The sequence below is a fragment of the Electrophorus electricus genome, chromosome 6 (assembly GCF_013358815.1).
Source record: "Electrophorus electricus isolate fEleEle1 chromosome 6, fEleEle1.pri, whole genome shotgun sequence".
In the NCBI taxonomy this organism is placed as follows: Eukaryota; Metazoa; Chordata; class Actinopteri; order Gymnotiformes; family Gymnotidae; genus Electrophorus; species Electrophorus electricus.
The window spans coordinates 2425860-2484290 of NC_049540.1; the positions used below are offsets into that span (position 1 = coordinate 2425860).

The following is a 58431-nucleotide window of genomic DNA, read 5'->3' on the forward strand; positions in this document are numbered from 1 at the left end:
GAGGTTAGGACCAGTCATCAGCTGTACTTATTACTTTATCTCGCGCGCCCTCTGCTGTCCAATGGTTTAACATTCAACACCGCCAAAAAAGTACCATGATCACTGCCTGTGTATTATAAAGAAAACCTAATTTTATATAAATGTCAGTTGTCAATGTCCATTCTAAAATATTCACATTGTATTTTGATTCACAAAAGGCAATCAAAATACAAGTGATACTGAATTTCATTTTGTTGTGCATTCATTTTCTTAAAATGGGATTGTCAGATCAGTACCCATACACAGCCATAAAAACAAAAACTCAACATTGTCAAACACCTTGGTTTATTAAAAGGTTCAATACATCTGCTAAAAGGCATTTCACTCTTCAGCAAACTTTAAGGCTTAAGGTTTGACAATGCGATCACACAAAAGAAGAAACTGTTCTGCCCACCAGGGCCTTATCTCTAGGTCTCTGCAGGGTAATTATGAAGTGGATCTGATTGCCTTGATGACCACAGAGCTGTCTGTGACCAAAGTACCAAAGAATTCCACCATAAACTTGCTTTTCACTTTGTGCTGGAAGTGGATGTACCTCACACTGGGCCCATAGCCTGAGAAAGTGTGGGAAACCTGCACACATGCACAATGTATGAGTTATGAGGCAATACATTCCTTCTAAGGTGTTATTTCATAATAACAACAAAATGGCTTCAAATGCAGCCATGTGAAGCACGAAGCATGTGTTTGCAGGTGAGTAAAGCTAACTAGGTAACTGGAAATAGTGTGCAATTGCACGCGCATGTGTCTTGGTGCGGCTGTGTTACCCGTTTCCAGTTGTGGGAGTATTTCTCCAGGTTCTCCATGGGCATACACTGGTGTTCTTTTAAGACAGTCTGCTGATCAGCAGCCAGCAACTTCACATGAAGCTCATAGATAGAACCATCAAGCTGACTCTCCTCATACCTACACACGAATCACAAGAGAAATCCATTTAACTGACACTTAACTGACATACAAGTCACTTGCATACACGCACACACACCCCTTGCAAAAGAATTGAGATCATCTGTAGGACAATCTGTAGTGAAGATTTTTGATTTGTTAATACACCCCTCGCCTGCCAGAGTTACTATTTTAATGATGGACACCAAAACTGTAAACTGTTCAGACTTCACACACACACACACGCACGCACGCACACACGCACGCACGCACGCACACACGCCAAAGACTTATCCAGCCACAACCAACAACATCCCACAAGCCACAGTTTAAGTCATGTGTTAAGAAACTCGTTACCCTGCTTAAAGCAGAACTCAGTGCAACAGGTAGAAACTTGGTGTGAAAGAATAATAAACTCCAAAATTTCTCAACTGGCAGAGTGGTTGGCTCACTTCTCTTTAGCCAACAGCAGTTATTAAAGGTCATAAGGGTATTCTTGAGGAGAAAAACCACATTCTGTTTGTGCAGTTGGTGTCATGCTTCACAGTATGGATTGGTAGACATGTAGGTGAATTTATTTCATTTGTACAGATTATATTACACACACGACCATGTACACACTGCACTGGTCAATTTACAGCTGAAGAACAACTTCTTTTTAGCAGCAACAAAAAATATCAAAACAAAAAATAAAAATGTATGAAATAAAATGAACATTTCTACCTCAACAATCTGGATTACAGACTATAACAAGCAGTCATGACTCACCAGTGCTGAATTATAGATAACAACAAGCACTCATGACTCACCAGTCCTCAATGACTATATCTGGCTGGAACTTGTCCAGTAGCTCATCCCACAGACCCTCAGCCTTCAGGTCAATCTGCTGTGACATTGAAAACCACCTAGAGGGGGGCGCAAAGTGCATCAGTATAAGAACCTAAGTGTTGTATTCAAACCCAACAAGAGTGGAACAAGAGCACCTTCAAGTGTATGTAAACCTGGACTGAGCTACTGTGGCCCACCAAAACCTATTTCAGTCCTGCCCATATTCACCTCGATCACACTACACTGTAGACCACACTTATGCAATACTTGCAAAAACTGCAAGGGTCCCTTTCGTCATGTATATTGTTTTGGGCTTTATGGTAACCAACATTTAATGTACCACATCTGATTAAAGTGCACAACACACACTAATGAATAAAAGATTCTGTGAAAATAACAGAAATGGACCAAAACCACTGTCACCTGGGGTGTTTAGAAAAAAAAAATAATAATCAGATAAACCCAGCTAGTGTGAACAGAATATGGTCAAGGTTAAGTTTATTTATGTAGCACTTTTTACAAGACAAGTCTTTACAAAACAGCTTTACAAATGTATGGGTCAGTTACTCCAGTGGGTGGGCTGTTAGTCCTTATTAGTCTTTCTGACAACTTCACACACGCCCAACCAATGTTTGCTTTCCCCACATCCTAAGACTCCACCCACACATCCTCAACCTCAAACCTAGAGGTTCCGCTGCTCATCACCACACTTTACCTGTACTGCGGCAAATAGCAGACCACCGCACCTGGTGGTATGTTGTTTGTATCATATGGCAACACCTCTGTGCTGGTTGTCCAACCTGCAAAATCACCTGAAAGAGACCCAGGAGGTGTGATGTACAGGACATTAATAACACAGCTAGTCCACACACATAAAACAAATGGTTTTCCCACGAGATCTTATATTGTTTCAGGTATGAGAAACCACATCATTAAAGTAAAAACCATAAATAATGGACTTGATGTGGCCATCTGTTATAGACGTTATCAGAAATATGATTTATGCTTTAAAGGCCTGGAGTTTACCCGTCGGTTCTAATTGGGGGGGCACGTCATCTCTCGTAGGTACTCCCGGAATCTCGCGCTCGGGTGGCGGTGCCTCGTGGGTCACGTCTGTTAACCAGAACAATCACGGTTGCCCGGGATTAACGTTTATACAAGTTTGAGGCCGACGCCCTTCCCGTCTCAACACATATGCAGACGACGCGTAACCAGAGGCAAAAAAGAGAGCTTTGCTTACTAGCAAAAAACAAAAATAAATAAATAAATAAATAGTGTGAAATTTGCTTGAACGTTGTGGCTGGCTGGGTAGCTAACGATAGCTAGTTTAGAAAAAAAAAGGTTTTCTACAAATAAGTTTTCAAAAAACCCAGTTATCAAAGTGTTGCAACTATCTTGCAAAATCCTGACCTGATCTTTAAAGTCTACATTTCACAGCTACATTACGAGACCGTTCCTAAACTCAGAAATTCTCTTCTGATTCAAAGACATAAACTTTATCTAGCTAGCGCAACTTTAGCTGGCAATGCTACCTGGCTATCTGACATCTACTACAAGCGTGTAGAAGCTGTGGAAAGACTACATTTTTACTAAAAGTTAAAAAGTACCTCACGTCTTTTAAAAACTCGATCTCACAAAAACTTTAAGAGGGACAGCCATTAATCCATCCAGCCAAGCTAACTAATTTCAGACGTGTATGTAAACATAGCCACATGCGCGCACACGTATGGACTGTTTACATGTCACGTTACTGATGACGTAAATTACCGTGGGGCCGCGGGTTCTTGAGTAAATTCCGCTCGAATGGTTTTTTTCCGTAGACGGTTTTCCAGTCTACGCTGTCGGGCATTGGGACATGGTTAGACCCCAGGTGCCACTCCAAATCGCACTTCTTCTTCCATTCATCCGCCATCAGGGACGCTTCCACTAACCGCTCCTACATGCAGTATGACAGAAACAGGAAGAGTACGAGCGGAGGTGTAATTTATCAACCCCTGCCCCACCCATGAATGTGAAATGATGATCAGATGATGGTTTATATCCTCCCAGTCCTTTTTCTGAAAGGCTTCTCATGTACGCTAACGAAGCCTTAACTTTATTAATTTCAGTAACAGCATGTAACATGCAGAATCTTGGGCAGCTTTGCCACAATGTCATAAAAAAGAAGAAGAAAACCCGAAAAAATGAACAAATTGGCAGACAATTTAGAACGTGTAGCCTACCTCAATAAAGATAACTTAGGTTCAAAGTTTATACTCTGTACATACCACACCTCCTACACCTACATTCCTACAGATTATGTTGTGTGTTGCCATGTAATCCCAAGGAAAATAGTTGCCCAGTGTCATGAGACTGTTGGTTATTGTATTTTTAGGTCTCTTTGTAGCTCCTTTTGCTTCTTTTGACATACCTCACCAACTCTGTGATTCGATTTCACCCTGGGAGGTTCCGTTATTCATGAAGCTGATGAAGAAATCCATATAAAAGGACTTTTTGAGGATCTTGCAAAATATTTGTTTTGCTTGCAAAATGTTATGACCTCCTAATTGCTTATTCTGATGTACGACCCTTTTCTTTGTGCATGGAGTCTAATTAAATTTAAATGGATTTCAGAATTACTCAATAATCAGATGTGGAAGTATCCCAGGGCATTCCCAGACTAGGTCAACCCAGCATCCTGCTTTAATCTATGGCATGCATGCATGTGAATGACTTAGACAAAGCTGTTTATAAAAATATTCACATAGATATTTATTTAGTAATAGAAAAAGAGTTATAAAATCTAGGCCTTCATAAGCACAATAAACAAATAACAAACACTGGAGTCTCCCAGCAGGTATAGGTAAAAAAAAAAAAAGAAAAAAAAAAAAGAAATTATAATACAGCACTGTACCTAAAAATAAAACTAAACAAAAAAACCTTTGCCAAACAAAATGGAGAAAATAACTTGGACAACAGCACACTAACAGTCTTAATATAAATAATATATGATTTCTGTAAAGTTGCCTTGAGACAACTTGTGTTATAAAAAAATATACAAATAAATTTGAATAGAAAATAGACATAGGTGCAGCCTGCTAACCCTGTACACCTAGGTCTGGGTCCCAGTCAATGCCCAAACCAAGCTAAACAAACAAACAAAAAAGTTATAGATAACCTATTACAATTACAAGGGTCAGATACTGTGCACACGCTTAATAAAACTACCCTTGGCGGTCCAGCTACAAAAAACTAATTAAATGAAGGAACAAACAAACAAACAAACAAACAAACCACAAAAAACCCCAGAAAGGAAATATACCAAATGAGGGGTAGCCTGGCCCCATTCTACTAATTATACACACCCACAATGAAACAGGGCCTGGACAGTGAAATCAAATAGTTCAACACACACATCATCCAACACCAAGATCATATTCTCACCAGGATACCTCCAGTATCCCAACATGACTTTACATACCCAGTCTATAAACATGGCTGAATGCTGCTACCTAATCCATCTGCTTAGCTTGTTCATTGCACAAACCTCTCTTATAACCTCTCGTATAACCTTACACTTTTCCTGCAGCAACACATGCCAAACAACTGTGCCCGTGCTTTGATCAAGGATATCTCAGTACAAGACAAAACAAGGCAAGATTGGTATAGCACTTTTCATATACAGTGGCAATTCAAAGTGCTTCACAAAAAACACTGAAGAATAATAAAGCTTATTACTTACAGAGATCTATCATCTCAGGAAGGTCTTTGTCAAAAATAAAAGAAAACTAAATGAAATAAAGCTAAATGTAGCTAATATACGAAAATTAACTAAAATTAATTTTAAAAATATGAAAGATAAAAAAAATAAAAGGTGAATGAAATATGTTTAATAGATAAAAGATATAAATATATAAAACATATAAAGATATAAAAGATATAAAGTCTACAAAATCACATGAATCATAAATTGAGATAAAAGATAATGATAGAATACATTAAGAATTAAAATAAATAAAGCACACTGTAGCACTTAAAAGTTGAAAGTGCAGTGCTACAGGATCTGCGGGACCAGTGTTTAACCTGAGCCAAAAGCCTGGCCATATGATTGTTTTTAGTTTCGATTTAAAAACATCTAGTTTCAGGGCTGTGCTAGTATCTGCTGATTATTAAAACAGCATAATAGCTAAATGCTGCCTCTCCATGTTTACTCTTTACATAGGGCAGGACTAACTGTCTAGTTCCAGCTCATAACACTGCAGCATATGAGAAAGAATACAGGGGCTTTTATCTTCCTCACAGAACATACCACACCATTCACAGAGAGATGATTATATTCATTAATTATCTGTAAATAAATAATGGATAAACACAGGATTAGTGATTGGGATGAAACCTAAAACAGAAGCAAACATTTCCATCTTTTATCCAAACATGTCTCTCCATATATATTTAAAGATGGCAGCAGTGATGCCATGTGTATTTCCACCACCAACCCTAACACAGATGGTAACTACAGGAGGCCCTGTTTATGAACAAACCAAAAACTGTATAAAATATAATGAACCATTGACTAACATATCAGCTAGTTATCACACTGACTTTTATCAAAACATTAAAAAGTTCTACACAATTTATCCTCATCAAGTACTGGCAGTGATATTAAAATTGTGTCTGATTCCATGTATGCAGGGTCCAGCACACTGTAAGAAGCCTCAGTCAGACCACCAGTGTCCAGCAGAGCTTAGGGAAGAAGCCAAAGTGTCCAGAACCTGCAGATGAGAGGGAATGAAAGGGGATGAGAGGGTATGGGAGGGAATGGGAGGGAATGGGAGGAGAGGGTATGAGAACGGATTAGAGAGGATGGGAGAGGAAGGGATGGGAGAGAATAGGATGCGATGAGAGGGTATGAAAGGGGACGGGAGCGGTTAGGAGGAGATGGGAGGGGATGAGAGGGGATGAGAGGAGATGAAAAGGGATGGGAGGGGTTGGGAGGGAATGGGATGGGATGAGAAGGATCCCCATCTGCCACCGGCAGCAGCAGCGAGAGCTATAGTGCAGGATGCCACTGAAGTGTCCCAGTTGTCCAGTGCACCTGCACATTCTCCTGCCATGTGCTTTTGCCTACATTTACATTTACAGCATTTAGCAGGCGCTCTTATCCAGAGTGACTTACAAAAGTGCTTTGTCATTTACTCATAGAATATATCCTGGCCAGTACAGTAGGTTAGAGTCCAAGATACCAATGAACTAGAATACTGTTAAGATACAGGGATCAATGATGATGCCTAGGAAATAGTACATGCCACCTGCTCATTAACAATATGCAGACTAGAACTATTATTATAATTAGTGTTATTTATGTGTAATTCTATGTATACATGGAAGTATATATTTAGGCATATATGACTTTGTTTATCCAGAATAGAGCATTTAAAAACTGTTTCAAAGCTAATGTTTGGCTTTATATTAATGACAGAAGGCTGATGTGATTTACAGCATTTAGGATGTTGATCACTGGAAAATGGCTGTCAGTAAAATGACACAGCCTACATGACCTGAATGAAGGAAGGCCCACGGTGCTGCAGCTCTGGTGATGGACAGATTCATCCTGCTGACAAATGTCCCTCAGGGGGCCTGACACAACCAGTTCCAACAGGGAAATCCAAAACCTTCTGCACACCACATTGCCCAGATGCACACGGTGCAGGAGGAACATGCAGTTGTCCAATCTGTTGGACCTATCCAGTACTCTGGTCAATGTGGATCCAAGTTGTCTGGTTGTGGTCAGATTCATCCTGTCTGGTTGTGGACAGATTCATCCTGCTGACAAATGTCCTTCAGGGGGCCTGACACAACCAGTTCCAACAGGGAAATCTAAAACCTTCTGCACACCACATTGCCCAGATGCACACGGTGCAGGAGGAACATGCAGTTGTCCAATCTGTTGGACCTATCCAGTACTCTGGTCAATGTGGATCCAAGTTGTCTGGTTGTGGTCAGATTCATCCTGTCTGGTTGTGGACAGATTCATCCTGCTGACAAATGTCCTTCAGGGGGCCTGACACAACCAGTTCCAACAGGGAAATCTAAAACCTTCTGCACACCACATTGCCCAGATGCACACGGTGCAGGAGGAACATGCAGTTGTCCAATCTGTTGGACCTATCCAGTACTCTGGTCAATGTGGATCCAAGTTGTCTGGTTGTGGCCCTTCTGTGTAGTCAGTGATTTTCACTGTTTACCTATGACCCCTCTGATCTACAGCATCACCAATCACTCAGTTTTTTTTGTTTGTGTATAAAAAGCCCAATATAACAGCTATTTGGGAATTGCTAGAACCTGCAATTTTCATAGTTTTATACCCACACACAACACAATATTTAACCTCAGACTTTACACAACTTTTTACATCATACCATAACACTCTGATACACATTGGCATTACATCACCGCATGTTGAGAGTGTGAGAAAAGAACAGAGAAACAGGCAACGACCACCAGGGGGCACACATGGTCTCATTCAGTCAGTGTTCCCATACCACTTACACATTTCGATTCTCTCTACTCCTCTTTATCTGCTTAGATTATTTGGTATGTGTGTTATTTATATATTGGAACTGTATGTGTTCCTACAGCTATGATGCAACCACTCAACACATCACATGCTGTAACTGTTTCAGTGAGACTTTTAATGGTTTTAATTTTATTAATTAAAATTTTAATTGTATTGCTATTATTGTTTTTCTGCATATTTTTGTGAGCCTGTGTGTCAAAAGTATAGTGTAAATTGTGTTGGTATTATGTGCATCTAGATCACTCATGTATGGTTTTTTGTAAGTGTTGCATGTTTATGAGACTAGATGTATGTTTTTTCTGAGACTTTGAATGTCTGTGTGTGTTAAAATGGTATTTTATGTTTCTGTGTTTGTGAAAAAGAATTATTTGGGTGTTGTGTTTGTTTGTGTCACAAAAGAGGAGGTGCTGTTTGCACTGTGTCACATATGTGGAGTGTGTTGCATATGTGTGGGGCGTGTGTGCGTTTTGTCAGGGATTATCACTGAGTGAGTGATTGGTGCTGACATCGGTCTGTGTATTACTGGCTGGGCAGGAGATTAAACCGGTTCTTTTTAGACTCTCTAATCTGGATTATCTGATCCAGTGTGCCAGCGATGACGTGGTTCACTCCCCCTGTCTCTTTCTCTCTCTTTTCCACCTCACTCATCTCTCATTCCATTTCCACTCCTCTTTTTTCCCCTCTACCCTCACCTCTTGTTCACATTCTCTATGTATTTCATCTCTTCATCTTGAGTGTGCCAGTGTGTTGACCAGAGTCCAGAGAAAATCTATTTGTAAGAGGGTGTGTTCTCATGAGTTTGTGTGTGTGTGTGTGTGTGTGTGTGTGTGCATGCGCGCGTGTGAGCACGTGTCTGCGGATTAGATGATAGTCCACTTCCATAATTGCTCTAGTGGCTGTGTAGCTGGTGGTTGCCAGATGGATATCCTCCTCCCCCACCAGCCTGGGTCTGCCACCCCGGCCTGTCTCCATAACCCCCACTTCCACCAACCTCCTTGCCCTCACACTGGATGGACAAACAAAGTCACAAACATCATATATGCTAAAAAAAAAAATTCTGTTTTCACCAATTATACCTCAACTGTGAAAATAAAGCAATTGCAAAATCAAAAGTATAACCCAGTACAGGTCAACAGCTCACCAGAGGCAAAGGGAATAGTTTAAAAAGGTTCTTAACTGGTTATTAAATAGTGTGTAGGGTTTGTTTAATAACAAAGGAGATATTGATTTTAAAAAGGTGGTATGCTTACCACCTCACTTTAATGAATATTAACTAATGTGGTTGTAGCTTTTGTTAGGGATTTGTTGCATCTGTGTGTAAACCACCTCATCTTCAGTAATAGCTTGGCTTCTGTTTGTTTAAAAGAGACAGTAATTGGGAAATGGATAGAATTGCTGTAGAAAGCCAGTTGTGGTGTATTTGTGTGGTGATGCATCTGGTAACACAGTTGTCCAATGCAACTTTAATTGGTTGAGGTGTGTCATGAACTGTCATGGACCCCACTCATAAAGCTAACCCCTTAATGACAATCTCTTTCTGTCATGTCATATCCTATTTCCAGCATTCTAAGTAAGGGGTTTTTGTTATAACTATCTGACTAAGGTGTTTTTCTAATAACAAATCTTGTTTTTGTCCAATCTCAATGTCTTTGTATGAGCTCCATTCCAGAGAGCCTTCAGATTTCCTCTCACCATATTGGTCATACCTGGTTGCATTACAATATGTGTCATCTGTTAACCAGGGAGGGGTACGCCATGTTTCTTGTATATTACACATCCATCCACGCACCCATATACACACCCAATCCACACCACCCAATCCTGCACCCTATAAACACACTCATCAACCATCCATCCACACATCCATATATACACCCATCCATCTATCTATCCATCCATCCATCCATCCATTCTTTCACAAACCTATCCACACCCACATACCTAGTCATGTTCTTGTTCTCAGTAAGACCTCTTGTCACTGTGTGGTCCAGCAGCAGTGGTCCAGAGAGCACATTTCCCTCTGTTGCCAGGCTGCAACTTCCTCCATCTTCATCCCTCCTTCTTTCCCACAGGATATCTGACTGTTCTGTGTCCTGCATGGTGTTCGTGCCTTCTCCGTCCCACCGTCATCTCCGTTCTGGTCACTAGCTCCTCTATCATCTCCGTTCTGATCTTTCTCTCTCATTCATGAGAAAACACTTTTCCACCTTTTATCCCGGACTAAGAGTCTTACATTTCAGATAAAGCACATTGTGATTAATCAGTGCAGCTGTGTGTGTGTGTGTGTGTGTGTGTGTGTGTGTGTGTGTGTGTGTGTGTGTGTGTGTGTGTGTGTGTGTGTGTATGGTAATTAAATATGACTAACAGTGTGGGAACACTTTAAGACTTACTTACAAGAGAAAGTGTAATAACAACAACAACCACCAATGATAAGAAACAACACAATATAAAATTAGTATTGTCGTTGTTTGTTATTAAATTAATTGAAAAATAAAAAGTAACAGGTTATTTTCCTTTTATAGTTCACCATTTTAATTCAACAAAAACAAAACAAATACATTATTAGTCTGTGATTTTGATTGTAAGTTAAAATCCAATATAGTATTGCCTTAATGAAATGTTACCTAATATATTCAGTATCTTCACATATTATTGCATTATTTTATATTTGAATTTTGCAAGAACATTTAATATTTTACTTTATATAAGGGTGTTTGTGGAAATGAAAATTCTGGGAGGGACAAATATATCATTGCTGGCAGTAAGGCAGAGTAAGCTTATTGTCCTACAAAGAGTAAGAAATAAGACAATTAAACACTATTAAAAACTGTAACCCAGCGCATTTGTATAGAATTTAACAATTGTTGTAGCACGCAACGCCAACAATGAAAGATAATTAAATTCTGCAGTTTGCAAAATATAGGATATATAGGATATAAATGTATTTTTTAATGAAAAAAGTCATTGTAGTCCTATTTTAGTGTAATACGACATCTTATAATAACATACACGATACAATTTCTACAATAGGTGTACAATAAGTAAACTATTCTTTTGTGTGTAAATAAATCAGAACTCACATGCAATTGTGTATATTAATTGATATCGAAACAGCTGATTACTGTGACCATGAGTTCACATTAAACATTAGAGAGGCATGTCCTGCCTATGTCAACCTGTTTGTACTAGAGACATCAAGAGAGGAGAGACAGAGAGAGAAGGGGGGGAGATAGAAGTGTGTGTGTTTGTTAGTGATGCTTCTTGATTAGCTCCTCTTTTCTTTATTGCGCGCAGTGTCCCGCTTCCCTCCGGTTTCATAACGTGCTTTAACCAAAGGAGAACCTAAAAACAACTCGTGAACTTGTTTTTTTTTTTTGGTTTTTTTTACACTTTATTCCCGCATTTGTAGTGTACCTTCACATCATCTGTGCTATACAATTATTGAATTCCACTCGTGGTTAGAAAGAGCGAAAGAAGAGCCGGGGAGAAAAGCCTACAGGTGTCTTGCGTAGCGTGCGCATTCCACCAGGAGCGACCCGCACGCACGGCAGACGGTAGACAGACGGCCCTCGGTGAGAAGAGTGCACCCCGGACGGCACGCGGCGTCACGCAGGCCAGAGCAGTGGAGAGAGGCAGGGGTTTGAGAGTCGCGTCCATCCCAAGCATGATGTCCTACATAAAGCAGACTCATTACGCAGTGAACGGGTTAACTCTGTCCGCTCCAGGGATGGACCTACTACAAACAACGTCGGCTACCCAGGTGAGTTTAAAAAGTTTAATGACTAAATGTCCTTAAACTCCTATATTTTCCTTAGCGCGTGTTGATGCTTTTCAATGGCAAATGTTATATTATTGAACATTTAAATATAATGGTCGCAATTTAAAAATACCTACATAAATAAAAACAACAATTCCATGGTACAGATTTAGTTTTCTACCTTCTTTTCAATATATATTATTTTAATATTTAATCCAAGACGGTTTTCTTTTTCACATTTTCATTCTTTAATATTTCGTTTTTATTTATTTATTTTTGTTAAAAATAGCCATCACAAGACAAACAGCCACTAAATGGAAAACATCAATCGCCTACATAACTTTCTCTAGCATTTTATGCTATCCTCTAACAACATCTCTCAATATTTTTCTTGAATTGTTGGATCAAAATATGGAATATATGCAAGTTCACTAGTACGAGCCACGAGCACCCCTCACGCCAATTAACTTCTGAATCTATTTTAATAGAATATAATTCTAATTGTTTATGTTCAGCATTGAATAACATGTTGAATATTGACATGTTAAATATAGACAATTAATATATTTAATTGTGAATGAAATGCGACGTTTTAATTTACTCGGTAAAAATAATAAAATATTTACTCTTCCACCAAGGACCAACTTTAAAAGACATTATAACAGTAATTTATACCACAACCCCTATGTTGAAGTTAGGAAAAAAATCCAAAATAATATGCACTATGTTCGCTGAAATATATTCAAACACTAGCGACTCTTTTGCCCCCCGCCCCCCAAAAATGGACCGTAAATAAAAACAACTTGAACTTTATAAACTTTATAAAAAGCAAATGTTTTTCGTTATCAGAATTCAAGTGTAACATGCATTCTTGCTATGTATTCTATTACTGATAAAGTGCATGAGGCTTTAAAAGATATGACGTTACTGCATTATGAGCATTTCACAAGCACCTCCGTCGTCTCCTTTCACCATCACCAACTAATGCGCAGCTTGTATTTCACTGTTGGGTCAAACACATCCAAGCATGGGCTTTACTAGCAGAGTTAAACCGCGTCAACTGGCAAAATAAGCAACGTTTAGTCGAGAGAAAGTATGTAGGCGATTTATTGTGTATGGCCGCATTGGGGTGAATTCCGTTTAATTTAGTTCAGTAAACTAATTCAATCAACATTCAACAAACTATTATTTAAACAATATATTATCCATGTGCGTGTGTGTATGTATGTATATATATATATATATATATATATATATATATATATATATATATATATATGTGTGTGTGTGTGTGTGTGTGTGTGTGTGTGTGTGTGTGTGTGTGTGTGTGTGTGTTCAGCCACTCCGAGAAAGCAGCGCCGCGAGCGCACTACCTTTACACGCACTCAGCTGGACATTTTGGAGGCTTTGTTCACAAAGACACGGTACCCCGACATCTTCATGAGGGAGGAGGTGGCGCTCAAAATAAACCTGCCTGAGTCCAGAGTACAGGTGAGACACTGCATGCTGAGTCTAAAGTACAGGTGAGACACTACATGCTGCTGCTGACACTTGCCTGATGAGTTTTGGGTACAGCTGAGTGCAGCGTGAGACACAGACAAGTGCAGATGACAGGGACACTACTTAGGTCTAACTTGGGGTACATAAGAAAATATACGTGAAAGGTAGAATTTATTCAGTGATGAAATTCAAGTGAGGTGCATATGAGTACACATGATACAAGGATGAGACGTGACATCTGAGAACAGATGAAAACGCTAAGATTTGAAGATGAGGACCCAGGCAACCTGAATGAATTGTTTCAGGTGTTAAAGGATGGAGCTCCAGTGTTGCCAATAACAGGACCTCTAGGGGGTGATGTTTCCTTAATATTCACTTTATTCTACTGAAGATACTTTACTAAGACATGTGGTCTAATAATAAGTGAAACTCAAAATCTTCATTTTTATTTCCATTTTGATTTCTATTTGTCATTCCATATAAAATCCAAAGTTTCACCAATGACACTGTTTTTTTCCTTCACCTTACCTTTCTTTTCTTTCTCTTCCTCTCTCTCTCTCTCTCTCTCTCTCTCTCTCTCACCCTCTCTCCCCCTCTCACCCTCTCACCCTCTCTCCATCATGTCTACCCCTTACCCCCCAGGTTTGGTTCAAGAACCGCAGAGCAAAATGCCGTCAGCAGCAACAGCAGACCAGTGGCCAGCCCAAGCCCCGCCCCCCCAAGAAGAAGACCACCCCGCCCCCGGAGATGCCCCCCGAGCCCAGTGCTGGCCCCTCCTCCATGATGGTGTCAGCCCCGCCCCTGACTGTGGCCCCCAGCACCAGTGCTGGCACTGCCCCTGTGTCAGTGTGGAGCCCCACGTCACTGTCGCCCATCCCAGACCCCCTTTGCGGCCCTGGGACCCCCTGTATGCAGCGAGCCAGTACCTACACCATGGGCTACAGCCAGGGCTCCTCCTACAGTCAGGGCTCCTCCTATGGCCAGGGCCCCTCCTATGGCCAGGGCCCCTCCTACGGCCAGGGCTATGGCTCATCGCTTTACTTCAGCAGCTTTGACTGCAGTCCCTACCTGTCACCCATGAGCTCGCAGCTGTCAGCCAGTGGGGGCGCTCTCTCACCTCTCACTGTACCCTCCATGGGTAGCTCCCTGAGCCACTCACCCTCACTCTCCTCTCAGGGCTACGGTGCCTCCTCTCTCAGCTTTAGCACCATCGACTGCCTGGACTACAAGGACCAGCAGGCCTGGAAGCTGAACTTCAGCACCGTCGACTGCCTCGATCACAAGTTCCAGGTGCTGTAGAAAGACAGCAAGAAAGAGAGAGGACTGTGTGTACTTTAACAGCTGGTAGTGCTGCACTTAGGTCCTGGCACTTTTATGAACTAAATCTAAATTATTCACTCTTCAGCAAGAGGACACACAGCGCAGCTGCTTCTTTAAGACCCAGATTGGCTTTGTGACTGGTTGAGAGTGAAAGACTCCTCCAGATTTGAAAACACAGTCACACACAGTCACACACACACACACACACACACACACACACACACACACACACACACACACACACACACAATGAACTGATATCTTTCTGCATATGTTTCACTTCTAGACACTATAGGGTTCATTGTGTTGTGCTTGTACTGTTATATTCAGTTATGCCAGACTGTATACTGTGCTTTTATGCTAGATGACTCATCATTAAAGTTAGCTTGTTATTTCAATGCCAGTTGTGCATTTTTTTTTGTGTGCCGGACACTTTCCATTTGTGGTAGGGCTGGAGGTCCTCTTGCAAGAAGCCCCAGCGCCCCTGTATTCGGGGAGGTTACATGTGCTCATTTGATATACTGTGAAGAAGAAGTGCAAATCAGATCGTTAAATGTGTACCAAACATCTACATGGCATTAACAGAAGTAGGAATTTACCATAATGTGAATTTACTGAAGACAAAAAATAAAGCAAATACAGATACCATGATTCACTACATCATCATTACATAATTGTCATACCAGATATTTTTAAAACAAATATTAGAGTGATAATTACCCAAATACTAAAAAGGAAATGTACTACCCAAAGGGATGAATTAGCTTATTTGTCCATGTTTTGTTGTCATAGCAAGAGTTCAGAGGGGTTCATCTGTGGTAGCTCAGTGGATAAGTTACTTGCCTTGTAATAGGAAGTTTTCCAGTTCAAGCGCCAAGTTGCCACTGTTGGGTCCCTGAGCAAGACCCTTAACTCTAAATCACTCAAGTTGTATTCAGTCATACATGTAAGTTGCTTAGTATAAATGTATCAGGTAAATGTAAACATGAGACAATTTGAAGTCAAAGTTTATGCCCAGCCATACTATGTATTCCGAGTTTAAGAACGGCCTGGCTAGGGGTAGTTTTTGAAGAGAGATTATGAATCCGAAAGTTGGACATCTGGAGGTGACAGAGGGCTGTTGCCATGGGGACACACAGGTGGCTTTGCCTAGTCAACTGGAGGTGTGGATTTATTTTAGCAGATGACCCACCTCAATCTCATTACAGTCAAATCAACAGTATCCTAAAACAATTAAAAAGGATTAACAATCCTCTCTCTCTCTTTGCAATGCTCCCCTCCTGTTCTACCCTTCAGCACTGTCCTAAACATTGTCCTTGGAGTGGGAAGTTACCGAGGTACAGTGGATAAGGGGACACACTGACCGAACAAGTGATCTGCCTAATATAGGCCTTGGTAAAAATCATCTGAATGTAAAAACCAGGCACTTCTTACAACTAAACTGCAGGGTGGTAGACCTCCAGATAGCCATGGACTGGTGCCACACACACACACCCTGAGACAGATACACCTATCGATATTCACATACCCACATACACACACGTCGGCCTATACACACACCCCTGGTCCTAGTCACACTGCATGGCTCTATTCAGGTCAGAGCAGGATTAAGAAGCTCTTAGCATGTACAGAGGGGACAGAAAGAGAAGGAAAATATGGGGGGGGGGGGGATGGTTGAGATTCACTATGAGACATAGTGTACGCATAGAGGTAGTTGATTGGTTAAAACACATATTGAAAAATGTCCAGTAGAGGTTTTTGATTGATTAATATACCCATGTTATATTTGTTAGTTACTGATTTCAGAGCTCATGACAGTCATAGAAACTCTGTTCCCCCAGAATACCAGAGTAATTATTTTAATGATGGCTACCAAAATTGTAAAGGCTGTTTAGATGTAGTGGTCATAAAAGATTGTTTACATTAGTTTGTTTCGATAGATAGATAGATAGATAGATAGATAGATAGATAGATAGATAGATAGATAGATAGATAGATAGATAGATAGATACTCACCTGGAATTTTCTTTAGTAATATATAAAACAAATGTTAAGATAAAAGTGTTACAGATTGGTGACACTTCCAGGTTCAAGCCACAAGTGGGCGCTAATGTTGCATAGGTCTATATCAAACGAGTAACCAGCTGGAGGAAGGAAGTCAGCAACACCTCTTGGTATTGAAAAGATGCGTCTCTCTGGTGAATGGTCAATTTTGTCAGTATGCAGTATTATACATTTTGCAAAGATGAGTTATTAGACTGAAATTTTTTTATTCATCATTTATACATAAGACATTGCAAGAGGTCAGAAGCAAGCAAGTTTTTTTTTCTTTCTCTCTCTCTCTCTCTCTCTCTCTCTCTCTCTCTCGCTCTCTCTGTGTGTGTGTGAGAGAGAGAGAGAAAGAGATTAATATCATAGTCAGACCAAGACTGATGGTGCTTTGGCCTTTCAGTGGCTTTCAACCTCACACTACAGACGAGGACGACATACACACCAAAGGGACTGCATTATTTGTTAAAATCAGGCCTTAGTAAATTAGCTCCCAAACACTGTCTGCATTACTGAATTTTGTGGAATTAATATATTAACAAGTTTTGTCAGCCTAGAGGTATAAGAGGTTGCATCAGTGAAACTGGTTCCAAATAATTTTTCAGGCTGACTATGAAAACACCCACATATACAGAATCATGGTAAGTACACAAATTATACAAATGTGCAGGTAATGCTGGATCTGAAAGAAAAACCTGAGACAAACTACCGTAAAAATAGCCGCCAGTAAACTGCTAAATAAGTTAGGTGTAATTGTGAGAAACTCATATTCTCTTTACTCAGTTAGAATTTTGTATGAGACCACAGAATTTCACTGACTCATTCCATGTTTGGTAATGCTGAGACAGTTGGGATGACTTGCCAACAGAACAAATTCTATAATGATAACATTTCTTGGCACCTATTTGCAGTCTGATCAGAAAATGATTGAAATCCCTTCAAAGGATGACTGAGGACACTGAATGTTATCAATATCTTATCATTCTGAGTGACCAGTAATGGGCACACAAATATTTAAAACTGCAGTTATGATAGTCCCATAATCAAAGTCATAGGAACAATTCATGGTCATGATATAGGTGTGTAAATAAAGACCAAGCCACAAGGAGGAATTAAAATTAAAAACGGTTTGTTTTTTTAAAAAATCCTATCAGTCTGATTTCTCAGTCTAGTCTGGAGGATGTACAAGAGTAAATGTTCCTCTGGTACGTCTAAGGATACAGCTTGAAGATCCTTGAATATTCAGGGAAAAAAAAACAATTAGGCTCACATCCAAACTGACCTAGTTCATGCGCTGTCTCCGTCAGATGCATCGTCCTCTCCCAGTTTCTGGAGGCATGGCTGCGTACTCCCATAGTCCATCTACTACCTGTCGTCATGGCCACGTTTCTCATTCACGTGATTTTTTACGAAAATTGCTTTGGCGCTTAGAATACTTGTAGACATAAGATACGTTAACGTTTAAAGATAGTTTAAGATCTCTGTTTATATTGCCCATATCGACAAAATGCGTTAACGCTATTTTCGTTAAAAACAACAACAACAAAACAAACAAACACCTAAATGGAACGGAGCCAATGTTGACTCAGTTTTGCATTAACTCTTTTCTTCTTAATTTGTAAAGGCGTTTCCCACCCCCTCTGTCCCTTGATATTGCCATATTTCCCCCCAAAAAAACCCGAAGAAAGCTTTTAAGTGATTAACTATAAACTGTAATTGAGAAGAACAAACTTCTGCTTTGAAAGGAAACCAGCAGACTGTTAAGTCAATCTATACTGTCAGTCATAAGACATTAAAACATCAATAGGCGTAGGTAATACATTATTTTTATGTTAGTCCCAAAGTGGTTGACTTGTCGGAACTGAATTCCAGAAGCCGATGATTTCTTAACGTGTATGTGACCGAACTTCCATCGTAGGCCATAGCTTTCTAACAAACGGGAAATGCCGTCGCAGCTGTTAGCCAGTAAAATAGTTTTTGACGTCTTGGGCTTTGTCCTTTAATAAACATCATTGTAGCGCAATTACTGCACAAAGCAGGTTTACTTTACATAGTAAAGTATCAGTATCAGCTGCATTGTTTGCGCTCAATTATACTAAACATAATTGTAGGATTTCTTTATCATGAGGTTCGCTTTACTGAATTTACTGAATGATATATTAAGGTAAATTCACCTTAATAGATCATCTGGTTCTTTGCGGTATAGGATCACATTTTCTAATACTAAAATACGCAAAGGACAGCCATTTAATAACAGTGACAAGACAGTTTCTAAAAATAAAAATACATAAAACATTTGTAACCGCCCAATTAACTGCACCTACAATGGCACAAAATGCTAATTTAAATTCAGTGTGCCTTCTAGGATGGGAAATCATTACACCCTACAGCTTGTGCACAAATCACCGCATGTGATATCCGTAAACAAATAAATAATTTTATCTTAATCATGAAGATTTCAGTAGATTGATATTAAAGGACAAAGTAATTATAAAACACGCCCTTTTATGAAGGTCATTATGGGAAATGTTGGGCCTGTAGTGAGTTTGCTTGGCGTGTTCTGTAATTCTGGTCAGCAATTCAGGATAAATTTGACTTTTTACCGCAACATTTGTTTGGGGCACATGCCCCAGTACATTGGGTCTAATAATGCCCCTGCCTTTTATGCTAATTTGGCCAGCCTTGTGTTTCTTAGAGATGCTTAAGATGCCAGGGTATTTGGCTAATAACCAAGTCATTAGGTTAGCAAAGAGAGGGACGTGCTAGCACACTGTGAAATTGCCAAATAATTCTGAGTTTTTTATATTGGTGCAGATACGATTTGATTTATTTATTTGTATTGTGCTATTACATAAATGTGTTGCTTAACACCAATGTGCACCAGGGTTCTGAATGCTCCTTCAAGTCAAAAGCCAATATGACTATATAGCAGGCAAAATTCATCATTCAGGTTATCATTTACATGAGACGCGTGAAAGGCTACTTGCCTGGCTTTCGAATGCTGTCACAGCCTTTTCTCTGATATAATGCTATGGGTAGATTCTGTGACATTTGCACAACATCCGAATAAGTTTTTCTGCACTGGTTTCACTGGAAAACTTGCGTTTGTTGCCATTGTTGAAGGTGAAAGTACTCATCAAAGACCCTGCATTGTGTTGATCAAAAGTGTGCTGTGACTTAACTGGTCATCATACCTGTGTACTAAATGGGAGGTCCTATGTTCAAGTTCCAGTGTTACCTTTACCTTAGGGAAACACTTTATAAAATGTGACATTCAGGTTCACAATAATGAATGACTGTCAAAAGGTTAGCATACCTAGGCTCTCTGGTGCAATAGATAGGGCATTGGACTTCTAGGCTAGGATTAGAAGCCAATTAAAGGTTGTGGGTTTGAGTCCCATAAGAATCAACTTTCTTCTGGGGGATCTTGAAAGCCCTTGTTCCATGCTAATCCCACAGTTGTTTGCAAAGTTTATGTTAGTTTTCTGTAGGTCTCTTATGGCTTGTTTTCTCTAAGAATCAGTACCTGCCTAATAAAGTAGCAAATATGCTCGCAGCAAGTCAAGTTTGGTTTATCCGTCACATACATAGTCAGATACAGTATAACTCGCAGTGAAATGGTGGAGAGTGATCTGTCCAAACTGAGAAAAAGAAAACAGGGGTGCATAGAGAAATATAGATATTCTCTATATGTGAAATATATATATGCAAAGATAAATATATATATTCTATGTATGTACAAAATATATTAACAATGTATGTACAATATATGTATATTATGATTATATACACAATGTACAATGTATATGGTTGTGTATATATGTACACAATCTACAGAATGTACAGATCCATTTCGTATAATAACATATCTACAGTTGTTGTGTTACAAGGTAATTGAATATAAATATATATATACAGATATACAGTTATGTTACATGGTGGTGGTGGTCCCCACAGTTTATTTTGGAGTTGCCAATTCATTGTCAGTTTTTTAGATATGTGCAGAAACACTTTGCTTGAGTTTTTGTGTGCTGCTAATACATAATTGTCCTGATTAATACCAATGGTTTGAACCCTCCTTCAAGGCCACAGATTAATTAGAGTTGAAAAACTAACGCAACATGTCACTGCTTTTTCCATGAGTTTTGTGAGTCTCACATAGCCTCTGTGGTGCAATGAGTCAGGCATTTGACTGCCAGACTCAGCTTTAAAGGTTGTGCCACCAGAGTTGCTACTTTTCTGGAGGAACTTGAAATCCCTTGTTCCTTGATAATACCACCAGTGCCTGGCAATGTTTAACAAGTGTAAGTCAGTTACAAAGAGAGTGCCTGTCGACAAGTCTACTCACTGATTTCCAATGCTTGCTTTCCTATTTGTTTGTCAAATTCATCTCAGACTTTTCATTTTTAACTTTCCTATAGGTCTCTTAAGGCATGTTTTCTCTTTGAACCAGTAACTGCTCTTTCTCCAGTTCATTAGGTTAGCAAAGAGAGGGGCGTGCTAGCACACTGTGAAATTGTCAAATAATTGCGAGTTTTTTATATAGGTGCAGATACGATTTGATTTATTTATTTGTACTGTGCTATTACATAAATGTGTTGCTTAACACCAATGTGCACCAGGGTTCTGAATGCTCCTTCAAGTCAAAAGCCAATATGAGTATATAGCAGGCAAAATTCATCATTCAGGTTATCATTTACATGAGACGTGTGAAAGTCTACTTGCCTGGCTTTCGAATGCTGTCACAGCCTTTTCTCTGATATAATGCTATGGGTAGATTCTGTGACATTTGCACAACATCCGAATAAGTTTTTCTGCACTGGTTTCACTGGAAAACTTGTGTTTGTTGCCATTGTTGAAGGTGAACGTACTCATCAAAGACCCTGCATTGTCTTAACGTAGCAAATATGCTGGCAGCTTTTTTTGGAGTTGCCAATTCATTGTCAGTTTTTTAGATATGTGCAGAAACACTGCTTAATTTTCTGTGTGCTGCTAGTACATAATTGTCTTGATTAATACCAATGGTTTGAACCCTCCTTCAAGCCTGCAGATTAATTATAGCTGAGAGACTAACGCAATATGTCACTGCTTTTTAAATGATTTACCGTTAATGGTAGATGCTGTGACATTTGCCCAACATGCAACTGAATCTTTCTGCATGGTTCAACGAGCTCATCAAAAGGGTGCCGTAGCTTAGCTGGTCATAGTGCCTGTCTAGTAAACAGGAAGTCCTGGGTTCAAATCCCAGCAGTACCTTTTACATTATACTAACCCTTGTTAGGACTTCAGATTCATGCTCACAATTCAGGGGTCCTTGTTGCAAGTATGGAGGGGGAAAGGGCACATCAAAGACACACTGATACTCCCTATAACAGTGTGGCTGAGCTTAGCTTATGATAGTGCCTGCCTCTTAAACATTAAGTCCAGCATTCAAATTTCAGATGTGCCGTTTCTCTGTGGAAAAGTCTAGGCTAGGATTAGAAGCCATTCAAAGATTGTGGGTTTGAGTCCCATGAGAGTCAACTTTCTTCTGGGGGATCTTGAAATCCCTTGTTCCATGCTAATCCCACAGTTGTCTTGCAAAGTTTAACAAGTGTATGTTAGTTTTCTGTAGGTCTCTTATGGCTTGTTTTCTCAAAGGACCAGTACCAGCCTAATAAAGTAGCAAATATGCTGGTAGCATATTTTTGAGTTGCCAATTCATTGTCAGTTCTTTAGATATGTGCAGAAACACTTTGCTTGATTTTTTGTGTGCTGCTAATACATAATTGTCCTGATTAATACCAATGGTTTGAACCCTCCTTCAAGCCCCCAGACTTATTAGAGTTGAAAGACTAACACAACATGTCACTGCTTTTTCCATGAGTTACCGTTAATGGTAGATGCTGTGGCATTTGCCCAACATGCAAGTGAATGCTCAAAATTTAGGTGTCCTTTGTTGCAAGTATGGAGGGGGAAAGGGCACATCAAAGACCCACTGATACTCCCTATAACAGTGTGGGTGATCTTAGCTTATGATAGTGCCTGCCTCTTAAACATTAAGTCCAGCATTCAAATTTCAGCTGTGCCATTGCTCTGTGGAAAAATCTGCTATGGCATGAATTTCATGCTCAGAGTGCCAATTGACGGTGCAAACTTTGTCTCACGTAGCCTCTGTGGTGCAATGAGTCAGGCATTTGACTGCCAGACTCAACTCTCAGGTTCTGCTTGTTTTGGTGTTGGAGAACAGCTGGGTGCTCTTTTGTATATCCTCCACCGACTTTAAATGCCCAGCGTTGCCCAATCCAGAAAAGAAAGTTGCAAAAAGGTTCGCGTGCATCTGTGTGCGAGACAGAAATACAGCGTAGCATGCATAGTAGGATTATTCCAGTATAAAATGCGAATATTGTCGTTGTTGATTAGCGTATTATATATGTATTTGCTAATTCTAAGTTGGACATTCTTCTACACACAAAACAAAAAACGTGCGAAGAGGCGAAGGCACAGAGGACGTAAGCATGGTGTCCACTCCATACGCACGCAGACGGCTCCCCCACGAGAAGAGAGGAGCGGTGATGCGATTATTACACAAGGGGGCGCAAGTGAACCGGGTGACCTCTTCAAATGAGCGTTCTTCCTTCTCTTTATCTCTTTATCTCTTTATCAGGAGACCTTTTTAAGACAGTGTGTATTATGTATTTAATTGAGCCTATTTTTGTATTATTAATTCAACTATATGCATATTACACTATTACACTATATGTCTTCCCTAATAGTGCCCTATTCAGATACTGTATGATTATTGCATGATTCTGAATGGTGTTCTGTATGGTGAACTATATGAGTTAGTTATAATAACGCTACGTGGTTTTCCTGTTTTCTTTTCTCGAATGGGAGATTTGATTATTGTAAACCTCGCAGTACATATTTACACATGGTTATTATGTTGCTTTGTCTGTCTACAGTTATTTATAGACTATATGTTTTAAATATCTCTGTTAAATATACATTTTCTTGAATTAGAAAACGGCAAAAATGTTTAATTGATGAAGCCTATAATTTTCAAACATCTAAAATATAACAAATTTATCAGACCTGCATCTACTCATCAGTAAATATCGCCATCTACTGGCCGCTTTTTGCCTCTTAGGTAGCGTTTGAAAAAAAGAAAAAGCGAATAAGAAACTGGCAAATAAGGAGCCGACTTCAGGCTCGTTCCTATCAAAGGGGGCGAGTGTTTGGGTCTTGCATCATTCGTAAACAAGCACAGATGGCGACTGTTACTAGAACATGCGTTTATTAATACATCCACATTGTCTACCAAACATTACTTGTTAATGACTGTAATTATAGGCTGCATGTCCATTTGGAAACTCCATGTCCATTTGGAAATAGCTAAATGTTCTTGGTCGCTAAGCAACGGACCACAATAGAAGGGGCGTGTACGCAATTAATTACACCAATACCATCTCCATCTGGATTATAATTCTAAAAGAAGTCAACTTAAATGAGAAATAAATTAGGTAAATAAACGTTAACACTATCTAATTTAATTGTGTGTGCGTGTGTGTGTGTGTGTGTGTGTGTGTGTGTGTGTGTGTGTGTGTGTGTGTGTTATAGCTCTTGTAAGTGTTAGGATACAGTGCTAGTATAACCATTCTTTGTTACATCTGTCATAAAAAAAATTAAATGCATTTAGTATAAATGTATCACAGTAGATTATATTTTTCATAAAGCCAAAGGAGCTCATTAGCATCCAAAAATGAAAACGAGAAATAATTGTATCCCAAAAACTGTACACAGGAGCAGAAGCTATTCATAAACTAAGAATAGAAGAATCATCAGATATAAACCACCAAGGGTGTCATTATATCCCCACTATCCATACCTCCACTATCCAGTGCTGCCAAATGATCTTGTTTTTCCTTGTTGATTCTTGGCTCCTCTCTTAAGGTTTCAACTTCATTCACTCTAGGGAGTGTTTTCCTTACCCTTGACATGGCCATTGTCCTCATGGGACATAATCTCTTTTAAATTTAGTGTAACTGTAAGTGTGTTTCTAGTTAATCTCTTTTATAATAAAAAGCTGACCAATTCAAGGCTAAGTTCACAAGTGTTTTGTCTATTTTGAGAGGACAGTGGGAGTGTTGTGTATGGAATCTTTTAGAACGGCTCCAGCTCCTCTCCTCATGGAGACATGATGCACTGTGATCAGGTGTAGTGGCTGCAGAACCACTCTGTTGTGCATTCCCTGGTTACTTATTCACTAAACTCATTTATTTCAGATTCTTCTGATGTGACTGTCACACCAGTACCTTTAACAACTAGATAAGGATAACTACAACATAAGAAAATAAATGAGACTCTGGTAAGTGTGTGTGTGTGTGTGTGTGTGTGTGTGTGTGTGTGTGTGTGTGTGTGTCATGTTAAGCAAGACAATCTTCCTTATAGGCGATGTGCAATATGTGATTGCATATAGTTGCTGGAAGTATTACAAAACTAATGTCTGGTGAAACATGCCACATCTATCACACTAAAAACTTAAATGCATGAACACTTTAGTTAAAATTTATCACAGGAGATCATCTTTATAATGGAACAAAAGCAACATACAAACTTCCAGAAATAAATAAAATAAATAAATCTTATTTTACCTTGTTGATTCTTGGCTCCTCTCTAAGGTTTCACCTTCATTCACTCTAAGGAGTGTTTCCTTACCGTTGTCATGCTGATTCTATTTAAAGCACAATAAAGTCTAATTTAACGGAACCTTGTGCTTTTCAGGAGACCCAAGCACAATAAAGTCTAATTTAAAGGAACTTTGTGCTTTTCAGGAAACCACCGCCAGTCAACTCTGGAGACACACAAAAATGTGTTCAGGTGTTATAATAAGTACAATATATATATATATATATATATATATATATATATATATATATATATATATATATATATATATATATATATATATATATGTGTGTGTGTGTGTGTGTGTGTGTGTGTGTGTGTGTGTGTGTGTGTGTGTGTGATGAGGCAAAATGGCGTCCTGCTAGCAGTGGTCGAAGCAAAACTTTAAAATAACAGCCATGTAGCCCTTTAAAAATATTTTAAAGTTGACTTTTTTGACCATGTCCACACGTATATAGCTCACATTTTATGTAAGTGACAAAAATGATATTTAAAAATAGCAGCAGTCAAGGGGTTAAACGTTATTTGAGTGTTAGGTTGTTAGACTGTAACCATTTATAACAGCTTTGTGCCGCCTCTGCTGCTACTGATTTACTCTCTCTCTCTCTCTCTCTCTCTCTCTCTCTCTCTCTCTCTCTCTCTCTCTCTCTCTCTCTCCATTCTATCGGTGTCACTAATTTGCAGCATATTCCCGCAACATTATTTATAGAAATATATAGCACACAAATTAAATAACACTTTCTAACATTCGTAAATCACTGACGATGCACACGGTTTCACAGACGGAGCTACTGACCGAGTGGTGTGTGTCAGTGGTCCTAAAACGAAGAAAGCTGTGAAGAAAACCGGGAGGGGGCAGGTTTGTGTGCAGACCATATATTGGGTACAGTTTCAGGTCTTTTCCTTCATAAATCCCATGCGTTAAAGTAGTTACAGGCGTGGTCTTTTATCCACAAAGGCCGCATTTTTAAAGCGATTTTCTTTTTAGTTTGAGCGTTTAGGGACCTGGTCTGTGAGTCGTACAGACACTCGACTTCTCCATAATGTATCTGAAATGCTTAGTGATCTCTCAGGTTCTGCTTGTTTTGGTGTTGGAGAACAGCTGGGCGCTCTCTTGTATAGCCTGCAACTACTTTAACTGCCTAGCGGTGTCCGACTGTCCTGGAAAAAAGGTTTTGGACCCTTGTGGCTGTTGTCATGAGTGTGCTAAGCAGAAGAACGAGGTTTGTGGCGGACCGTACGACGTGTACGGAACGTGCGACAAGGGACTACAATGCGCGGGGAACATACTAAAAGGAATTTGTGTCGGTCTGTATAGATGTCTCTTTTCGCATCATTTAAAATAATTTGTTCACATACCAAAGTAAACAGCTTCAGTAAATTTTAACGCTGGTTTATGATTTCAGACGTCACGCTCTCTCTCTCTCTCTCTCTCTCTCTCTCTCTCTCTCTCTCTCTCTCTCTCTCTCTCTCTCTCAAACCGACGTTCAAATATCAATCATTAATGTTTTAGAAAACATTTTAAAAAATCCAAGAAGTGGTTGACCTTGGAAAACCATACAACCAAGCAGCAGAGCTCGTATAGTTTGATCTGCACAACCTATGTTATGCGAACGTATCGTGTCGGGTAGCCTGTGTTTTAAGGTTATGTAATCGTTTAGAAACGGGAGATTTCAAGCTTTTACGATTACTTCATTAATAACGAAACTTTAATTCGATCATATAAAACTGACATTTGCAAGAGAACTTATTAGACATCTTTTATAACATTTTTGCCTCCAGGCTCTTCATGGAGGCAGGAAAACACGTGGTTTCTTGTCTAATAAGTGGTCATGTCTGGAATCGTCCTGTGGAACACTTGAAAGTGCGAGCTCTCTACTGCACTCTACTGCGGCGCTGTGACTGCGGTTACGTGTGCGCCAAACAGAGTGGTTGTGCGTTAATTAAAACTCGAGAATATCGATCGAGCTAAGCATACAGTTTCTCACAACCTTCGGCGCTTACCTGTTAATTGATATTATATTTTATTTATTTTATTTAATTGTCAATTGATGTAATCTTTCGGATTTAAACAGTAATGTTACAATAGACACCAAATATCTCATTGATGTTCCTTTCTTGCATGGTGCATATTACCTGGTCTTCTAATGTGACCACCACTCAAATGCCATCTTCAACCGGGTCAACAATCCAGAAAAGAAAGTTGCAAAAAAAAAGGTAAGTGCGCTCGTTCGCGTGCATCTGTGTGCGAGACAGAAATACAGCGTAGCATGCATAATAGGATTATTCCAGTATAAAATGTGAATATTGTCGTTGTTGATTAGCGTATTATATATGTATTTGCTAATTCTAGGTTGGTCATTCTTCTACACACACACAAAAAAAAAAAAAAACGTGCGAAGAGGCGAAGACACAGAGGACGTAAGCATGGTGTCCACTCCATACGCACGCAGACGGCTCCCCGACGAGAAGAGAGGAGCGGTGATGCGATTATTACACAAGGGGGCGCAAGTGAACCGGGTGACCTCTTCAAATGAGCGTTCTTCCTTCTCTTTATCTCTTTATCTCTTTATCAGGAGACCTTTTTAAGACAGTGTGTATTATGTATTTAATTGAGCCTATTTTTGTATTATTAATTCAACTATATGCATATTACACTATTACACTATATGTCTTCCCTAATAGTGCCCTATTCAGATACTGTATGATTATTGCATGATTCTGAATGGTGTTCTGTATGGTGAACTATATGAGTTAGTTATAATAACGCTACGTGGTTTTCCTGTTTTCTTTTCTCGAATGGGAGATTTGATTATTGTAAACCTCGCAGTACATATTTACACATGGTTATTATGTTGCTTTGTCTGTCTACAGTTATTTATAGACTATATGTTTTAAATATCTCTGTTAAATATACATTTTCTTGAATTAGAAAACGGCAAAAATGTTTAATTGATGAAGCCTATAATTTTCAAACATCTAAAATATAACAAATTTATCAGACCTGCATCTACTCATCAGTAAATATCGCCATCTACTGGCCGCTTTTTGCCTCTTAGGTAGCGTTTGAAAAAAAGAAAAAGCGAATAAGAAACTGGCAAATAAGGAGCCGACTTCAGGCTCGTTCCTATCAAAGGGGGCGAGTGTTTGGGTCTTGCATCATTCGTAAACAAGCACAGATGGCGACTGTTACTAGAACATGCGTTTATTAATACATCCACATTGTCTACCAAACATTACTTGTTAATGACTGTAATTATAGGCTGCATGTCCATTTGGAAACTCCATGTCCATTTGGAAATAGCTAAATGTTCTTGGTCGCTAAGCAACGGACCACAATAGAAGGGGCGTGTACGCAATTAATTACACCAATACCATCTCCATCTGGATTATAATTCTAAAAGAAGTCAACTTAAATGAGAAATAAATTAGGTAAATAAACGTTAACACTATCTAATTTAATTGTGTGTGCGTGTGTGTGTGTGTGTGTGTGTGTGTGTGTGTGTGTGTGTGTGTGTGTGTGTGTGTGTGTGTGTGTGTGTGTGTGTGTTTGTTTGTGTGTGTGTGTTATAGCTCTTGTAAGTGTTAGGATACAGTGCTAGTATAACCATTCTTTGTTACATCTGTCATAAAAAAAATTAAATGCATTTAGTATAAATGTATCACAGTAGATTATATTTTTCATAAAGCCAAAGGAGCTCATTAGCATCCAAAAATGAAAACGAGAAATAATTGTATCCCAAAAACTGTACACAGGAGCAGAAGCTATTCATAAACTAAGAATAGAAGAATCATCAGATATAAACCACCAAGGGTGTCATTATATCCCCACTATCCATACCTCCACTATCCAGTGCTGCCAAATGATCTTGTTTTTCCTTGTTGATTCTTGGCTCCTCTCTTAAGGTTTCAACTTCATTCACTCTAGGGAGTGTTTTCCTTACCCTTGACATGGCCATTGTCCCCATGGGACATAATCTCTTTTAAATTTAGTGTAACTGTAAGTGTGTTTCTAGTTAATCTCTTTTATAATAAAAAGCTGACCAATTCAAGGCTAAGTTCACAAGTGTTTTGTCTATTTTGAGAGGACAGTGGGAGTGTTGTGTATGGAATCTTTTAGAACGGCTCCAGCTCCTCTCCTCATGGAGACATGATGCACTGTGATCAGGTGTAGTGGCTGCAGAACCACTCTGTTGTGCATTCCCTGGTTACTTATTAAAAGTGTCTAGTTTATTACAAAATTGTTACAAACACAGTAATTAGCTGTTCCTATTAGCAACAGGCTAGATGCAAGAAGCATCACTTCAGCTGCAAACTCAGAGCCCAAAAAAACAGCTTTGAAAATGCATCCTCTGGACTCAGAACACATATGCTGTTCCAGTTGCTACTGGATGATATGGAGCATGACAGTCCTGGAAACCCAGATGTGCAGCATGCTTTCAGAGTTCAATAACCAGTCCTGCCACATTTCATACAAAAGAACCAGAGCAGGACATTAACATTTTCAACATTTGTCAGATGCTTTTCTTCAAAGCAACTTGTATATCATGATGACAGGTTTTTTTTTTGTTATTTTTCATGACTTTAGTATTGCCAGTATCTTGCTCCACCTGCTTTACCAGCTGAGTTACAGGAGCTCTGGACAGACCTAACATGGGTGAGTTCAGAACCACACCACCAGTAAGTAATGATCAGTGAATCATTCAAGAAGCAACCTCAAATGCAGAGGCACTTATAGCTCTGTGGTCATGTAAACTCATTTACTTCTGATTCTTCTGATGTGACTGTCACACCAGTACCTTTAACAACTAGATAAGGATAACTACAACATAAGAAAATAAATGAGACTCTGGTAAGTGTGTGTGTGTGTGTGTGTGTGTGTGTGTGTGTGTGTGTGTGTGTGTGTGTGTGTGTGTGTGTGTGATGTTAAGCAAGACAATCTTCCTCATAGGCGATGTGCAATATGTGATTGCATATAGTTGCTAGAAGTATTACAAAACTAATGTCTTGTGAAACATGCCACATCTATCACACTAAAAACTTAAATGCATAAACACTTTAGTTAAAGTTTATCACAGGAGATCATCTTTATAATGGAACAAAAGCAACATACAAACTTCCAAAAATAAATAAAATAAATAAATCTTATTTTACCTTTTTGATTCTTGACTCCTCTCTAAGGTTTCACCTTCATTCACTCTAAGGAGTGTTTCCTTACCGTTGTCATGCTGATTCTATTAAAAGCACAATAAAGTCTAATTTAACGGAACTTTGTGCTTTTCAGGAAACCACCGCCAGTCAACTCTGGAGACACACAAAAATGTGTTCAGGTGTTATAATAAGTACACACACATATATATATATAACTTTTTTTTTAATATGTCCTATGTCTGTACATTCTGGAATCTAAAGTAATGCTGAAATGATGAAATGATGAAGTACTTTTGAAGAAATGATGAAATCATGAAAATATTAAAATGATGAAATAATGAAGAAAAATGCTGTCATGATCAAGTCATATGAAGTTCAAAGGATGGTCTTTTTTTTTCTTTTATAGGTGTATCACCATTCAACATTTGGGCATTTTATTTTATTTTTTCTCTACTGCATAAAAACACCTTGCATTACCACAAATGTTTTTCCACAAAAACACCTTTTCCTACAAAGGTGTGCTGTAGTGAAAACGAATGAAACACAAAGTTACAAATGTCAGGATGTACTTTGGGTGCTCGTGACCCCTGCAGTAACCTAGCAACAGGCTTATACATACAGCTCTAGCCTCAGTCTGCACTAAACATGCTCAAGTGGGTGGAGAGGGAGACTATGGGATTGAGATCAAGGGTAATCTGCAACACTCATCTTTTGCATTGTCCTCAGTACATGATGAATTTCCTTTATCAAATCTGTATTGCAAGTGAGGGTGCTAGACTGTTACATACTGAATACTGCATACTGCACACAGTATATGTATACATATACTGGTATCAGTATATGTATACTGGTAATTGTCCCCATAGTAGTATGGAAGTATAGTATCCAGTATGTGACAAATGAAAACCATACTACAGGGTCATGTGAATGCATGAAGTTTTTGCCCACTTGGAAATATTTTCTGCCACTGTTGCATGATGGGATGCAGTACACCACAGTGATAGTGCAGGTCATCTACTGGAATCTGAAAGTAATCTTTTGTATTCTGGAAAATGTTATTTTGGCCGTATACTGCATAGGCGTACTTATTTGGGGCCCAATCAGTAGACAAGTAATATGTTGTAGGCTATTTCATACACAGCCTATGATACTGCTGGCATCACAAGCATTGGATGGTGGTAATTGTGGACCTGACTCCAGAGGCCCCTCTTGGAGGGGGGTGCTCTTGGAAATAAATACAATCTTTACCTTAGAAATGAATACATTTTGCTTTCTAACTTTTATACTATATTACTATAGAGATAAATGAGTACCAGACTTTGTCTTCCCATGATAAGAGTTTATCTGTGTGTTGTTTCCTTTCATTCCCTCCTCTAACTCAAAAGCAAGAGGCGTCTGATTCTCTTGCGCACATATCTTTTGTGTAATTTCAGCCAGAGAGCAGCTAGCAGTGAAGATCTGATAAAAATGAAACCAAAATCAGCATTTCAGAAACAAAAGGAGCGGAAAGAGAGAGGAGGGTGCAGGTAAAACAGGAGAGCATGAAGCTTGCCATGCAGCATAATTATTTTAAACAGTTAAAGGAGCAATGAGTCATTTTTGGATTCTGTATTACGTCTATTTTAAACATGGCCACCTCCATGTGGGGGACCAGCTCTACGGAGCATAACCGGGCACTACAATGCAATTTGGTTTTCATTCTTCATCTCATGTGACACTTCATATAAAAATGTATATAAAAACACTTTCAAAACACTGCTTGCTACTTATTGATGGTAAAAATGACTCGTGGATCCTTATTTCTGCTGTCATAACCAAACACAGCTAGGCCAGCAACTACATGCTTTTTCTCCCATTTACCAGCACAAATATTCCCTTACACAAGCTGATTATTGTCCAGCAGATGGTTCTGTCAGCAGATGCGCCCTCTGGCTTCCTGGCAAAGCAAGGCTTTATTATTTATATGGATTTGGAATACCAACATAACACATGGCTGATCACTCCAAAACTGATTTATATAATTATTTACCATTTACGATATGGACCATGTGGTTCTGAATATTCACCAAAAGGTTAGTGCAGCTAAAAAGTGTCACAAACCTTTAAACAAATGACTTTGATCCTTTCATGATTTAAGTAAATTATTAAGTGTTGTTCAAGAATAAAAATACTCCAAGTACTATTTGACATAGTCAAGGGCTTTGATTGAAATTACATAATTCCTGCAATATATCATCAGAATGGTCCACAAAGAGAAATAAGTCTGCTTATATCTTGTGCCTCAGATCTAAATGGGTACACATGAAAATGTTTTTGTTGCTTTGATTCCAAATGGATCTTTTGTTTGATTTATTTTAAGAACTTATAACAATCACCTTTAAACTAAGGTACATGCTCTGTTCATACATGTGTAAGTAATGCATTCAGTTCTTGCTCAGTTTTGTTCTTGTCTCTAACAGAAGAATGAAGAATAATTAGTTATTTGTATTCTACTGTTTCTTAGTTAATATAATTTCACATAGGTAAAGGGACCACCAATTTGTTGTGTAAATACTTCAAAACTGTGTGTGAGAAACAGTTGAAAAGGACAAAAATGTGTAACATCTATTTATTACCACCATAGTATGAGAAATTTGGAAAATACAAAGATCAGCTTATTTAAATTTCTGAATAAGAAAAATAAACAGAAACATGAGGTTATACTGTGTGCATTACACGAGAGCGACCGGAGTAGAGGTTCACACAAAGGGTGAAACATTCCAACTAAATGTGATTTTTTTTGCTACAATTTGTGACAAAATGCCGACCTGTGGAAAAGAAAGGGAGAAAAGAGGCAATGAGGAAGGAGAGAAGGAAGGAGGGAGAAAAGACAGAAGAGAAAGAGAAAGAAAGAAACCCTTTTCTTCCTTTCTCTTCTTTTTCTCCTCTGGGGAACAGTGAGACTGAATGAGAGGCTGGTTTAGAACGCCCCCCTGTGGCTGCCTGAATTTATAACAGGAGGAGCAAGATCGGCAATCACAGACAAGTAATAATAATACTAATAATAATGCTAATAATAATAATAATAATAATAATAATAATAATAAAGAGAACAAAATGACCTCATTCAAATTTTTTTGTAGGTTTGCCTTTTCCCCTAACAGTGGTAAAACAAGTCATATGTATGCGTCATAGAAAACAAAAGGACACCATATCAACAATAGTAATCATCAATATTATAATTAACAACTTTTTAACCAATAGATGCTGGTCTGCAGTTGAATACAATTCTGCTTTGCTGATCACATCACCCACCCACTCACACACACACGCACATGCACGCACGCACGCACACACACACGGAACAAAAAACAAAAACAAACAAAAACAAACCTCAAAAAGTGACGTGCTCGTGGACACACACACAACTCCGCCAACAGAGGGAGAGACAAGGGAGGGGCCCGGACAGGCAATGGTAGGTACATGTGGAAGGGATTGGATGAGGACAGGGCCATGGAACTGAGAGGGTTCTGGGTAAGGGTGGTCTAGGGCAGTTATAGTAGCACCCTGCTGTGGAAGTTACCGCTCCCCTTAAGCAGACTTACCCCAGATGCCACCCATCTGCTCTCCTGCTCTCAACAGCTGTGTGTGTGTGTGTGAGTGTATAAAAATGAAAGACCCCAAGCTGGGCAAGGGTGGACCTCGTTTATGCTCCAATTGTGTGCGTGTGTGTGTGTGCACGCACGTGTGTGTGTGTGTGTGTGCGTGTGTGTGATCAGCAGCATCTGTTACATGCACATACAGGTACCCTACGCGTCAGTGAGACAGCACTAGAAGACTGAAACACACTGGCCTCCCCGTCGCTGATATTCTAAACTCTACCAAGAAAGAGGGAGGAGATGAGTGGGGGGGGGAGAGATGGAGAGAGTGAGAGAGAGAGAGAGAAAATGCAAAAAGTGGGAGGGAGGAGGAAGGGGTGGGGTTTAAGCACGCTCCCCACGAATGCGGCGCGCCAGCTGGATGTCTTTGGGCATGATGGTGACGCGCTTGGCATGGATGGCACACAGGTTGGTGTCCTCAAAAAGACCCACCAGGTACGCCTCACTGGCCTCCTACACACACACGCACACACACACGTCAGAACACAATGCTTTGGCAACAACCAGATGTTCATCATATGTTATGACATTTTCTATAAAAGCTGAAAAAGTAGTATTTACTAGTGGTATAAAAAAACATTTTTTGTAATTACAATAATGCACATGAACTCTAACGGCTAAAAATTCAGTGTGAAAAGGTTTGCAGCTTTAATAGGTAATTATAGGAACACAACAGATCAGTCTTAATACATGCATGTGCGTGCACACGCACCTGCAGAGCTCCGATAGCTGCACTCTGGAAACGCAGATCCGTTTTAAAGTCCTGGGCGATTTCTCTCACCAAGCGCTGAAATGGCAGCTTACGGATAAGCAGCTCAGTGGACTTCTGGTACCGACGGATTTCACGCAGAGCCACGGTTCCGGGCCTGGACACACATACAGCAATCTTTATTACCACGTGTAGAGTTTTGTTTGTGTGAAAGATTATCACCTCCAATGTTTATGTGTGTGAGCATGTTAGAACATTTTGCCTTGCTCTGCATGATACCTGTAGCGATGAGGTTTCTTCACTCCTCCAGTAGAGGGCGCACTCTTCCGCGCAGCTTTAGTGGCCAGCTGCTTGCGAGGAGCCTTACCTCCTGTCGATTTACGGGCGGTTTGCTTGGTACGGGCCATAGTTACTCAGTCACCTGGGAGGGTTAAACTTCAATGTGTCACTTTCAAACAGACAAAAGATTAAGAGAGTTATATATTTTCAAAAGTAAAATACAACAGCTATATAGCTATTAAAATCCAATAACTTGTCCACAGGGAACTCAGACAACGTGATTAAATAAAAGGTAAATCATTACAAAGCCATAAAAACTTTCGCGCTGGTACAGATAACCGATAATCACATTCTGGCCCAAATGCTATTTCAGCCAGCTTCCTCACACAAAACTACAACCCGTAAATAAAACTAACCAATCACCGCTGGTCGATAATACCTTTGAGCCAATCATGGGTCTATGCATAATATAAGTGCCCCCAAAACCAATTGAACGTCAGGAGCTCTCGTCTTGAGCCAGTCGCAGTCTATTCTGCTAGCCGTGGGGGCGGATCTGTGTCTTTTGGTCCCGCCCTAAACCGCAAGATTATGGCCGCAATTCGAACAGCAACTGTAGTAAGACCGTATATTGAAGGGAAGAGGAGGACGTAAACTTTGAAATAAAATTCAAAATCTGCCACGCGAACCGGCATAAGAATTTTGCATCATCAAAGTAGACATTCTTGAGCAACCGAGTAGCCGATTATAAGCATTTTCCGCCGCGAATTTACACCGTATTACCGAAGTAAAATGCACGTAAAAGTGGGACGGATTTTCTGCCTCCAACGACACGAAAATGAGAGCCTATCTTCTCTCGCGTCTCGCCATCGGTTTTCTCATTTTCAGACGATGAAAAACCTCTGATTTCTGACTCAGGATAAAACATTTTCATCTAAAAGTTTGACAAAGCGGTGGAAAAAAGTGTTTTACTTAAAAAAATGGCGAGGCGTCGGGACACTTACCTTTGGTGAACGTGTTTTTATTTCGCGCAGCGAAGTATGTGCAGAGCCCGCCTGGCACTGTCAGTATTTACTATCTCGCACACAATGGCAACGGAGCGGCCAGCGCCAAAATGGCCGCCACGTCAATCACTTCTCTCCCAGAATGCACCTGAATTAATTGTAAACATGAAATTTACTTGCACATGTTATTTTTGTGTTGTCAGATGTGGGACTTTTTTCCCCTCACAGCGATTTTTTTTACGCGAATGATAAAATATCTGGTCGATTTTTTAAATGGTAGTTTCCGCTGCCACGGGTTTAAGCGGTTTTGTTTTCCTTTTTGTCTGTGTTTTCACACTTTCAGCGGAGGTCATTCGGTTTAAGTGAGGAAAAATCCACATATATGCCCCCATGTTATGGTGGTAGAAATGTCCTCCACGGTTTGATCCCATTCGGTAGAATTAAGCGTTCAGCTGTCTTCCCATTTCATTTACTTTCGTAAATTCAGTGACGATATTCTGCTAGAACAGACTCACTAATTACCAATGTGTTTAATTAGGTCGAAGTGAGCAGTTGTAAATTTAGTAGCCTGCTATATTTAAAGAATGCGGGGGTTGATATGTAGGCTATACGATGAGTCGCTTTTCAGTGACGGCTAGGTTTAGTCACAGGACTAAAAAAGGTAGACTAATGATTTTGTTCCAGTATTGGCTAGCTGTTCATTTAATTATACAGTGACATTTCTCAAATTCTTAGTGTGAATACATTTGTGCTATATTAATCAGTTGTAACATTTTTTAATCGACAAACGACCGAACTAGGCCAATATGTGAAAGATCTAGACGTGTAGTTCAAAGCAGGCCATAATGATTCTGACCATAGATTTTGTGTTCACATTGAGTTTAGCTTCAGTGTGGATGAAGTGGGGTCTCTCTCTCTCTCTCTCTCTCTCTCTCTCTCTCTCTCTCTCTCTCTCTCTCTCTCTCTCTCTCTCTCTCTCTCTCTCTCTCAAATCCCCCTAGCTGTTGTCCAAAGATGGAAGCCTTTCTCTCTGTATTTTTTTTTAAAGTAACGAATATGTAAATAATTGTACGTAGTTCTACAGCCTGTCATGCGGTAATTTCAATTTAATGCTGGCTGGTAGTTTGTTTGTTTATTTATTTTTTGATATGACGAATTATTTAAAGAGAAAAAGGGGGTGAGGGACTGCTATCTCTGAACGTGTATGTCTAGAAACATGGTTAAGCAGGTTTCTGAGAATGTCAAAGCAGTGTCATTTTCCTGTTAGTTTTAGCGAAGGTGTTTAAGAACTATGCAACCTCACTGTGGGACAATAGGCCAAGGCAACATGGTGCTTGTGTAACAGATTAATGTATTGCCAAATCACAATTACACAGCTGCCACTACAAAGAGTTGACAGAAGTCATTTGCATCAAAACTCTTCATTCATTCAACGTTGATTTAGTATAACAGAGTGTAAAATAGTCTAAAATTTAAATGATAAAAGCTATATCTAATTGTTTCAATTTTATGATTAGAGATTAAATTTAGGCGAACTCTCTGTAACCTCATCATCTTACATCATCGTTCTCCTTATCCCTCCGCCCACTGTATTTACGTGCAATACATATTTTAAACACCAGAGGGCACTCAGTCTTCTTTAACAAACGAATCCCAGTCCGTTTAGTTGAAGCCTAATGTTACTGCGGAAGAAAGTATAGGAGTCCTCTGTACCACCCACCCCCACAACTGGTCTACACTGTCCAAGACGTGAAAATACAATTACCTATCTGACTATTTAATTAAATCTCAGCTCTGTGCCTGAAACTGCTAATCATGGTCAATTATCAGTTATCCTATATTTATTTATCATTACTGAAATAAATTACTTAGGGCCTACTTAAATCTTGATCAGTAGGCCTATAACTTATTTAGAATTTCTATGGCCTTTATTCACTTACTGGAGTGAATATGCATGGGCTTTACTCACTTGTAACAGAACTTAGGAGGCCATTAGCAAGAGTCCGTCATAGGATATTGATTACTTTATACAGTTCCTGGCCATGGGGCTTTAAAACAGGACCAGTCTGGTTAATTAGAGCTGAAAGACTCTAACCATAAGGCCTGTTTGTGTTTCCCATAGCCAATGTGTTACTTATTTATGGTCTCATTTAGGAAGTCTTTTCGAACAGCACCTATGCGGCGATTAGGACATACAATATGTGCATGGTATGTGCATGGAGTTGGACCTCAGACAGTAGGGGGTGGTGTTGCAGCAGGTCCTGATGTTTTTTCTAATGCCCAGTGCCAAGGTCAAAGGCAAATATCTCACGTTCATACCAGTCTCATAGCCATCGCTCTAGCCAAAGTTGTTGAATACAGAAAAACGGTAAAACTACCACTGTTTTCCACAGCACATCTTGGGTGCACTATGCTCTGTTTATAGCAATCTCTTCACTGAACTACAATGCTGTGTAGACAATATAAGGTAACCTGGAGTAGGTCTATTTCTTTGTTAACTTTTACTCATTCTAAGAATTGGTAGCTTGGTTCTCCGTAATATGTATACTGTACAGATGTCTACAGAGCCTAAAGGGTCTACAACACAATTCAAACAAAGATTGCTTTGACAAAATTCAAAGTTCGTGTGTGACAAGGCAACAATTTAGAATGTAACTTATATACTGTTACATACAGTTACATACGTATCTAGAACTGTGTTCATTCTGTAAAACTGAATTAGGGTCTGTGTGTGTACACATACATATGAGTGCTTGCTTGATTAAGAGTCTGTGTGTCCTCTCTGTTCTCTTCCTCAGACCCAGTGGCGCTGGTTCGGAAAGCTCAGTCAGGTGGCATAGCAGGGTGAGTCTCTGTGGGAATACAGATACCATCCATATGCCCCCTCAGCCATGGGGCACACTACGCATGGAGCAGCAGATGCAGATACATATCCATCTGGGAGGCATATACACAGAGGTGGGGACAGATATGTACAGAGGTAGGGACAGGGGTGGAGTTTTACAGTTGGAAATTGAGCAGAACATGGATAAACATGGGGGTTTTACTAAATCCACTAACCATCTGGCATAAATATGGACCATCGCAAGGACCTTTTGTTGATGATAACCATACATGGAGCCGTGGAGAGAATGATGCTAAGAAATTCATGCTGTTATTTCACAACAGAGCACTGATTATTCTCTCCTCCTCTCGAATTTTCATCGGATTTCTGCTTGCGCTTGCCCATCCTCCTTTTTCACTGGTTGACGTGCCTCCTTTGCAGCAAAAGTTGAAATGGTTTGAGTTTTTTCCGATGCACAACGTGGCATATTTTCTCTGCATACAGCAACATTTAAAGTCTGATAATGCAAGTGCAGCATTTTAACATTCACTGAAGAGCTGCATTGTTGACACTGTGTCAGCCTCTTGTAGTAGTCAAATGGAGCGTTGTCATGCAGCCCCCCTGCCTTAAACAGTGCCCCCTGCTATCGACAACAAGGAAATAGCAAAGCCTCAATACCCAGAATGCTTGTTTTTGTGTTTTGTTATATTCCAACCATGGATGTATGTTTCTATTTCTGATTGCTGGGTTGAGGTTTTCCTGGGTGTTTTCTGTGTGAGTGACTTCATTAAACAAAAAACAAGGATACCTTTGCCATTGGAGATCACTGTCTATTATGACCCAATTATTTCATATGCAACATTTATTTGTATCTAAACAAATGGAAGAGAATCTGTGATGTCGTGAACCTTATAAAATGGATGTATGTGTGTGTGTGTGTGTGTGTGTGTGTGTGTGTGTGTGTGCGTGCATGCGTCTGTGTGTGTGTGTGTGTGTGTGTGTGTGTGTGTGTGTGTGTGTGTGGGTGGGTGGGTGTGAGTGGCTGGGTGTTGGTGAGGCTAAACTTGGTGCATATGCAAATTACAAATATAAAAGTCAAATAAGAAAGTTTACTGAGTACTGATCCCGTCCTATCCAGTTATTCTAACAGGCAACTGGGTCATGTAATGGTGGTACTGGTTCCTTAACATATGCCTAGAATATTAACAGTGCTTCAGGAACTCTGATGTTCTGCTTATAAGCATAAGTCGTTAAATATGACTGAAATAGCTATAAGTGAGTGCTATGGTGAATTAGCTTTGCTAAGCAGACACTGCTGGACTGCCAACACCTTCCATGAGGTGCACATGGAGTACATGGAGTAGCAAACAGAGCACTTTTTCTGTAACCTCAGTACCTTTGTAACCTTGTATGCCCATAACCCCATGCCCCCATAACCTTGTACCACCATACTCTCATATCCCATGCTTTTGTACATGATACCAACGTGCCCCTTTAACCTCATATCTCAGTAACTCCATACTCACATAACCCTGCAACCCCATAATCCCATACTCCTGTACTCACCTACCCCTGTAGTTCAATAGAATTAAAACTAACCAAACAAAAAATATTGCCACACCTAATCTCAGAGCACCATTGATTTTTCCTGCACTGTAAATGACAGTGTTTGTGGGTTAACATGAGAACACGTCTCCAATCCTGGGGTGGATGAGGACTGAGGGGTGGAGGGCAGCTCAACAAACAAGTAAACTAATAAACAAACAAGTCTATTTTAAAAGTCCAAACAAGTCTGAGACCGGGGCCCTACTGTGACACCCTGCTTCAAAATAACTACTAAACTATGTTTAGTATAAAAATATAAAAACATAATAAATGAATCAAAATCATCATGAAATCATGTTCTTGTGCTAAATTAGAACCCTCCAATCCCTTTTAAAGTCCCGTCCTGTCTACAGGTGCCCCTGTTTTTACTGCTGGCCTGATCTGGGATCCCAGCAGGGGAAAAGCAGAGACTATAGTAAACCCAGATTACAACCTCTCATGACTACAACATCCCATTCCACACCAACCAAGCCAGCAGCTAGAGGATGTGGAAGTATGTATGTGTGTGTGTGTGTGTGTAGATGCTTGATCAAACACTAATGCAGAAGGTCCTGGTTTGGTACAGGATCGATTTTCCATGAGCTTCACGATGTCCCTTCGGAGAACTATGTAGGTCATCTATGTGCACTACTCATGAGGCTAAGAGCTAATAGTTATCACTAGATACTAGTACATTTAGTGTGTGTGCGTGTGTGTGCCCTTACTCCAGGACATCTAAAATCTTAATAGTTTGTACTGTGTGTACATGTGATAGATTTGTGTTTGTGTATGTAAAGTTGTGTGAGCTTGTGGTTAAGTTCTTCCATTTGTTTGTAATTATATGAGAGATGAATTGTATGTGTGGGTGTCTGTGTGTTCCTAATGCCCCAGGTCACGAGTAACACACCTGTGTCCTGTGTGGAGCAGGGCGCACAGACTCCCTCGACTTTGACAAACATTTATTAACATATAACGGTGGTACTCACACATAACATCAACGGTGAACACTAACACTGATGCTGAACAATGGCACAAACAAGGTAACATGAACAGTGGCGATGACCAACAACTAAGCGCAAATCTACAGCGGTTTAAATACAGACAACATAAGACTAATTCAGGTGAAGGTGTGTGGTAAACATGGGTGTGGTTACAAACGAGACAAACAATGAATTCCCGCTGCATGCGGCGGGCTGTACCACGTGACAGTGAGAGGGGAGCGTTCCATGACACGTCCCACAAAACGGCAAATCCAGATTACCTGCATCTTACTTATAATTCTCACATTTTGAGTCTTGACTCTGTACACCTGTTTTCTCAAAGGATCAAACATTTTAATCTTTGTGTGTTTGTGTGTGTGTACTGTGTGTTAAACAAGGGATCATTAAAAGCACAGAAGTACCTGACATGGCCAGAGTCACCATGCCCTTACCCAAAATGCCATGTGAAAATGACTATGGTGCCTTGTAATTAACTATTTCTCAGCAGTGTCCCTCATGCAGAACAACAGTGCTTGTGTGTGTGTGTGTGTGTGTGTGTGTGTGTGTGTGTGTGCACGTGCATGTATGTGTGTGGGAGTGTGTGTGCTGTTCTCCCAAACCTGCTGTTTGGTACAGGACTAATGTAATTACATTACCCATGTTACCATGACACCGAAACCCACATCAGCAGAGAGACAGAAACAAAAGACATCAACTCAACCTGTGCATTTATATCAGCTGTTTGGCTTTAGACCTCATTGTCTTTCAGCCCTTGTACCCACTCTCTTTCTCAAACATCTGGCAACCCTGTCATGTGGTAGAGAGGGCAGGTCAGATGGACATGGTGGTGATATGGGGGGGGGGGGGGTATTGCCTCAGGAATATCAATCAACCAAATGCAACGTTCAATATCATAAACGAGCGGAGGGGGGAGATGGGTAAAAAATAGAACGTAAAACCGCAGACGAGGACAAGATCATAAGGCAGAAAAAATGCTGAATAAAGGAAAAGAGGCTGGGGGAAGAGGAGAGGAAAAGAGAGAGAGAGAGAGAGAGAGCAGGCAGAGCAGAATCGTGATTCTCCCTATAATCCGCTTGTCAGGGACAAGCTGAGAAAATATAGAGAGAATGAAAGAGGGAGAGAGAGAATGTGCAAAAACAGTAAAAAAGTGATGGATGAGAATCTACATTACTCTGTATGTGATGATGAAAGAGAGAGAGGAGGAGAGAGAGTGAGGATTGTGTGTGTGTGTGTGTGTGTGTGTGTGCTTGAGAGAGATTAATGCATACAATACAATTCCAGCAATAAATGTGTTTGCAGCTGCAGCATCAGGAAAACAGTCAGCAATACAACCCCTGCCCCCCACCCCCACCCCCTGCAAACTATACACACACGAGCCACACACAGTCAGAGAGAGAGAGAGAGAGAGAGAGAGAGAGAGAGAGAGAGATGGAGGGAGAGAGAGATGGAGGGAGAGAGAGATGGGAAATGATTGAGGGGAGGGGAAGCATCAGTCTGAGACGGAGAGGGTGGTATGCTTACGGAGTGTAACAGCAGAGTGAGCGAGGGAGAGAGAGCGAGAGAGAGAGAGGGAGAGCACGCGTGGAGGCAGACTGTGAGAGAGGAGGAGCTGCGAAGAGGAAGAAGAGGAGGAAGGTGCCAGCACACGAACTCACACGCCGACAGAAGAGGACAGAGAAGGAGAGCGGGAGAGAGGGAGAAGAGGAGAGGAGAAGAGCACGCTACAGGAGACATGTTCAGAGCCGCATTGTACATCCGGACGTAACCGCGGCAACCCACCGCAACTTGCTGCTGCGGCCACTGCTGCTGCTTACTCGACCTCTGTCAGCCGTGTGCGTTTGTGTGTGTGTGTAAGCAGTGCCATGAGATCCAGAGGGCGATCGAGTGCCTTGAAGCATGTGTCATGTGGTGTGTGTGAAAGTGTGTGTATAAATGTGTTTATGGAGACTCATGGAGAGACAGAGGCTCTGCAGTGACTGTGTGACTGGTTGCGGTCGTGAGAGTGTGTGTGTGTGGTTGTGAGCCGGTGTTTGTTCATGTGCAGGTAAAGGAAGGGTCAGAGAGGTGCAGCGCTATTGTGGGAGGTGTGTGTATGTGTCAGCGTGTGGCAGTGTATGCGACTGTATGTGCATCAGGGAAGTGTGAAGATTAGCACAGTGCAAAAACAGGCAACAGTGGATGACCTGAGAGAGAGAGAAATATAGAGAGAGTGATAGGGAGAGACAGAGAGAAAAAGAGAAAGAAAATAGGAACAAGGAAACAGAACAAGGACGTAGGCTCACACTCTTTAGAGAGGCTGTGTGTGTGTGACAAAAAGACATAAAGAGAAGCAGAGTGTGTGTGTGTCCCCAAGAAAGAGAAGCAGGGTGTGTGGATGTGTGAGAGAGAGACGGTCAGAGCGTGTGTGTAAGAGTGAGGATGGTTGTCAGACTTTAAGCTCTGCCATCATCAGTTTTCCCTTCTGCAGAAGCTACGCTAACTCATCCTTGCAACAAGGAGCTACCCCCCCCACCACCGCCACACACACACACACACACACACACACACACACACACATTGCACGGTGGTCCTGAAGAGAAATCAGTGCGGAGGGTGCTGGGCCTTTTGCTAGGGGAGCCAGTCCAGGGTCAGAGGTGGTGACCCCAGCGGACGGGGTCGGTGGTGCTGGGAGACGGCACGGAGGCATACAAGAGTGGGTGCGAGAGAGACGGGCGGAGGGCTAACATGGGCGAGTGGACCATACTAGAGAGACTGCTCGAGGCTGCTGTTCAGCAGCACTCTACTATGATCGGCCGGTGAGCAGTGTGTCCTCACACACACACACACACACACACACACACACACACACACACACACACACACACACACACACACACACACACACAGATGCAAATGCACATAAATACATCCGTGTGTCCCTGTTGAAACACACCCATACCATATATACTTATACACGTACAAAAATGTATTACATGTTAGGTATTTGTCAGTGTTGTGTGTGTGTCTATGTGAATGTACTTTTGTATGTGTGTTTTTGAAGAGATACCATACCACTGTATAGATTTATATAAGGAGGTGTACTCTGTGTCTGTGTATGTTTGGGAAAAGATGGCATATAGGTGTGTGTGCGTGTGTGTGTGTGTGTGTGCGCCCATGTGCTGGAGTTAGATGATGAATGAGACCAGCAGCGTTCTGCTTGTCTCTGTATTGTAAAGGTGGCCAAATATAAACAGTACAGTGATGTTGTAAATCACAATTCCCATTAGATGCTTCACACTCAAAGGTACATCTGTACGGTTTTCATGAACAACCATTTGGATTCTGACATCAAATTATAATATATTATATCATGTTTTTTATATATATAATTAATGTATTATATGTATATTTCCAGATATTATACAATGTTCTCTCACTTTCTCTTTCTCTGACTTTCTTTGTCTTTCTTTGTCTTCTTTTCTCTCTCTCTCTCTCTCTCTCTCTCTCTCTCTCTCTCTCTCTCTCTCTCCCCCCCTCTCTCTTTCGCTTCTTTTCTGTCTTCTCTCTCCAGTCACCACTCCTTGGTCAACCACATTTACTCTCTGTTCCAGTGGTTAGGTTAAGTTTGAATTAATTATATGTAATCAATAGGCTGCATTACAGGGTTTAATGGTCTAAGGGTGAGAGCAGAGAGAGAGAGAGAGAGAGAGATAGAGAGAGAGGGAGAGAGGAAGAGAGGAAGAGAGGAGGGGGGAGAGAGAGAGCAAGAGAGAGAGAGGAAGAGAGGGAGAGAGGAAGAGAGGGGGGAGAGAGAGAGAGAGAGAGAGAGGGAGGTAATCTGGGCTGTTTTAATGGAAGGATTGATTAAAGGGAATAATGTGCACATACACAAAATTTACTTAGGGTTTTGTAATACTAAGTTTACTGGTTTTGATACTTTGGGGCAAAATGCTCATGCAACAGCTACACAGACAGAAAGACAGACAGACATAAATATATTATATGAGTATGACTGTGTATGTGTGTGTAAGAGAGTGTGCATGAGTATGATGATATGTGAGTATCAGTGTGTGTGTATGAGTGTGTATGTGTGTGTGAGTGTGTGTATAGGCACCTGTGAATTTCTGAAATCTGAGGAAGCATCATCCCCTGTTAAACTCATTAACCTGAACTTCAGGTAGTCCAAGGACATGGTGTACTTTCCCTAACACCGTGTGTGTGCATCAAATATCCAAACACTGGCGTAGGCGTTTTTATATACAAACACAGGTAGCATAGTTGCAGATTTATAGTGTTGTTTTGTTTTGCAAGAAAGAGAGAGAGAGCAAGAAAGAGAGAGAGAGCAAGAGAGAGAGAGAGAGAGAGAGAGAGAGAGAGGGGCGGGGGGCCGGGGGACAAAGAAAAGCAAAGACAGAGACAGAGATTGAGAGAGACAAAGAGTGACAGAGAGAGAGAGAAAGACAGAGAAAGAAAGTTAGAGAGCTCTCTCTAACTTTCTTTGTCTTTCTCTCTCTCTCTCTCTCTCTCTCTCTCTCTCTCTCTCTCTCTCTCTCTATATATATATATATATATATAGAGAGAGAGAGAGAGAGAGTGTGTGAGAGAGACTGAGAGAGACAGAGAGAGATAACACTGTTGTAAGTGTTCTGTGTGCTAAATTGATGTCATCTTCTATTTAGCAATATAGCAGAATGACAAAGTAATGACACCATAATTACAATTCAGTGATCTGGGATCTACCCACACTCAGCATCAAGACGGAGCCCTGGCCCAATCCACTACAAAAGCCCCATAATTCTCAAGCCACAGGGTGTAGAGAGCAGATCCACAACAGACTGGAAATGTCTGCATGACGCGCTGTGAACCAACACGCTTAGAGGGGTTCATTAGGGTCAACGGGAGGGGCTGGAAGCTATGCTTGATTATGCTCGTGGGGTACGTGTAGAGAAGGTTTATGCGCAGGCCATCGTTGGTTAAGATTAAAATAACCTATGCAACTTGTGACTGGTTGAAGGGTTGGTCATGATTGCAGATGATTTGATGCACTGGAAGGATACAGTAAAATGTGCTTTAAAAATTATGTTAAAACTTATAATTTAAATTCTGAAAAAAACATTTAATATAATTTTATACTTCTAAACCCTTTTTCTGTATATGGACATTTTTGCACATACTCTTTTAGAATTATTATGAATTACTGTGGAGACATTGGTGCTTATTTTCTGATGTCATATGACAAGCATCCAACTCCTAATCAAAGCATACCAGAAATCAATGTGTCCATATTCTTTGCCTTTCAGTGATACTGATTGCTCCTTTCATTTCGACTGTTTCATATTCTACAAACCAGCTTTCAGTAGCCATGAGTCATCCACTAGATGTTGTCAGTAAAAGGTCTGGTGCAATACTCTGTAGAAAAATACATCACTGTTAAGAAAGCATTAGTAGAAGGCAGTTAACTAGCCAATTAACAAAATAATAAATACATTAATAAATCAATCCCAACTGTGCTCAGGAAGAGCATAATCCCATTTGGCACAGGCAACCAGCATCCCGTAAAATATGATCAAGTAGTTCAGAAACATGGTGAGAAGGATCAGCTGCCATTTTCAGGACTGTCAGGGAAGAAGCGGGAACAGAGCAGTGGTGTTTTCAGAGCGTGTAAGTCACCTCTGCAGCCCTGCAGCTGATGCTGAGGACTCTGGGAAGGGGAAACGCACATGCCAGTATGCGTAGCAAGTGCAGGTGGGGCAGCTTGTGAAGCTCAGCAGTTCACTGGCATGATGTAACACAGTCATCAGTACTAACCTGCACAAAAGCACATGCAGATAGATGTAGACTGTATAGCCAGAACATGTAGATGCACACCGATTATACATGCACACTGATTAGATTACAATATTCTTTAGATGTGGTCTAAACTGTGTTTGGGTGTGTATATAAGTGTGTGTGTGTGTGTGTGTGTGTGTGTGTGTGTGTGTGTGTGTGTGTGTGTGTGTGTGTGTGTGTGTGTGTGTGTGTGTGTGTGTGTGTGTGTACCACTTCTGCATACCCTCCCATTACACATGAACAGCTCACCAGTGCCCAAACTACAGTTGACAAAATAAAGCTGCATGAACTCCACAGTTAGCTGTTGCCCAATTGTGCCTCTCATAGTTCCTCTTAAAGAAATGATGTGCACAACTGTTTTCTTTCTGGCTAAGTTACACATAAATAGACAGTGACATTTAAAGAGTTTTGATACGTTCCACTTTCAGGTAGAAATGTGTCCTATAGTAACCAAGAATATGTATAGTAGCTTGTAGGAATAGGTTGATGTATTTTATCTGACTTTTTTAAATAAAATATGTTTAAATATTTTTTGTGACCTCTTCCCAGAAGGCTGCCTTACCGCGTAGCATTGCTGTATGTATGTGTGTAAGATTAGGCCCGTGAGGCAGAGATGATACTGGCAGAGCAGCAGAATGAATTAAACTAATGAAAGACAGGTCTGTGATTGTTCAGTGTTCTGAAAGAGCTCAAAGACACTGACATTAATGTTTATTAGCACAGATATACAGCTTCTACTCTTTGGAAGTGATTGTGTGTGTGTGTGTGTGTGTGTGTGTGTGTGTGTGTGTGTGTGTGTGTGTGTGTGTGTGTGTGTGTGTTAGTAACAGCAAAGTACAATATAAGCTGTTATTTGCCTCTCTCTCTCTCTCTCTCTCTCTCTCTCTCTCTGTATGTGTCTGTGGTCTCTAATCAACTCAGCCTTATGTACTAGAAATAGGGCCATGGTATCTTGGTGGTTAAGGTACTTGACTTGTAATTGGAAGGTTGCTGGCTCAAGCCCCACCACTGTCAAGTTGCCACTTGCCACCTTAACCCTCAATTGCTCAAGTTGTGTTCAGTAATAATTGTAAGTCACTTTGGATAAAAGCACCAGGTAAATGTAGTCCTCTTGTGCATGTAATTATATTTGTTTGTGCAGGCTTAAGTGTGTGGTGTATTGTATAGTAGTCTGTAATAGATAACTGTTTGTTTTAATCAACAGCATATCTGCTGGCTAATGTAGTTTTGAGCAGTCATAACACTGTAATCAATACTTTGCCGTGTGTGTGTCTTATAAATCTTGCACAGACTGACGCAGTAATATTTCGTCAAACTGAAATGCATCCATCTTCGTAGCAGAGGAAGAACGTGAGAAGTTGCTCTTTAGATGTTTTTTCAGAGAATGATGTCAGAGTAAAATTTAGAAGCATTCAGGTGTTCCATGCTTGCATGCATGCATACACACATACCTAGAAAACTATATTCATGAGTGTTTATTTATTTATTTATTTTTACATTTTTTTATATAAAGTGTAGCTCATATTAGATGAAGAATAAGATTTCTTTGTAGTCTTCGAATTAAGTGGGTCCCCACATATAAGTGGCTATGTTTAAAATAGATTTAGTACATTTAGTACTGTGATACATCCAGGCCACTAGGTGTCAGTATAATGGCTGTTTTGTAATTTTAAGAAGAGTCACTGTAATAGAATGACTTTTAATTTCTTTTTATATATAGTTTACAGATTCCTAGTTATTATAATCACTTAGCAGAATGGAATTAAAATCAATTACATTTGTAGAATATATTATTTTCTTTTATGATCATTATATTAGCCAGTTGTAGGCCTACGTTTCAGTGGTCTGAATGAAACCTTCTTTAAAAGAAAAAGAAGGAGAAACGGAAATGAGGAAGGTATCATGTTGAGCCGACACAGATCCAGAGCAGAGTGGGAAGCTGCACAACCTGAGGTCCTAATTTTAGTACTGGTTCTTATATTTTCATATTTTCTTTCTTCCAAGGGCTAGCATGCAAGAATTTTGCAGCTGTTCTTAAATCAAACTGTATTATATGTAATATGTGGGCTGTAGTGTGAAAAGCAGGATATTGTATTTAAAAGAAGGAGGCACACTATTTGTGATATGCCAAACATATTCTTAGTCGACAGTTAGCTTATATCCTGTGGTGGTGAGAAGTGAATTTTAGTTTATTTGAAGAAGATACTGCACAATCTTCTAGAAGGCTAGTCTCGAGTTCAGGTTAAGAAAGAGTGAATGATTTCTTTTTTTTTTATGGTTTTAATTGTAAGTGACATGTAGGGCTGTACAATATATAATTTTTTTTTTAATTGGTAGAGTGCTGTTGGGTTTTAATGGTGTACTGGAAATGGTACCAGATGGTATGGAGTCAGGGTTTGAAAAGGCAAAGAGCAAAACTTTGACAAAATCTCAAACTTCAGCGCTCGATCTCAATTCACCTGCCCAAGTCCCTCAAGCAATGGACAATGAACAGAATGTTGTTGATGGAGATGTTGCAATTATAATAGTTTGTCTAGAAAAAACACCCATATCTGGAATATAATCAGTACATCACAGAATAATTTGTGATCAGTTTCATCACAGGCTCATTTATGATTAGTTTCATTACAGGGTCACTGGTGATCATGTATCCTGCAGAAAGGAGTACTACTGTGCAGTGGCAAGTCTTGTGTTATGGTGGACAAAATAAAGTCACTGCTATCATGCAAATGCAAAATGAAATCACTTCTTTGCTGGTTCAACAGAATTTTTTTAGATCTGCTCTTCTACCAAGAGAAATTTGTGATATTTGTCATGGAGATCCAATGCAATACCATGCCTCCACTGAGTTATTTGAAAATGGGACAGAGAAGGACACAGCTGACTTTATTGACTGCGTATACTTTCTCGAACAGTACACCAAAAGTCAAACAAAGGAAACTGCAAACAAAGGAAGCTGCTAACACCTTTCTCCACAACAAAGCTATGAAAGAAAAAAGAATCTTTTAAAACATTTTGGAAATGAAATGAAAATTGCTTCAGCCAATGTGGACAAGGCACAGAACTGGACAGCAATAAAAGGGGAAGAGACTTTCAAGCTTCTTCTCTTCCCCTCGGGGGGTGATGCAATGTATCAGACCAAAGGTCATATAGGAAAGAAATGCTGTCAAATATGAGAAACATACTCTAGGATCAAGTTGGTATATCTTCCGAGTGATGCTGCCTCTGCACTAACATGTAGCCATGTTGGGGCCAGTCACGAAGAAGACTGTGTCTTTCCTATTGTCTCAGTCAAGGTGAAAATCCAAAAATCCAATAAGGTGGTCCAAACATGCGCAGGCTCAGCAACACTGACAATCTTGCTTGCCTATTAAACTTGCAAGGAAAAAGAGCTGGAATTGTATTGAATTAACATCCAGAATTTTGACTCTGCTATTGATCTACTCTTTGAAACGAAGGCACATAAAATCATGGAACTATGAGAGTTAATTAATAAGCAGGGTGACAGGTCCTATGCAATAAATACCAAAATAGAGTTCGCTCTCAATGGTTCTCTTTGAGTTGGCAAAGACTGTATATTTAATGAAGCTTGTGATGGCAATTATGAATAATGTTTCTGTTGCCAAGTTTAAAGATTTGATGATCAAGGACCATAACTAAGACTTACATGTGATGTCCAGAATCAGCATCCATGTCAACAGAAGAAATTCAGTTTCTGAATACCATGACCAGTTCAGATGCATTGAAAAGTGGACATTACTGTCTTGACCTTCCTTTCAAAAAAACAGTACCATCATACCAAACAATCACTTGCATTGTTGAAAGGAAATTTGGAAAAAAAATGAGAAACTTCATAATGTTATTCTTCTTAATAATGAATGAGCAAGGATATGCAGAGAGAGTGCTTCCCAAGCAGCTGTGTCTATCTAAAGGAAACATCTAGTACATTCCTCACCCTACGGTTGTTCAAAATCGACAAGATGAGAGTTGCATTTGACTGTGGAACTATGGACAAAGGAACATCACTGAATTCTCAACTCACAAGTTCTCTTATTGGAGTCCTCGCTATGTTCACACTAGAACTAGTAGCATTTGTACCTGAGCTTCAGGCTATGTACAATCAAGTCAAGGTCTCAGAAAGACATGTTGAGGTACTGTGTTTTCTGGGGTGGCCTAAAGGTGACAGAAAAAAATCTAGTGCAATATAGAATGTCTGTGTATCTGTTCATCCGTGTGTGACTGGACATAAAAGCTGTATGTGTGTTGATTGTAATGTGACCTTGGGTTCTTTGAAATGTGCTATGTAAATATAACCTCATTCATTTTCAGCACAGTGTGAAAAACTACTGATGCCAATCAGTCTTACTTTTAAGCAGATTTTGTCAACACAGTCAAGAGCAATTTCTATATGGGTTATTATGTGTCAGTTGAAGTGAAAAGAGGGAAGAGTCTGTCTAAAAGATACAGTTATTTTCACTTGTTTGACAAGAGATGTACATCTTGAAGTTGCATATACTTTGGACACAGATTCCTGTAGAAATGCTATATGGAGGTTCGTCTGTTGACGAGAACAAGTGATGAGTTTAAGATCAGATAATGGTACTAATTTTAAAGGAGTAGAATGAGAACTGAGAGAATCTCTGCACATGAATCATAGGAATATTCAGAAATCATTGATGCGCAATGGAGTAACCAGGAACTTCAGTCCTCCAGCAACTTCTCAATCTAAAATAACAGGCCAATCACAGCTGCTTCAGATGATCTAAATGAATTGGAGCCTCTTACACCAACTCACATTTTGTTATTGAAAGGAAAGACAGTCTTGCCTCCTGGACTCTTTGCTGAGAGACCGATACATAAAGCAGATAGAAACAGGTACAAAGTATATTGGCAAATCTCTTTTGGAGAGGTAGCTCAGCTAATACTTGCCACTAATGCAAGAGAGACCCAAGTCCAGGGAACACTGTCATTGCTGCTGATGCTACAGAAGGATCATGGCTGTTTGGAACAGTTTTGGAAGATAAATCTGATTCAAGAGGTTTGGTGTGCGCTGTGAACAAAGAACAACATACTACAAAGACCTGTTACAAAGGTCTGTCTGTTGCTGTTACAAGTGCACAAGTAGAGGGCAGTGGTAGCTCAGTGGTTAAGATACTTGACATGTAATCAAATGGTTGCTGGTTTAAGCCCCATCACTACTACTGTTGTGCCCTTGAGTAGTAAGGCCCTTAACCCTCAATTGCTCAAGTTGTACTCCCTCATAATTGTAAGACTCTTTGGATAAAAGTGTCAGGTAAATGTAAGTAATACACACAGACTTTCACAAGCGAGATGGCAGAGTATTTTGCACTCACATTTTGTAAGTCAAAATATTTATGTACACCTGTTAGCTTCTTGAAAGTGTATGTACTGTCTGCATTTTATCCCACCTTAGGAGCCAGTATGTAGGAGCTATATGGACTTATATGGGTTTCAAATATATGTAATGATTGAATTTCGATCCTGGTGGACAACAGTGAGCGTAGGTGTATAACAAGGTACCATAGAAGCACAGCTGAGCAAGAGGGTTACACAGGTTTAATAAGTAGAGAATGGCATTGGAATGTAAACGCTTGCTCAAATTTGGACTAAATTTGTAAATGACAAAAGGGCCTCTATTCATTTGGTCAGTGAGGCATAAGTCTGGTCTATGGCAGACATACTCAGATCTGGACCTGGAATCCTGTTCAGGATTCTGTAATCTCCTGAAGCTGATTATTAATGCAACTTGATGACCACTTTGTCATCACACCTGACTCATAGATAAAGGGAGGATGGGCAATCTGTAGGGCCTGGACCTACAGGACAGTGATTTGAATACCTGTGGTCTATGGTGTTCAAAGCAACTAGTGAGTACAAGCAAATGCCACCATTATAGTCACCACATGCAAATATTCTCTTTCATGAATCTAACCATTATTTTTTATTATTGCATTCCATGAGCATGGTGACTGATCTGTGTTTCCTCTGGGTATGCTGGGTTTCAATATCCTGAGCGCAGCCCACAGGGAGAGATAGAAACTTCAATTCGCAACAAGTTGTAACAGTTATTCACCATATTTCCAAAGTGCCAGAATATACAGCTAGTAATGTATCAGTGTTATAATAAAGACCTGTTGGAGGAACTGGATGAGAGAGAGAGAGAGAGAGAGAGGGAGAGAGAGAGAGCGAGAGAGAGAGAGAGTGGGAGACTCTGGCTTTATTTTCAGGCCATCGCATCATCGCAGCAGTTTGAGCCATTCAGGATAGAAAATCTGTGTCATAGCACACTGCTCTGGGTAGAGACAACAACCACACACACACACACCCACACACACACGCACACACATACACACACATGCACGCACGCACACCAAGGATCATGTTAGTAATGTGTGTGTTTGTGAGGGTGTGGGTGTGTGCTCCAGGCAAACAGAAGCAACTCAGTATCTAAATCATACAAATAGGTCAAATGAATTTATTTCACAAACTGTAAGAGTAAAACATGCTACAGTGTGACAATATATCCAAAGTACATATAGATAGTGCTCTTATGCACACACACACACACACACACACACACACACACACACACACACACACACACACAACATTAGTCAAGGCCTATGCTGCTGGATTTTCAGAGACCTCTGATCCAGAAGCTTCTGATCCCCATGGCTGTGACAGGGGTCTGATCTCAGATCACCTCCACCCCCCACCCCCCACTACGGTAATAACCACTGGCCCACATTCTTCACAGCACGGTGCAGTGGTGATAATGTCATTCAGAAACATAGTGCAATATGGCAGTAACAACAAGATAAATTCCATACTGTACTAGAGCGGGAATCACTTAATATAGATAAGGAAAACGAATCACTTAATATAACAAGAGGAAAAGGTCATTTTTGATGAAAAGCAATAAGATGACGCCATTTATCCTAATGAATATAAAGACTGGTTATAGATGCATTATAGACATTATAAACTAGTTATAGATGCAGTATAGACATTATAGACTGGTTGTAGATGCATTATAGACATTAAAGACCTGTCAAAATCTTAATATGAGTTTTTCTGAAGGACACATTTTATAAAAACTGCTTGAATTCACCATATTGTCAGACTTATACTGGTGAAGAAAAATTATAATCACAGAGATCAGAGATTCAGTCTTATTTTACCTCCAGAATTTTCATAAATAAGAAAGGAGCAGCCAATTCAGTCTCCTCTTCTCGTGGTTAGTCCCTCCCAGCTTCCATGTTCCATGTTTTCCCTGTCTTGTGTATTTTAGTTCCATGCCATAGTTTCATTTTCTCCACCCCTTATTTGATTGCCTACACCTGTCTCTCATTTATACCTTGTTAAATTCATGGATTTATACCCTGTCTGAGTCTGAGTCGTGTTTTTGCTGTTTTTGTGTTTGGTGGATGCATGGTGGATGCAGCCCATCTGTGTTTCAAAGCCTTTGTTTATGTTTTGTTATACTAGCCTTCATGTTTCCTAGCCTATGTTATAGCCTGCTTCCCTTGTTTGGCTTTGTTTGTTTGTTTATAATCCCCGTAATCTCCGTATTGGCTCTATGACCCTGGACTACTCCAACGACTATGACTCAGGATTTGCCCCTAATAAATCTCGCTCTTCTCTGCACATGCGTCCACCTCCTTACCACTCACTGTTCCACCTCTGTTCCACCTCAACAAGCAGTTCAATTTACACTTTAATTTACAATTCAATTTATACTTCAGTTTATACTTCAATTAATACTTTCCCAATGGCTCCAGTTACCATCCCTAAAACACATACAGTACCATATGTAACAAACACTGGAAGACATATGGAACACACGTTATTAGCTTAACCTTTCAAATCTCCTGAACACATCCATCTTTGAGGAACCTAGAATATTCTAGAAAGATATTGATTCCACATACCACCATACAATATCACATACCACAGTAACAATCTGGCTGCTTAAGTTTGTCCTGCTAAGAGTCCATGTTCATTAAACTATGAGTGCAAACACACCCACCCACCAACCCACACACACACCCACACACACACACACACCTACCCACATGCACACACACACACACACACACACACACACACACACACACACACACACACACACACACACACACACACACACACAGTGCAAGTGGACAAATGCATTTGGGACAAAGCAGTGATGAGCATGCTTATATTTGAAGCCAGTACAGCAACTTTCTAAAACAAATTTGTGTGTCTGTGTGTCTGTGTGTGTGTGTGTGTGTGTGTGTGAGTGTGTGTGTGTAAATGTTTGAAGAGACAAATAGAACAGAGAATGAGTAAGAACACCTTAGGGAAAAGGCAGCTCTGAACATCAGAAAGGACTCATCTGAGCTTTGTCCTACAGAGACTTCTCTTGTTCATGAAGGGCAAACTGTGAGGCATTTATAGCTAAATTGCCAAAGAAAGCACAGCAAGCTGCAGCCTTTGCACTGAGAGACTTGAACATGGAGCAGCAGGTCTGGGTGCAGTCTTGATACTGAACATATGCGCAGAAATGATTACATTCACAGTGAGTAATGTGGGTCTCAGATCAGGTGTTAAGATGCACTCACCTTGCCTTTATGATAGACAGATGTATGAAAGGATATTTCATTGAGGGGGTGTAGTGCGACTAATAAATATCAATCTTTTTTTTTTACAGTGTTTTATTATCTTTATTGTCATTGTCACTTTTTAATGAATTACATAGACAATGTTGAATAAAAAGCATGTTAGTGAAGTAACCACTGAACTGAAGTGTACTAAACCTGGAGAGAGAGAGAGGGAGTGAGACAGAGAGAGAGAGAGAGAGAGGGAGAGTGAGAGAGGGAGAGAGAGGGAGAGAGAGAGGAATAGAGAGGGAGATAGAGAGGGAGAGAAAGAGAGAGGGAGAGAGAGAGAGAGGGAGAGGACAGGGTATCAGTGAGGTGTGGCATTATTGAGCTCAGCATGCTGTTGCCTGTCCCCACCACTGCCTAATACTTTTAGAAAAGCAGATTTTTACAACTACTTCTAAAACCTTAGAGACTGGCCTGACCCATTTAAAACAGGGCAAGAGAGACAGTTTGTGTGTGTGTGGTTAAAGAGTTAAAGAGGTAAAAAAAAAAAAAAACCCTCCTTAAAGGTTATGGTTTGAAGGGTCCAGTTATTTTTGATTCAGTAATATATGTATCAATATACCACACAGACTGCTCTCTCTGTGCACGAACATTCTATCAAGAGACAGGCTACTGGCTGAGAATGGAAAGAGAGAGCAGGAAACAACAACCATCAGACACTCCTGATTCACTACTGCTACTACTAAGCGGGATCCAAGACTGATTTGTGTGTGTGTGGGTGACTGTGTTGCCTTGAGAATGTAAGTGAACTCTGATTGATGTTTTTGTATAAATTGAGACTGGGTGTTGTAGTGTTTTTGTGAATAAAAATGTGTGTGACCTTCTGTGTGGATGAATGAAAGTGTGGTAGAGAGAGAGAGAGTGTGTGTTTATGTTATGTTTGTATGCAGAAATTGCTTCAGACAAAGAGAGCCAGCCTTGCGTAGTCTGCACTGCTGCTCAGACAAACACACTCACACACACACACACACACACACACACACACACACACACACACACACACACACACACACAAACACACACACACACACACACACACACACACACACACACAAGCTAGCTGTTCAAACTCTTATGAAATCATCTAGACACCTATTAACATGTCACCACACTATAGTTTGACTATATAACTTAGGGAGAAATGTACAACATACGGACAAAAACACACATACTCTCTCTCTCTCTCTCTCTCTCTCTCTCTCTCTCTCTCTCTCTCTCACACACACACACACACACACACACACACACACACACACACACACACACACACACACACACAGAGCCTGCTGTGGCTCTGCTATTTATATTTAAAATCTGAATTTTAAGACTCCTGCACACACACATACCCACACATCGTGCACCCGCACACTTTGTCACACTTTGTCTGTCTGCTCTCACTCTCTTAGCATACTCTATCGTTCCATCTGTCTCTAGCTCTCTGTTAGTCTCCGTCTATCTCTCTTTCTCTCTTCCCCTCCTTCCCTCTCTGTCAGTTCAATTCAATTCAATTTCAGTTCAAGGTACTTTATTGACATTTTAAACTCTTTTTTGCAGATTAAATCTTAAATCTTAAACTTGTTAGTACAGTACAGTTGGAGAAAAAAGCAGAAGGCATCAGACAAATCTATAGGCTGTGTTACAGTGACACTGTGTTTTTTTTTGCTTGTTTGTTTGTTTTTCTGTGAATGTGTTTATGAAAGTGTGTATGTGTATCTCCAAACACTGACGCTGTCTTTTACGGTGGTAGACGAGGACGTATTGTGCTGTTAGTGTCAGCACTGCTTGTGTTCTCAGAGCAGGTGCACTCAGTTCTGAATATTTCTGAATGTTCTGTTTGAAAGTGCACCTCTGTTTTTGGTATTGTTTTCTTTGCAATGTTGGTAAACTCAAGATCTGCTGGTGTCTGCTAGTGTCTGCTGGTCTCTATAGCCAGGCACTCTTCACTGCGTCTTTGCTTCATCAAGGAGATTCTCAGTTTTTCATCAGTCACTGTGGTCAAGTAGTCTGCCACAGTATCTTTTTATGGCCAGATAACATTGCATTTTACTTGTAATTGGGTTCATTCTTTTGAGGTCGGTGGATTTAATATGATCCTGAGCCTGTGAGTTATAAATGTGTTAGAGAGGACTGCTGCCTGTGGATCAGCTGCCTCTTTTCCTTGCACAA

General features: G+C 40.1%; 4 protein-coding genes and 1 long non-coding RNA gene across 6 annotated transcripts in view; 3 read left to right on the plus strand and 2 right to left on the minus strand.

Annotated features, from left to right (window-relative positions):
- Positions 1 to 303: 303 nt before the first annotated feature.
- nccrp1 (P1, F-box associated domain containing) lies at positions 304 to 3708 on the minus strand. Its single transcript, XM_027032688.2, has 6 exons — positions 3520 to 3708; positions 2779 to 2865; positions 2468 to 2564; positions 1734 to 1829; positions 807 to 945; positions 304 to 612 (listed from the first exon to the last, which is right to left on the minus strand). Exons 1-6 carry the CDS (start codon positions 3662 to 3664, stop codon positions 466 to 468), a joined length of 711 nt encoding a protein of 236 aa, XP_026888489.2. The 5' UTR covers positions 3665 to 3708; the 3' UTR covers positions 304 to 465.
- An 8264-nt stretch (positions 3709 to 11972) lies between these two features.
- Positions 11973 to 14864, plus strand: crx (cone-rod homeobox). The gene is made up of 3 exons (XM_035527448.1): positions 11973 to 12066; positions 13402 to 13556; positions 14208 to 14864. The coding sequence occupies exons 1-3, from the start codon at positions 11973 to 11975 to the stop codon at positions 14862 to 14864; spliced, it is 906 nt and encodes a 301-aa protein (XP_035383341.1).
- An 11602-nt stretch (positions 14865 to 26466) lies between these two features.
- Positions 26467 to 29653, plus strand: LOC113589126. The gene is made up of 3 exons (XR_003411923.2): positions 26467 to 26909; positions 27796 to 27818; positions 27955 to 29653. It is a non-coding gene; the product is annotated as an uncharacterized LOC113589126 (long non-coding RNA).
- Positions 29654 to 33346: 3693 nt separating this feature from the next.
- h3f3c (H3 histone, family 3C) lies at positions 33347 to 36486 on the minus strand. 2 transcript variants are annotated; one of them, XM_027028612.2, is made up of 4 exons: positions 36380 to 36486; positions 35379 to 35520; positions 35103 to 35256; positions 33347 to 34843 (listed from the first exon to the last, which is right to left on the minus strand). In XM_027028612.2, the coding sequence occupies exons 2-4, from the start codon at positions 35504 to 35506 to the stop codon at positions 34715 to 34717; spliced, it is 411 nt and encodes a 136-aa protein (XP_026884413.1). In that variant the 5' UTR covers positions 35507 to 35520; positions 36380 to 36486; the 3' UTR covers positions 33347 to 34714. The 2 variants fall into 2 exon arrangements, with proteins under 2 accessions (XP_026884413.1, XP_026884414.1); XM_027028613.2 differs by having other exon boundaries at positions 35379 to 35547; positions 36380 to 36482.
- A 6797-nt stretch (positions 36487 to 43283) lies between these two features.
- gjd1a (gap junction protein delta 1a) overlaps positions 43284 to 58431 on the plus strand; it is a 22506-nt gene continuing 7358 nt past the window's right edge. The window contains exon 1 of the mRNA XM_027028611.2: positions 43284 to 44583. Within this exon, the coding sequence (XP_026884412.1) occupies positions 44513 to 44583 (71 nt within the window). The 5' untranslated portion in view covers positions 43284 to 44512. The remainder of the gene's footprint in view (positions 44584 to 58431) is intronic.

Coding starts and splice junctions, on each gene's coding strand:
- nccrp1 (XM_027032688.2), bottom strand. CDS start 3,664: ATGGCGGATGAATGGAAGAAGAAGTGCGATTTGGAGTGGCACCTGGGG. Junction 2,565..2,778: donor CCCCCAATTAGAACCGACGG/GTAAACTCCAGG, acceptor GGTCTCTTTCAG/GTGATTTTGCAGGTTGGACA. Junction 1,830..2,467: donor TGCTATTTGCCGCAGTACAG/GTAAAGTGTGGT, acceptor GCCCCCCTCTAG/GTGGTTTTCAATGTCACAGC.
- crx (XM_035527448.1), top strand. CDS start 11,973: ATGATGTCCTACATAAAGCAGACTCATTACGCAGTGAACGGGTTAACT. Junction 12,067..13,401: donor ACAAACAACGTCGGCTACCC/AGGTGAGTTTAA, acceptor TGTGTGTGTGTT/CAGCCACTCCGAGAAAGCAG. Junction 13,557..14,207: donor TGCCTGAGTCCAGAGTACAG/GTGAGACACTGC, acceptor CTTACCCCCCAG/GTTTGGTTCAAGAACCGCAG.
- h3f3c (XM_027028612.2), bottom strand. CDS start 35,506: ATGGCCCGTACCAAGCAAACCGCCCGTAAATCGACAGGAGGTAAGGCT. Junction 35,257..35,378: donor AAGAAACCTCATCGCTACAG/GTATCATGCAGA, acceptor ATGTGTGTCCAG/GCCCGGAACCGTGGCTCTGC. Junction 34,844..35,102: donor CAGCTATCGGAGCTCTGCAG/GTGCGTGTGCAC, acceptor GTGTGTGTGTAG/GAGGCCAGTGAGGCGTACCT.